Here is a 72,089-nt window from a genome sequence, read left to right on the forward strand (position 1 = left end):
CGATATCTCCCCACTTCCGCTCAAGTGGCGTGTGTGCACTCATGGCACAGTCATCGTCTGTCAAAACTTCCTTCTCTGCCCGTGTTGGCGTTGCCTTAGTACCGGAAGACCCTCCCTTACTCTTCTTCCTTGAGCACTGGGTCGCATAATGACCCATCTCCCCACAGTGGAAGCACTTGATCTTGGAGAGATATTTCTTCTTTCGCTTTTGCTGCTTTCCCTCAGATGTTAGGGCCATATTCTCCTCATCTTGCTTGACCTTGATCCCTTTGCTACTGCCACCTGTCTTTGACTGCCGTCTGATCTCTTCCTGGCAAAGAGCTGCCCACATCTCGTCTCAAGGTGGGAGAGTCCCTCTGGACAAACACTTCCCAATATTTTGAGATAGCATTCAGGGTTGTCCTCACCATAAGCTCCTGATCCAGTGTCGCTCCTATAACAGTCAACTAGTCTCGGATCTCATTCAATCCTCCGAGGAAGGTGTCAATCGATTGACCCTTCTTCATTTGATACGATCTCATCTGGTTCTCGAGCAGCATTCTTCTCTGCACAGAAGTATGCTGGTACAGGTTCTTGAGAGCCTCCCACATCTCAACTGCCATTTCCTTCTTAGCTATATGTGGTGCCACATGATCCTTGACCCCGTCAAGGATAATGCACTTGGCCCTCGCCATCACCTCTTTGTACTTGTCATTATCATTAGGGTCGAATGTGATAGCTATAACCTTCGAGGCGAAGTTCTTGACACGATTCCTGTCAAGCACTGATAAGATTCTGGCCTTCCAGACTGCGAAGTTCGATGCTCTGTCTAGTCTATCCTGGTCTCTTACCCCGTGTAGTGCCATGACGCTCCTCTACTTCCCTCCTGGAAGTTCTCTATTCGACTCCTCTGAGTCTCTACTTACCGTCTGGAAGTTTTCTTCTGGACTCCCTCTGAGTCCTGATTTCCCTCCTGGAAATCCTTCTGCCGCTTGTCGAGATGCCCCCTATTCTGATCGTCTTGTGCAACTGCACTGTTGATCCAGGTTCCTCGGCTAGAAACCCTTGGTAACAACTCCTCTGGCCCTGCTCTGTCAGGTACTGTTCTGACTACAATACCTTTCTATCTCCACTCTGCAATATTTCTACTGCCTCCTAGACTCTAGCAACTACCTCTCTGTGAACTATGTCAGCACCTCTCCGCCTCACGCTGGCTCTGCGTCATCCCTGGGATGCCCTGCGTCAACAACACTAGCCTCTTTGAGGCTCTACACAGCTCCCGTCTTCTTCGACATGGCTCTGGTTGGCTCTGTGTCACACTTCTTGGCTTCTGCGCTGCTAGAAATGACTTATGTCACCATTATTTTTGGACCAATGTCCTCGGAAAAGCCCAATGCGGGAAAACTAGTGCAACTATCTGAGGGTTTCCTTATTAAGAAATATCCGAGTACAATTTGGGTGTTGAAACTAGCCTACCCAACAAAGAATTTCCTAAGCAGCTATACCTCACAGTCTGAGAGAAATCTCTTGGCTGAAACCCTGGAAAATCCTTCCAGCCGCTCCTCAGCACAAAACTGCTCTGCAACCCCGAGTCTGCCCAATCTAAAATGTGTCAGCCCCTCTCTGTCTCATGCTAGCCCTGCGTCAGCCCCAGGAGGCCCTCTGTCAGCTTTTTGGGCCTCTGTGTCAAACACGCTGGCCTCTCTGGTGCTCTGCACAGCACTTGGCTGCCTCTGCATGGCCTTGCGTGAGCCCTTGCTGGCTCTGCGTCACTCTCCTTGGCTGTTGCGCTGCTCTTCCGGCACAATCTCTGCCTTCCATGTTTCTTTGTACTCAATTCCCCTCAATTGCTCCCCCGATCACTGATTCTATCTCTCTTAGCAAACCTCACTCTAGAGAATAGAATGACTGATCACTCTGGGGTGTTCTCCAAGTGACCCTCAAGTCTCCTCTTATACTTTTCCTGTTGACATCTCAACAACCGAGATTAAGTCCCTAATCAACGGCTAAGATTAGATCTAGCTTAATCCATGTCTTTTGGACCATTCTAACACAGATTCATATTAATACACATTAATATTTTATTTTCCCTAAGTTTAGACTCAGGGACTCCATTAAAAATATTAATTATTTTAATATCCCCTAATCTGTTTAGAATCTGCCCAAACCCTTTCTGGGTATTGGAGATCTCATGTGCCCCAACCTCTCCACCAAATTTCGTGGCCAGAGCACATCTGATGCTACCCCAAATCAACATTTCTCTCTCTTTTGAATCACCTTTGTGAGGCACTTCAACCATGTGTTCCAAATGAATGAGTGGAGAAATGGAAATAATCCACATAAAAGAATGTTGTTTTAATGTTAACTATACTTGGGTAGATCCCGGATGCGGGTGGCACCATCACCCTTACTGTTTCCCATGCAAGGAGTTAATGTCTGGTACTGCCAGCTGCAGAGCAGCGTGGCCTCCCGGGACTTAAACTCACGCGAGCTGGGGAAAGTTATTAATGCTGGATCGGTTGGCGGATTCGCATTTATGCACTGCGCTGATCGACGCAACATTCCCTCAGTTATAATCATGCTGCTCCATAGCTATTTCACCATGCCTTGTGCTCAGTCGCTCGGCAACGGAACCTGGTTTGCGGAGGTTGTTGGTGATGGACTGACTCTGGTTCACTGCTGCGAGCTCCAAGCCAACTCTATCAAGGGTAAGTTCTCCCCTGTTCTGGATTCACGCATTGTGTTGTTGTCTGCAAGTTCTGTGGTCGTCTGCAAGTTCTGTGGTATTGTGTTGTCGTTTGCAAGTTCTGTTGGGCCTCCCTCTCGACTCAACCGACTCTGTTCTGTTGGTTCTCCTGTCCATTATCCATTTGCGCCCTACCTCCTGTCTGTCATCATGGTTCGTTCGGGCAAGAGTCATCGTTCAGGGGGGCGTCGTGACAGCCGTTTGCATCCCCCAGCCGGTCATGCTATGGAAACTGCACCGAAACCCTTCAATCCCTCCCCCGTCCATGAAGCTGGGCCATCTTTAAGCTCTAGTCGTAAGCCTATTCCGAACAGTGCCTTCCAAACCACGCACTTTAAATTTCAAAGTAATTTGCATAGGCCCCTTGTTACTGCTCACATCACCATTATTCTCTCGGAAGAGGAAAATCAGGTCTCCCCTCTGGCCTGCATTGCCCCTGATCCTTCCCAAAGTAGTGAGCATTCCACGGACAAAGACAGCTTGGAGAATTGGAAAAATGAGAAGTCTGAACAGGAGGAATTTCTCAAAAATCTTCCTCCCCTTGAAGATACAGGACCTGCTGCTGAGGAAGGGACTCATGGTGAAGCAAGCCATACCATGGCAATCCCTGGCAGTGACTTGGGCAGCAATGAAGGTCTGAGGACTGATGATGCAGGTCTGGCTGAGAAGAAGAACCATGGCACGGCAAAGGGGGAGTAGCGCCACCTGGGACTGCCTCCTTTTTTTGTTTTGGCTACTGTTTCAGGCTCACGGTCAAGGTTCAGTGCTAATGTCCTACTGTTTTTGGCTTCCAGCCGGGGATTTGGTGACACATTATGTGCTGGTTTGCAATGATTTTGTGTTTCTGTGCTGGCTCAGTTCTTCTTCTCGGCAAACATGTCTCTCTTTATGTCTTTTATCTGGTCTCTTGATCTCTGTAACTGGTTTCCCCAGCTTATGTTTGTAAAGGGGCAGTTCTGTTCTGTTGAGCGCTTCCAAGCCTCGATACTATGTAAAAATATTTTGCCTTACAGTTAATAGAATTTAGTATTTGCAGAGAAAAAAAACTATACTTGGGTAGAAAATAAATGTTGTTTCAAGCTTTCAAGCGAGTGGTCCGCTTCATTAATGAACCTAAGTGCGTAGTTCAATTCTCCTAAAAATCATGCTTGTACACAATCTACAATGCAACGTAATTGATAGCACTAAACCTACTACCAAACAAGTACAAAGGAGGGGGGGGACAAAGTTCTATAAAGAATGGTTGATACCTCACTTATCCTTTTTGTTTTACAACCTCCCTTGAGGTAGTAGGGTTGAATTATCCATAGAAAGTGAGGGGACAAATCCAAAGAACATGCCTAAGGATGAATCAATAATATAGCATGCTTGGAGGCAATCTAAGAGCATGACATCCCCAGTTAGGTGGAGAAGAACCCAAGCACATAAGCATCATGATATGGAAGAAGATTCACCCTAAGTCTAAAACACTTACAATTTATTATCATTCGTTAGACATAGTTTGTTTTCGGGATTCCCCTTTGTGTAAGACGATAGTTGCCCTAAAGGGAGTGAAGCACATACTGAGGTGACATCGGGTAGCCCTTCTCCACTAATCCTAGGGTCTCATTTGTATATAGGGCTTTGTTACCTAAAAAGAAGATTTTGGGTTATAACAAAAAGCTAGAAATAGAAAGCGAAATATAAGATAGATAGGAAATATAAAAAGGAAAGGGAGAAGAGCTAAAAGAGCCATACTTGTAACTGAGGATGGTAGTTGATGATGTCAAAGTCTATGTAGGAATGAAAAATATGCAATTATGTTACTCTTGGAGCTAAACAATTGATGATCCCAACATAAAAGTTAATAGCATAAGGAGAGCTGAGAGGGATAAAATTGCAAGGAAAGGAGAGGTGAGATGCAGTGAAGCTAGGATGGAATCAACAAAGCCAAGAGGTGAGACATTAAAATGCTAGAGCTAAATTAGTGAAGACATCAAGCAAGATGAAGTAACATTGGTTGAGATAGCAAACAAAAGTGGTGAGTGAAGATGATTCTGTAATTTAAATAGAAAAGGAAAGAAGAAAAATCCAACAATACTAAGGTTGAGATGGTGAAGGAAAAATTCAATTGGAAAGTGACATTTTGAGGAATGGTTGAAGAACTGATCCCATAGCTGCAGTCTATGGGCTGTGACAACCAAGACCAGTGTCACTGGGAGGCAAGGAAGACACATGGAAGTTGGTCCAATCTAGTGAGAAGTCATCTTGAGTCGGGCCCTACTCAAGAGGACAACCTAGTGGAATCCATTACTAGAAAATTAATATAGGAAAGGAGAGATCAAAAACAAACAAAAGTAGAGTAGGAAGGAGTTCTTCCCTAATTAGATCAACAAGGATAGGAATAGAAAGGATAAAGAATAGTATGACCAAGAGTGGTACTAATTTTTTAAGGGACACTAAATATAAGAGGCCTAAGTTAGACCCACAATGGTCCCATTTTGAAATGGGGATTCATTCAACTTGGTGAACCACATTAATTATGGAAATCTTATGATGTAGTATAATATTCAAGCCACTAGACAAAGGTTATGAGTGTAAGGCAAGGCCTTCCCTAAGAATTCAATGGATAAGGGACAAAGAAGAAGAAAAAGAGAAAGAAACCATACAAAGGCATGGAAAGGAAAGAGGAGGGAGAGGTTTGGTACAAAGTGAAATGAAGGGTGCATAATTTTGTTCAAGATACAAAACTTGAATAAGGAAGGAATGGAGAAGGGTGTTAAATCAAAGGTCAGTAAAGTCCATGAAGGGTATCTTTTCTTTAGAGAGTACGAGATTCCTTTGCATTATAGATCTTGTGCTCAATTGCTTTGCATTAAAAGTTTTGCACTTGTGATAATTACACCACTTCTCAAAATTTCTAGAGTGGCGGTGGATTGAGATAGGAGGTACTTGACATGTTTTAGACTCCTCATGAAATTGTTTAGGACAAGGAGAAACAAGAAAAACATCATATGTTTCATTGAAAGGGATGTTTAAGAGGATAAAAATGACATATCTTGAGTCACGGGAGAATAGATGTGAATAGGAAAGGAACACGTGATTTCCATCATGACATCAAGCCTATCAAAGTGTCACCTTGATCCTATTCACCAAGAACACTTTTAGGTGACCTATACTGGGAAAACTCTTGTGTGGTGAAATTGCACTAATGAGTAGGAGGAGTGTTGAGGTGATAGTGGAATCCACCTCATTGTTGTGTCTTACTCTGGCTTTTGTCTTGTGAGGCCTCTCACAAGACATGCTAGATTTTGAGGCAACATGAACTCCTAAAGTTGGTACCAAGATTGCATTATCTTCCATGAAGCCAATCTCCTTCCATGTCCTCTTTTCACATGCACCTATTAATTGATAGGTCATTCTAACAATTGTTCCTGTGAAAATTTCAAAATTGAAATCTTATTGCAGCAACTGGTATTAATTCTTCTAACTGATAAATTAATTATTCAGTTTATTTCTACAGAAACAAAAAATTAAGCACACTATAACCTTCAAAAATAAAATTATGCGGAAAATAATAGTGCTGGAAACTGGGAAAATTTAGCACACACATAAAAATATGACACCGATATTTTTTGACAAAAGTCCCCAGAAAAACCCAACTTGGGAAAATCGGTGCAACACCTGAGGGTTTTTATTATTATGCAACAGTGAAATCTAAGTACAATAATCTAGATTCTGAATCTAGCAATCCTATAGAGAAAAATACTCGCAAAAATCTAGTGAGGAATTTTCCTCACCCCATAGGAAAATCCGGTTCTAAAGACTGGCCCCTAAAACCATCTACGAATTGCCCTGTGTCATCCTCTGTGTAGACCCTATGGGATAAAGGAAGACCAACTGTGGACCAGTTGGGTTGGGAGACACAGCAAGGCAATTTAGCACTTGATTGATTTTAGAAATTAATGTACCAGTGCCTTATGGAGTTAATGATTAAATGATTATTTATTAAATGTTGCAGAAATATGAACCTTGTAAAACAATCATTTATCATCAAATATCCCAAGCAATACAAGCTATTCAATAAACTCACAACGCTTTAATAATGATCCAGCAATTAAATTTCTAAAGATTGAATGCTTTAAACAACCATACAATTTAAATGCTAACCAATTACCACTTTCATATAGCTAACTTTAATAAACATTTAAGTGCATTTAACTATAGAGAAGTGGAACATAGATACCACAAAGAACACCAAAAAAAAATGAATTTTCAATTTTTAGTTAAGCTTTTAAAAAAAAAAAAAATTAATTTTAATTTTTTTTATATTTTTATAAAATTCTAATCTAAAAATCAAAATAAAACAAAATTAAAATCTAATCTAAAACCATAAAAGAACTTTTTATGCCCTTTTTATATTTTTTATATTTTTATATTTTCAAATAAAACAAAACTGAACTAAGCAAAAACTAAAGTAAATGAAAACTAGAATTACAAAACTAAACTAAACTAAAACAAAGATTTAATTTCTAAAACTAAAATCTAAATATACTAACCCTAAGTCCCTAAAAAAAATCAAAATGCCAATTCCTAAAATGTATAAGAGAAATAGACTAAGCATATAAATTTTTTCTTTTTATTTTTACAAAACTGTTGCGTATGTGCAGGTGCAGTCAACTGCCAAGGTAAGGGAAGCGTGAGGATGCATGACGGAAAGGATGAACTTTTTTGCAGGTTGGACGCAGGGAGCTGAGCAGCGTGAAGAGGTTGTGGGGAAGAGCAAAGCGGTGAGGGACGAGGAGTTGGAGCCGTAATGGATTCTGAAAGTTCAACTGCATAGGAAGGAAATGCAGGTCATTTGCGTGGAGGAAGAACAAATCTACTGCGTGAGGGTTGAGGGACGTGGGCAGCGTGGAGCAGAAGGGTGCTTGCAGATCCGAGGATTGCAAAATGGAAGTAGCACGCAGGGGATGCAATTTTGTGGAGAGGAAACTGCGTGGGAGAGGAGATGAACCCAGCGACAGGAGAGGTGTGGGTGCGGTTTTGAAAGGAATATGACAGCAATTGAAGGAGAATGTTGTTGTAAGGAAGTATGGCAGTGAGAAGGAAGCAAATCTGGAGGTTTGGACAACGTAGAGGAGAAGCGATGAAAGGGTTTGGACAGACAGCAGGAAACTCGAATATTTGATTGGGTTTACAGGTTAGAGCTAAAGGGAATGAGCGATGGGAAGTTGCGGAAGGAGGGAGAGCTGGTGGCAGCAGAGGGAAACGGAGATATGCATGGAGAGGGATAGAGGACTGCACCGTTTCAGCAGTGTGTGAAAGGCTGGGCAGGCCACAGGAGCTGAGCAGCCTTTGGAGATGCCTGCGTGGAGGTTTGGCAGTAATCCAACTTGCCTAAAAAAATTTCGAAATTTTTTTCCTGCAAATAAAAATAAACCCCGAGCAGCAAAACAACTTTGATCAACACTCAAATTTCTTCAGAAAATTCGAAGATCCTTTAAAGATTATCCCTGCGAAAATGATGCTGAGGCCAGATCTTACCCTCCAGGGCCTAGATCTGGCTTCAGAACAAGATTATATCCTCAACTCCAAAACCTGTAACAGCAAAAGCAAAACACCCAGAAATAATATATGCAAGAATTAAAACTAAAACCCTACAAACTAGTCAAACAATTACAATATTTACAGATTAACGACTCTAAGCAGCCAGATTTGTCAATAATCCACAGAAATATTTTCAAAATTTTAGATTTACTATGAGATGCTTCAAAAAACCCTCATGCATTCAAAAGAAAAACTCGAATGATAAGCCCGAGATCAAAACTGGTTGGGCTCTTTAAAAAAATGCTTCTCGGGAGTTGGCTGGTTCAGCCAAGAACTTCCCCAAACGCCCATTGATCTTCACAATCTAGATTTTCCTGCACATCTTACTTCAACCATGAACAAAGAGGGAAAAAACATACTAAAATCCAAATCTAATGGAGATACCTGCCATCACATTCATAAATTCTACTACCATTCAAACCCTAGTGACTAAACAAGATACCTGTGTTTAAAATCACTCTTGATAAAGCTATTATTAATGGCTGAAATTAAAATCCTGCAGAAAACTGAAACATCTTACAGTATTTTCAGAAGAGTAACACCAACAAGATTTCAACCCCAAAGTCTTTCTTTATTGCATATGAAAAATGACTACAAGAGAGCTTTCTTTAGCACAAGACTCACAGATTGAATGATCTCAAATGACCCCTAACACCCTATTTAAAGGAAAAATTCCCAACGGCTAGTTCGAGTGATCCATGTCAAACTAATCTCGACCGTCGATGAGGATCAAAATCCCTTTTAATCTCATCTGTCGAAATTTTAAATGCATTTTAATATATTAAAAAATTAAAACTTTGCATTTATTTTCTCAAAACTTTGACTTATTATTATTTTATTAATTTTTTAATTTTTTTTTGTTTATATCTTTTATTATTTTTATTGGACCCTCGAACTTAGCCTTTGGAAAAATCACCTAGGACCTAGGACTTATGAGGGGATAAAACATTTTTTAATCCTCAAGACACTTTATATCATGACTTTTACAATTTTACATCTCAAGGGGGAAAACCCATTCGACATAGACCCTCATAGACCACCCATCTCTGCGACACAAATATAATCTAGCAGATCAAGCAATTTGTAATAACCTAACCAAATAATTAGGATTATTTCCAAATTACTTTTACATAGACTTGAAGCACACTGGGATTCCCCTAAGATTCTAATGACAAAATCCATTCCGACTTTGGGGTTAGGCTGAAGGAAAACTCTGCCGACCATGGGTCGGTGAGACAAAAAACCTTCCGGAACGTAGATCATCACTAGAAAATTAGGTTTACCTAGGCAATTATTTACATGACATAGATCTGCTAAGATTATTTACAATTTACACATGCAGACTGGGTTTACAACATAATATGATCGGGCTGATGATGACAGTCGAATAGCACGGACATGTCGATTAAGCGCTATCCCTTTTGCGAAAAAAGGGGGTGTACTGCTATGGGTAGTTGACACGTAGTGGTCAACAGAAGCTATGACACAGTCCCTGCGTCAGCCTCTCTGTCGCTCTTCTGCCTCTTTGCAAATGCACTCACTAGATCTGGAAATATTCCTCCAGTCTCATTGTTTCTGCCCCTCACTGTCTCTACTTCCTCACTGAAGCTCGAACTCTTCGGCAACTGACTGCTGCTACTATGGAAAATCGAATTATCCAAGTGTCTCTGGTGTCTTCTCCATTACCACATCGATCCCCTCTTATATCTTCCTATTGAGACTCCAACGGCCAAGATTAAATCTTAATCAATGGCTCAGATCATTTCTAGATCGATCTGTGTGAGTTTCTAGACTATTCTCACCTTGAATTAATTAATTTTGAATGATTAACCATATTCCCTAAGTTTAGACTTAGGAAATATTTAAAAATCGGCTAATAATCTAATTAAGGCATCTCTAGGTGGAATTTCCATAAATGATTTCTAGTTTTTCAAGATCTCATGTATGCTAGCCTCTCCACCAAATTTTGAGGCTAGAACACATTTGATACTACATAAATTAACACTCCCTCTTAGCGAGGACTGTGTTCTCTCTAGTGCTGCACATCCTGCCACAACATCCTGTCTCTGTATCACCTCCTGTCACGCTGTTGATGTCTGGCTTTTGCTTCCCACAAACTACTACATAACTCTGATGCTGCATTTGTGCTACTGCTGACACTGTTGTACTGCTGCCAACTCTGCATCTGAACTGCAACTCCCTCTCATCTGTTGCTGCTACAACTGCAACAACTACAACTGAGAAGCATTTGAAATACTGAATCAAATTTGTTTGTTGCATCTGTCGCTAAAGTCCTGACTACTACTAGGACTTGCACTATCTACTGAAGAATTTGCGCTACTACTGGCTCTGCACGATGCCGGTCTACACTGCTTCCAACACTGCGCTACGCTCCTCAGCATCTAACTGCCACTAGCCTGCAACTGTTGCTCTGGAATCTGACTGCATCTCTGACACTGATCCATCCTGCTATTGAATACTGTGGGACCCCGTAGCAGGGTGATGATCCATGAGGAGGACACCTCAATGGACCCTGCCCATTTGGCACACTGGAGTCTCATACTCCTCCTCACGGATATGGTTTGTCACTATTTCCTTTTGAGCCTTATCCCTTATTGGGACCTTTCTTTGCTTTGCAACCCGTACTAGACAACTCGTACTTCCTCTGGTACCTGTCCCCGACAACTGGAATTCGATCTGCTGCCCAGATCTACATTCTGGTTAACTCGCATGACCTCCTCTGGCAATCTCATATGGACATCTCTACAAAGTTGCAAAATCTACAAAAATAAAAAATCAGAAAATAAATAGGAATCTCCCTCTTTCCCTCTGCTCGACTGCTAGATCTACTACATGCACTCCCTTTTGGAGTGAGGAAATATGCTCACAACTACTGCCAATGTGCAACTGGAATAATTAGATCTCTAAAAATCGAGATCCCTTGAGAGAAATTTTCCCTCCGCGGTGTGTGCTTTTCTCTTCCACCCGACGCTAATTTTGCTGTTGCAACCTGTTGCAAAAATGTCTGCATCCAACCAAGGAATCTGCTCAATGAAAATCTGAGCTGGTGTTGCTCCCTCTACCCGCTAGAATCACTATTCTGGGCAACTCAAATTTTCTGCAATCCTGCAACTGAAAATCGAACTTCCCCAAGGAATTCGATTTGCCTACCCTGGGCTCTGAGAATTTCGGCCTGCTGCTCCCTTTGAACAACAAAATTCCTTTCTCCACTTCTGAGCTTCCCGATTGATCACTTATGCTCTGATACCATGTGAAAATTTCAAAACTGAAATCCTATTGTAGCAACTAGTATTAATTCTTCTAACTGATAAATTAATTATTCATTTTATTGTTACAGTAACAACAAATTAAACACACCGCAACCTTCACAAATAAAATTCTGCAAAAAAAGATATCGTTGGAAACTGAGAAAATTTAGCACACACACATAAAAATATGACACCGTTATTTCTAGACAAAAGTCCTCGGAAAAACCCAACTTGGGAAAACCAATGCAGCAGTTGAGGGTTTTTATTATTATGCAACAATTAAATCTAAGTACAATAATATGGATGTCGAATCTGGCAATCCTATAGAGAAAAATACTGGCAAAAATCTAGTGAGGAATTTTCCTTACCCCATAAGCAAATCCGGCTCTGAAGACTTGCCTCTAAAACCCTCTACGAATTTCCCTACGTCACCCTTTGTGTGGGCTCTGTGCACACTCTAATCCGTATGGCCTAGATCTCAATCTGAGCTGATTCTTCTACTTGCCACTGACTCTAGAAACGCTTCTCCTGGCCTCTGCAAAATTTCTTCTGCCACCAGAACACTGAAATGACTTCCTTAATATGCAAATCAAACTGCCTCTAGGAGCTACTACGCAGTCCCTGCGTCAACCTCTCTGTGGCTCTTCTGCCTCTCTGCAAATGCACTCACTGTATCTGGAAATATTCCTCCATCCTCACTCTCTCTTCCCATCACTGTCTCTTCTTTCTCATTAAAGCTCGAACTCTCCAGCAACTGACTGCCACTAATCTGGGAAATCGAATTCTCCAAGTGTCTCTGGTGTCTTCTCCATCACCACATCAATCCCTTCTTATATCTTCCTGTTGGGACTCCAACGACCAAGATTAAATCTTAATCAATGGCTCAAATCATTTTTGGATCGATCCGTGTGATTTTCTAGAATATTCTCGCCTTGAATTAATTAATTCTGATTAATTAACCATATTCCCTATGTTGGATGGTGTTGTCATTGATGTCAACCCATGGAGTTGATTGGTTTTGACTTTGACCAAAAACACCAGTCATTGATGTCAAATGGTTAATGAACACTTCTTAGTATTTGTTGGATTACATCAAGATGGCAGCTATATTGTTGGATGGTTAAAAACCCAAGTCTTAGGGTTTGTGTTCCCTGGACCGAGGATGTGCCCCGACTTTGTCGAGGGTTTTTGGTAGGTAAATCATTGTGTTTGGGTCAGAGATCTATGTCATTAGATTCTCCTCGAAAAGATGTTTCTGTTGATATGTGGTACGCCCCGAGAGTTCTCCTGGTTTGAAAGATATTCACAATTGAAGTTAGTGACCCCAGTTTTTCCCAGTCTTTTGGCTAAAACCCCAGGTGTAGTGACATGACACCTCCTCCTAGGGTTGTCAACATATGACATTGTTTATCACTGTAATATCACCCGATATAAGTTACATAACTTCAAAAGCCAAAGACAATAAATCAATCATTGACTTAATACACTCATGTGTCACCTACAAAACACACCAAAGAGAGTTAGTGTGCAAATTCCTTAGTGCTTAAGCAAACAATTTATTAATAACTATTAATTTTATTAAAAAGGAAATTGTTTTTGAAGTATCCTAAAAAGGCCTACCTAACAAAGCCCCTAAGACTTCAAAACTATCCAAGTCAATAAACTTTAGGAACACACATCACTCCAAACATATACGTAATGTATATCATCAAAAGAAAAGTGATTTTGTGATCTTGTAAAAGGAAATCGGAATGCTAATAGGAGCCCCTCTTATACCCACACATAAGCCTATAAAAAGACCGTGTATACTCCAAAATTATCATTTCAGCGAACTATTTTATGACCTTTTCTCTGAAATAATTCGACTTACCTGAAATAAGACAACGAAGGATTTCTAGGGAAGACCAGCGAAGAAGTTCAAAAGGAGGAACAAAACAGCAAATTAATTTGGTTTTTTTATTATGATTTTTTTTTGGGTTGGAGGTTCCTTTTAAGTGTTGGTCACTCTTCTTAATGAAGAAAATAGGACCTATACACTTCAGATCTGAGGTAAGATTCAGGCCTTCTCTAAATCAGGGTTTCCTTTTTCTTGGCTTTCAAGGATCATTGCATTTACTGGGAGACCTAAAGGCATTCAGACCTGTGTAGAAGGGTATTTCTATTATATTTACTTCTTGGTTTTTGGTTTCTTTTGGGCGTAGACTCATTTAGCCTTGTTGCTTTCTTTCGTTGGTTTAAGGCTTGAAGAACTGTTATAAACTTCAATTCTAGGACAATGAATTATATTAGGTCTGTTATGAATTGAATTGAGGCAGCATGTCATGTGTGTTAGGTTCCTATTAAGGCAACAACTTTTAGGACATAGGTTCTTGTCATGATAGCATATTTCTTGGGTGGTTTGTATGACTAGGACAGTGAATTTATTTAGGATTGTTCTAGAGTCTATTCTTGGGTATTTTTGTTTGAATTTGGAATTCATTGGGCAATTCTTTGTAGTGTTAGAACTTTGTAATGATTAAGGGTTTGACCTGCTTGGCAGTGATGTCTCCTCTTGAGAATTGAAGCTACTCAACAAAGTAAGAAGCAGTGCTATTGTTTATATGATTTAGTAGAGGAACTATGTCATTCACTATGATGAATTAACGTTTGTAACAATAATACAGTAACCTGATTGTATTAACTGTGGTAACATGTACATTAACTGTGTATGATAGTGTGACATATTGACAGTGACCTTCTTTGAGCATAAATATGCACACATAACAGCAGCTCTTAGATTTGACAGCTAGACAAGACATTATCATGACAATACAGTGATAATATCCTTGACTTGACAAGTTGTGAACAGTTCTTGCAACTATCCTAACAATAATATGACACTTGAAGTATAACTTAAGTATAATGAGTGAATTATGTATATACTATATACAGTTAGTTAGAGTTGTGTTTAGTCTATTGACATGACCTTGTATTAAGGTGACAACTAGTGTATACAGTGACTTGAATACAACGGCTAAGCAAATGATGAATTTGACTGATAACATGACAGTTGACATTATCTTGGCATTCACTATTGTAGCATTGCCTTGACAACCTATTAGGATTGGCATTGATGTGACTATATGTGATGAGACAACAAGTGACACATTGATGCATTAACCTAGATTGGCAAACTAAAGTGTGAATTGACATGACATAACCAGTGGACCTAACATACAGATGCTTGACATCTGATTGATACCTTAACATGACAAATACCTAGATTAAGAAGTGAACCATTGATTGACTTAGTGGGCATTCTATGGTGTTTGACTTTGAACCTTACATTGAGTTTACATTTAGTTGATAACTGTCTTGACTTTAACTATACTTGACTAAGACACTATATGACAATATTACATTACTATTTGATTTGACATCTACATAAGACATTGACATTGAGTTGACACCTTAAGTTTGGCATGACTTATTGACTTGACCCATAGATTAAGGAACATAGACATATGACAATGATGACCTAGGATTTGACTTGTAGTGATGACCTAGAGAGAGTGTACAAATGACACAACTGTAACCTTGCAGGGCAGCAGGACTTGAAGACAATATCATCCAGTTGTACAAGCATATTGACGTAAAGATGGATAGCAGGGTTTGACTAGTTGAGCAGCAGTGTTTACATGTATGCTGGTAGCTCTCCGAGGACAGAGCTTGAGAGCATTGGTTGCAGGTCATAGGGATGACTTGAGGCACCTTGGTTTGTGCCATCATTTGACAGCAGTGCCATATGGTTGCAGTGTTGTTAGCAGTTTGGAATAGTGAAGCAACGGAAGTATGATTGTTTGCATATGAGCCTTGATTCTTACTCATTCGTGACGTGCAGTGGTAGCTAGCATTTTGAGCTATTAATGTTAAGCAGTGATCAGATGTGTGGTGATCTATGTGTGCAATGATAGTGATGTGCAGTTGAGTAGTGACAGTGATGTGCAGTTGAGCAGTGACATTGATGTGCAGCATCGTGTAGTGATCAGTTTGATTGTTAGTGATCAGTGGCTACCAGGATTTGACATATATACATCTTTATTATATTGATTCAAAGCACAAGGGGATCTAGTCTGAAGATTGTGAAACGTGGTCCGTCAACACTTCAGGGTGTTAGGGTGGTGCAACGCAAGTGATTGGAGTCACCTTTAGGTTGTGACTTGAGAACACTTCAAGGTGGCAGGGTGGTGTTAGGGCGAGTTGTGGCTTGCACAGGGCGTTGTGGCATCCATTCAGTTGTGGCTGATAAATTAATAGAGCAACGAAACATCTTTTCCGATAGCAACTAAGAAACAAAGAGTTGGGGCACTTGTCAAGTTGTGGCCTGATCTACAGGGCGTTGGGGCGTCCTTCTGGTTGCAAAAGGATATTAGGGTCTAGTAGCATCCTACAAGTTATATCCTGTGAATTAGGGGGTTGACACCTCATTCAATTGTAGTTGAAATCTTAATGTAATCAATTTTTTTTTAACAGGGAGAAGACAATTACTAAAGAAGCATTCAGTGATTTTTGACCTGGAGGGGGTTTTCCACCTAAAAATCTTTGTCCCCTTTGTTTTATCTTTCTGCAATGTTGTATGATGTTGTCTAATGTTTATTATTGTTTATGATCACTTGGAGACGAACAATAATAATAACGGAATATTAACTAATGCTCTAAAAAAGATTAAAAACTACTAATTGCTAAGAAATATTGGTTCACCCCCCTCTCAGTGTTTCCAACACCCTAAGTTTAGACTTATGAAATATTTAAAAATCGGCTAATAATCTAATTAAGCCATCTCTAGGTGGAATTTCCAGAAATGATTTCTGGGGTTTGGACATCTCATGTATTCCAGCCTCTCCACCAAATTTTGTGGCAAGAACACATTTGATGCTACACAAACTAAGAATTCCTCCCCTTAGTAGGGCCTTTGGATAACCCTCCCTTCTATAAGTGTGGTAACTTGTTTACAAATCATCAACTAGTAAGACATTTGAAGACAATGCTTGTGTGAAGTACCCTTGCGCCTTTTGCATTAGATATGGTCCACTATAATACCTTTATGGTTGCTAAACCTATGATGATGATCTCACTTGATTTTGAAAGTGTATTTTAGATGTTGCTTTCTAGATACATTTCAAGTGCCATTAAGGATGGGTTGACACTCCTCCAACACTATTATGAGGACATCCAACACAAGATGATGGAATTTCATGGCCTTGAAGCCACATTGTTCACCACTTTGAGATGAGCATTATTTATGGGACGGATCGAGTATTGATGCTTGTCAATCTTACCCACACAAGGTCTTCCACTTATGACCTCTATCGTTTGACTCCATATAAACAATTGAGAAAGACACTATTCTAGGCGTATCGATCCTACAAAATCTATTTTATATTTTTCCTTTTATGGTTAAAAATGGTTAAGGTTTGGAAAATATTCATTAGATAGCATAATTCACCTTATATTTTATTGTCCTAAAACTAGGTTTTGCATCTATTACATTGGAAAAGTGAAAATCATCAATTTATGCATTTTTCACCCATAATTTTAGTGCTGACATCTAGGTTTTCCTAGCTGTTGTGTGCAATTCAGCCATCGGAAACTTTGTTTTAGCCTCTCTTTTTTACGTATATGCTTGGCTTTAATATTTTATTGATAACCATCATTTGTGGGCTACTGTATCATTGCTTTCATAAATTTTGCATGATGTAAAGTGTCATTATCTCAAAACCTATTTTATAACAAAAATCCTTTAATTAATGGTTATATGTCTTTGGAAACTATTTCAGCATCTATATGACTTACCTCAGCCCTTTAGACTTAGCCATCACTTCCTTATCTCTTTTTCACCTTGAGAATTACCTTGTTGAATACATTTCTAAGTTGTAGTAGGTTACTTAGAGGGTATTTAACTTGGGAATCCTTGGGTTACTTAAGTCTTTGAGACTTGTTGGGGAGGCCTCGCTTGTGGGGATAATATCTAATCACAAAAGATTAGGAGAAAAACCACTAAAGTGATAGTTGTGGTTGATCTCATTGTTGCATCAACCTAGTGATGCTTTCCACTAGGCTTCCAATTTTTACTATAATTTTTCCTTCCAACAAGCCCCTTAAAATACAAAATTACATCATTTTAGTTTCTACATCCATAATTTATACTATATACATTAAAAAATATCATAAGTTAGCTTTAGCCATAGTCTAAAACCCTTTCAAATTATTATCAGTCATTAGACTTAGTCTCTTTTAGGGATTCCCCCTTGTGCCAGAGGATAACTGAGCTACACAAAGTGAAAAAGACATTCAGGTTACATTGGGTAGCCCCTCTACAATATCCCTAGGGTCTCCCTTGTGTATCAGGATTTGTCATTTAAGGTGAGGATTTGGGGTTGTAACAAAATGGTAGAATTAGAAATTGAAATATGAAATCGATAAATGAAATATAAAAAAGAAAGGAAGAGAACTTACAAGCACCATTCTCTTGCTTAAGGATGGTAGTTGATGATGTATGAGTCTGTTGCGACATTCAAAAGTTGAGAGTGTGGTACTCTCAATGTCAAAATACATTATGAGTCTATTTCCACTTGATTTGTCTTGTTGGATATAGAAGGCCTTTGTCAAGGAAAATCAAAAGAAACTCAGAAGACAAACCATTGTCAACTCAGATTGTCCTCTCGCTCATCAGTGTGGATCTAATAACCACTAGCGAGCCTTCCCTATAAAATATTGTTGGACTATAGACAATTTCACCAACACAATATGGAAGGCTAACTCCATATCTACATTAAAATATGAAGGAGAGAAATTTGTTTTGTTAAGGCAAGAATCAATCATAAAAAGATAAAAGGGCAGTTTATTTTCAAATCCTCAATTGATTGTCAAAACAAACAATCCTAATACCAACAACCAACCCACTACACACAAGCTGATGAAATCCTTTTTATCTGAATTCAAAGAATAACTTACTCTATAATATACTTGCTACCATAGGCCATATCAAACTAAAACTAACATTTCTATGAAAGGGAAGGAGCTTTGATTTCTGATTTGTAGGAGAGTTCAAAAAAAATAAAAACAAACAAGAAACTCTTTTTGTGTATTGATAGGTTTCATTCAAGCTAATATGAGAGAATTCATGACGCTAAACTGGCATGCAATTATAACTCTTGAACTAACCTACATAGTCAAGAAGAGGCTCCTTTTCAATCATTTTTGGGTCATATAGATGTACACATGAGGGCCATTCCAGGGAAAACTTGATACATAGTTTGAGATATACTTTTTACCCATCGAAATGGGTAACCCCCTAGGAGAAAACTTCTCTCCTATTTTTGACAACCAACGAGCTAGCAACCCTACACATTAGGTTGATAAAGACGATACGCCAGCTCCTCCACCATTTCCACCAGTCACTACATCTCTCACCATTCAACATTCCTCTCAGATGAAGGTGGGGTACCACTTAACAGGTACTTTGATCATTTTGCATTCAGGTGATTTTACTTAATGTTTCAGGCATTTAGTAAGGATAAAGGGGTGACCTGGATGATTGATTGATATTTTCTATAGATCTGTTTTACTAGGGGGGTTAATTTTTAACTCTATTCTAGTGGGATGCCCCTTAAGGCATAGGCGAGCACTACTTGGAAAAGCTAGATTGAAATAGCGTGTTCATTCTCCCTTACACCCTACTTAACACTTACCATGTCACAATATAAGCCCTTGATACCATCTACATTCTTTGAGTCTAACTTGTCATTGGTTCGTTAGAATACGACACCCTCCTATCCACATCCATGAGTGGGGCTATAAAACATTGCTCTGGAAATTGATGTAGGTAAAAGAATGGAAAAGACATAATATGGCCACAACAAAAGAAAAAGAAAATCAAAATTTAAAAGATGGTTGGGACATAAGATAGTGTGTGGGAAAAGGAATAGTGTGAGCTCTACCCTCCTCATTAGCCACCGCGGGATTTTTGAGCACTCGAGTATCCATCACATCAAAAGGAACCCTTACATGTGCCAACCTTGATGAGCTATAAACTACTTCATCCTAAGGGGTAAATTAAATTCTCTATCCTAAAGATAAAGCTTTGATCCTTCAGCTATGCACAATAACACAAAGCATTATCAAAAAGAAGTAAAAGATACATCAAAGGGGTGGAAAATCAAACTAACTGGGGTAACTCATTCATCCATGATTGCTCCTTCCATTACATCTATACACTCAAGATGTGGACTCACATTTGTTGATCCCTTGACCATGACACTCAGCCAGGAAGTATTTCCCCTTAATTGCCATTCTCTTACAACAACAGCTATTGGTTCAATGGTTAACCTTGGAAATGCCACCTCCCCTTAGGGGTTGGAAGCACCTAATAGGGTTGACTAATTAGCCACCCCTACAAAGATAGGGAACACCTTTATGGGACTTGGTCTAGTTAGATATTAAAAGGTGATCTCAGTTTGAAGTATTAATATGTCGTTAACACTTGAGTATGGTCCACTTAGATGCATTTATGGGCTTAGTCTCTAATGAATGGTTGCTTTCACTTGAGTTTGAGTTGTTTTTCCAAGTGGTCCATAGCAGCAGAGGCATTGAGGGCATTGATTTTTGTAGCATCAGATGTGTTCGGATTTGGAAGGGTATGCCACTATGAAGTGTCCACTTATGCCCCTGATTAGAAAGCTTATTTACTCAATTGCACTAGTGGATTATTGTACTGAAAGGTGAGGAGATGCATTGGATCTTATATAGGATTGCAGGTGGGTCTTCATCTTGGACTTGGCCTCCCTATATGTGATCCAAGTCCTCTAGAGAGACATCATGTCACTTGTAGGGTGAGTGTTGAGAGCCATGGGCCTCTAGACATGAAGAGCGTTGATTGCCACACCATGGGATTCTTCAACAATACCACGTTATTTGTTTGTGCCCGAGTTATACAAAGATGATGATGCACTTGGACCACGTTGCCCAACTGAGTACACTTTGCACCCGATACTTGGCAGCTGATCCAGGTCCCAGAGGAGGGTTTGTCTCTTTCAGGGAGACATGGGAGGGCATTTGTCATCTTCTAGCCCTCATTGATGGAGCATCGACGTGATCTTGAGCCATTTGGAGACCCATGAGACCCATTTAGATCCCACAGAGCCCAAATTTGGGTTTGGAGATGTTTTACAGCATTTGGAGCCTCTCTCAAAGCATCACACTTTGGATATTGGAATTCTCTAGAAAATAATGTGGACCTGCTGTAGAGGATGAAATTTGGATGTCTTTGATGAATTATGATGTTTGGATAATTTCGCTAGCATTCTTGGAGCTTCTTCTTGGAAATTTTGTGGATGGATATACTCTTCTTTGTCTTGTAAGTGTTATTTGATGCTATATTTTTGTCTTTCAAGAATGTCTAATGCATGGAATACGTTTTCGTGGTCAATACTATGGTATAATTAATGTGAGTTTTTTGAAGCATTGAAACTATCGGAAATTTTTGCATGTGTTACTCATTGGAAAAAGAATGAATGAATGTTCCTAGAGGATTGGTTGAGTTTGTATACTTGAAACTCGACAAAAGTGTCATAAAAGTATAAAAATCTAGCAGTCATTTTGTTGTTGCTTCCATCTAGGAGATCGAAATTCATTTTATGTCTCCTTGAAGAGCGAGTTGCCCTTTCATGTTTTATCTTGACTCCATTTCTCCTGATAGGCAAGCACTGGGTCTGGGATCCTTGGTGATCATATTCTACTTGAAAAATCAATCTTTCTTCACCTCTTTCTCTCTCTTTTCCTCATCCCTTTAAGGTAAAGGGATGAATCACCTTTGTGAGGCACTTCAACCATGTGTTCCAAAACAAATAGAAGTGAAATGGAAATAATCCACATAAAAGAATGTTGTTTTAATGTTAAATATACTTGGGTAGAAAATGAATGTTGTGTCAAGCTTTCAAGAGAGTGGTCCACTTCATTAACAAATCTAAGCGCGTAATTCAATTCTCCTAAAAATTGCACTTGTACCCAATCTACAATGCAATGTAATTAATAGCAGCAAATCTACTACCAAACAAGTACAAAGCGGGGGGGGGGGAAAGTTCTATAAAGAATGGTTGATACCTCACTTATCCTTTTTATTTTACAACCTTCCTTGCGGTAGTAGGGTGGAATTATCCATAGAAAGTGAGGGTACAAAGCCGAAGAACATGCCTTAGGATGAATCAATAATATTGCATGCTTGGAGGCAATCTAAGAGCATGACATCCCAGTTAGGTGGAGAAGAATCCAAGCACATGAAGCATCATGATATGGAAGAAGATTTACCCTAAGTCTAAAACACTTACAATTTATTATCATTTGTTAGACGTAGTTTCTTTTCGGGATTCCCCTTTGTGTAAGACGATACTTGCCCTAAACGGAGTGAAGCACATATTGCGGTGACATCGGGTAGCCCTTCTCCACTAATCCTAGTGTCTCATTTCTATATAGGACTTTGCCACCTAAAAAGAGCATTTTGGGTTATAACAAAAAGCTAGAAGTAGAAAGTGAAATATAAGATAGATAGGAAATATAAAAAGGAAAGGGAGAAGAGCCATACTTGTAACTGAGGATGGTAGTTGATGATGTCAAAGTCTATGTAGGAATGCAAAATATGCAATTATGTTACTCTTGGAGCTAAACAATTGATGATCCCAACATAAAAGTTAATAGCATAAAGAGAGCTGAGAGGGATAAAATAGCAAGGAAAGGAGAGGTGAGATGCAGTGAAGCTAGGATGGAATCAACAAAGCCAAGAGGTGAGACGTGAAAATGCTAGAGCTAAATTAGTGAAGGCATCAAGCAAGATGAAGTAACATTTGTTAAGCTAGCAAACAAAAGTGGTGAGTGGAGATGATTCTGTACTTTAAATAGAAAAGGAAAGAAGAAAAATCCAACAATACTAAGGTTGAGATGGTGAAGGAATAATTCAATTGGAAAGCGACATTTTGAGGAATGGTTGAAGAACTGATACCATAGTTGCAGTCTATGGGTTGTGAAAACCAAGACCAATGTCACTGGGAGGGAAGGAAGACACATGGAAGTTGGTCCAATCTAGTGAGAAGTCATCTCGAGTCGAGCCCTACTCAAGAGGACAACCTAGAGGAATCCATTACAAGCAAATTAATATAGGAAAGAAGAGATAAAAAACAAACAAAAGTAGAGTAGGAAGGTATTCTTCCCTAATTAGATCAACAAGGTTAGGAATAGAAAGGATAAAGTGTCTTTGAGGAGGGAAAGTATGACGAAGAGTGGTACTAATTTTTAAGGGACACTAAATATAAGAGGCCTAAGTTGGACCCACAACTGTCCCATTTTGAAACGGGGATTCATTCAACTTGGTGAACCACATTAATTATGGAAATCTTATGATGTAGTATAATATTCAATCCACTAGACAAAGGTTATGAGTGTAAGGCAAGGCCTTCCCTAAGAATTCAATGGATAAGGGACAAAGAAGAAGAAAAAGAGAAAGAAACCATACAATGGCATGGAAAGGCAAGAGGAGGGAGAGGTTCGGTACAAAGTGAAATGAAGGGCGCATAATTTTGGTTCGAGATAAAAAACTTGAATAAGGAAGGAATGGAGGATGGTGTTAAATCAAAGGTCAGTAAATTCCATGAAGGGTATCTTTTCTTTAGAGAGTATGACAGTCCTTTGCATTATAGATATTGCGCTGAAGTCCTTTGCATTAAAAGTTGTGCACTTGTGATAATTACACCACTTCTCAAAATTTCTAGGGAGGTGGTGGATTGTGATAGGAGGTACTTGAGATGTTTTAGACTCCTCATGAAATTGTTTAGGACAAGGAGAAACAAGGAAAACATCATATGTTTCATTGAAAGGGAGGTTTAGGAGGGTAAAATGACATATCTTGAGTCAAGGGAGAATAGATGTGAATAGGAAAGGAACATGTGATCACCATCATAACATCAAGCCTATCAAAGTGTCACCTTGATCCTATTCACCAAGAACACTTTTAGGTGACCTATACTAGGAAAAATCTTGTGTGGTGAAATTGCAGTAATGAGTAGGAGGAGTGTTGAGGTGATAGTGGAATCCATGTCATTGTTGTGTCTTACTCTGGCTTTTGTCTTGTGAGGCCTCTCACAAGACATGCTAGATTTTGAGGCAACATGAACTCCTAAAGTTTGTACCGAGATTGTGTTATCTTCCATGAAGCCAATCTCCTTCCATGTCCTCTTTTCACATGCACCTATTAATTGATAGGTCATTCTAACAATTGTTCCTATGAAAATTTCAAAATTGAAATCTTATTGCAGCAACTGGTATTAATTATTCTAATTGATAAATTAATTATTCAGTTTGTTTCTACAACAACAAAACAATAAGCACACTATAACCTTCAAAAATAAAATTATGCGGAAAATAATAGTGTTGGAAACTGAGAAAATTTAGCACACACACATAAAAATATGATACTGTTATCTTTGGACAAAAGTCCTCAGAAAAAACCCAACTTGGGAAAATTGGTGCAGCAGCTGAGGGTTTTTATTATTATGCAGCAGTGAAATCTAAGTAGAATAATCTAGATTTTGAATCTGGCAATCCTACAGAGAAAAATACTGGCAAAAATATAGTGAGGAATTTTCCTCACCCCACAGGAAAATCTGGCTCTGAGGATTGGCCTCTAAAACCCTCTACGAATTGCCCTACGTCACCCTATGTGTAGGCTCTGCGCAGGCTATAATCCGTATGACCTAGATCTCAATCTAAGTTGCTTCTTCTGATTGGCACTTGTTGTCGCGCAAACTGTCGAGGCAGCGTGACAACATTCAAAGTAAGGGTTGTCACTCTTAATCCTTACTCACTCCGTTTAGACTCTCTCCTAGGCAAGTCAAGGGGGGTAGTCCCTAAGGTAAATGGATGAGAAAGCCTGTGGATCACAGGCTCTAGGAGATTTTAATGATGAACAACTTGATGAATCTCAACGATTAAATCAGATTGATAGATTAAACGCCAATGTAAACAAGACACGACCACAAGATAGAAAAAATTATAAACCAGTGCCTTGAGTATTTGAATTAACCATCAATTAAACAAGCTATCTAGAACGATTTTCAATATTGACGAAAAGTGACAATCATAAATAATCCATAAAAATGTTGAACACCGCATCACACAAGATATTCTAGATTTAAAATAATTATCGTTAATGATCCAAGATCTAGAATTAAGTAACTTTATCCAACAGTCAATATGATTTAACACATTTATCGCTTGACCATAGAAAAATCATGAAAAATTGCATTTAATGAGCAAATGACACTAAGGAACTTTAGGTTGAATTTTTTAAATTATTCCTTAGGCAATAATTTTTAATGGTAACTGAAGAAATTAAAATCTTTTAATGCGACAGAGAAATGAATCAAAGGGTTAAAAAATAAAATTTTAATGGGCCATAGGCCACATTAAATTTTTTTAACATTAAAGCACAAATCCCTTAGTTTATTTTATTCTCAATCCCAAAATATTTTAAGATTTTTTTTTTTTTTTTTTTATCTTTTAGAAATTTTTAATGTTTTAAAATTTTTCTAATTTTTAGGATTTTTTTTTTTTTTAATTTATGATTCTTTTTAATTTTATTTTTTTTTTAATTTTTAATTCTATTTTTTTTAAAGGGTTTTTGGATTTTAAGTATTTTGTATTTTTAAGACTTTTGAAAATTTGTAATGTTTTTTAGGATTTCTAGTTTTTTTTTTTAATATTTTTAAGATATTTTAGTGATTTTTAAAAAGTTTTAAAATTTTTTGAAAGGGGTTTTTAGATTTATTTTAATGTTATAAATTTTTATTAAAATCAAAATAAAACAAAATGAAAGAAAGAAAAATCAAACAAGAGCCAAATCTAATTCCCTTTTTTATTTATTAGAGTTCTTTTTTTAAAATAATAAAATGAAAATCGGGATTGATAAAATCAAAACAAAATATCAAAAATAAAAATAAAAATATATACAACCCCTATTCTAAACTATGCATAACACCAAAAGAGAAAACGAATGCCCAACCCTCATACATAAAACCAAAACGTAGAATAAATCGAAATGATGTTTGTGTAGGTCGATGGTTTGGACAGCAGTGGCAGGATTTCGAATGGTTGCGTGGGAGCTTGCTGAAGGGAGCCACAGGAAGCTACACATAGGCAGAGAGGAGCAGCGGACAGGGACGTGGACAGCAGACAGAGCAGCGAAGGGATGAGGGTTCGCGTGAGGGCTCTGAGTAGGATGGGAGTGCGAATGGTTGAAGGAATGTCGCAGAGGTGAGATGGACATGGAGAAAAATCTGGAACGCAAAGATGGATGGGTTAGGCTGCGTGGGAACCAGATGAAGGTGTGCAAGAGAGCAGCATATTATTATTATTATTATTATTTCTTTGCAGGTTTAGGGTGAGAGCAGAACGTGCAAAGGAAGGGAGCAGATGGGCAGCACGAAGGGTTTGAGGGTGGATCGAAGTAGCGAGAGGAGTGGGAAGTTCACACGGACAGGGGGAATGGGAATGCTGAGGAGTGGGCAACGGATGAAATGAATGCGGAATGGGAAATGAGGCTGCATGGAAGGGGTTTAGAGCTCACGCGGAGAGCTGGCAGCAATGGAGAAAAGAGCGCAGAGGGACGGATGGGCGGATCTGATGGGTAGTGAGAGCAGCATGGGTCTCGAATAGTTTGCCCAAAAAAAAATTCAAAATTTTCCAGCAACAAAACAAAAAAATGAAAACCCCAGGCAGCAGATAGAAAGACAAATGGTGCCCAATACAACTCAGAAATTCCCAGATTTAAAATGTTATATTTCTGTTTAAAATTTATCAATGAAACCCTTATGAAAATTCTCCAGATTTAATTAAAATATTGATTCCACTTCCTTCAGATTTAACCCTGAAATCCTAACGAAATGTCCAGATTTGAAATTAAATTTGAACCTTTGGACTGCAAAATTTGGATATGATCCTTGCAAAAAATGATGCTGACGAACCCTCAGAGTTCCAAATATTACCCTCCAGGGCCTAGATCTGGACTCTGCACAGCTTTCAGCTTCAGATCTGTAGTTGCAATACAACAAAAAACACTCAAACGATATACACAATGACCCAAAAAAAAACACCGAAACCCCGAAAACCCAAGTCAAAAAAACTAAAATTAATTACAAATCTATATACATGAATGGCAGATCTATCAGATCTAGGGAGTGTGAGTCCAACTCCACTCCCAGATCTGATGATCTGAGGCTCCCAACAGGCAGATCTAACAATTTAGCACAGAAAAATTAATTTTTTTTTGAATTTTAGAGGAGGTACTAAGCTCAAAACCCTTCATGCATCACCCATAAAAATATATATATATCTTATAATAAGCCTGGGATCAAATTTAAACTGGGCTATTCAGAAAACATGGATCGGGGGTTGGTTGGTTCAGCCGAGAACTTCCCTGAACGCCCGATGATCTAATAATCAAGGATTTTCCTACAAAACTCAATTCAGCCGTCAACATAGAGCGAGAAAACGATAATAAAATTCAGATTGAATAAAGATACTTGCTATTATATTCAAAACTTAAATTATCATTCAAACCCCAGCAACTAAGCAAGATACTTGTACTCAAATCGCTTTTCAGAAGCTATTATTAATGGCAAAAAAGAAATTATGCACGAAAATAATACATCTTACAACATTTCCATGAAGAGTAACACCAACAGAAATTAACCCCAAAGTCTTTCTTTATTGCTCATAAAAATATTACAAGGGAGAGCTTTTCGCTTAGTACACGATCAAAAGATCGGATGACACTAACTGACAAATGACCTCTTATTGAAAGATAAATCCTCCAACAGCTAGTTCAAGTGATCCTTGTCAAAGTGATCTTGACTATTGATGAGGATCAAAATTTCTTTTAATCTCATGCGAAATTTTAAATGTTGAGGAAATTTCGAATTTTTCAATTAAATGCATTTTAATTAATTCAAAAATTAAATTTTTGAATTAATTTCCTCAAAATTTTGCCTTTGACTTAACCCCAGGGACCAAAGGCATAAAATTTAGCAAAATAATCAATTAACCTTAGTCCCTGGACCTCTTAAAATTTAATTTTTTTAAAGGACCCACAAATTTTCCCTTTGGAAAATTTAAATGTATCTAGGACCTAGGACCTATGAGGGGATAAATTATTTTTCTAACCCTCAAGACACTTTATATCATGATTTTTATATTTTTTACATCTCAAAGGGGAAAACCCATTTGCAAAAGACCCTCACAGACTACCCAGTTCTGCGACAAAAATATAATCTAGCAGATCAAGCAATTTGTAATAAAATAACCTAACCAAATGGTTAGGATTATTTCCAAATTACTTTTACACAGACTTGATCTAGAACACTAGGACTCCCCTAAGATCCCAGTGACAAAATCCATTCCGGCTTTGGGGTAAGGCTAAAGGAAAACTCTGCCGACTATCTGAGAATGGATCGGTGAGACAAAAAACCTCTCGGATGTAGATCATCACTAGAAAAGTAGGTTTACCTAGGTGATTACATACACGACACAAACCTGCTGAGATTATTTACATTATAAGATGATGATCAAGCTGATGATGATAGTTGAATGGCACAAACACATCGATTAGGGGCTATCCCTTTCCCAAAAAAGGGGGTGTACGGCTATGGGTCGTTGACACGTAGTGGTCAACAGCACTAACTCTGGGAATGCTTCTCTCAACCTCTGCAAAATTATTCTGCCACTGGAACATTGAAATGACTTTCCAAATCTGCAAATCAAACTGCCTCTAGAAGCTATTGCACAGTCACTGCATCAGCCTCTTTGTTGCTCTTCTACCTCTTTGCAAATGCACTCACTAGATGTGGAAATCTTCCTCCAGTCTCACTGTTTCTGCCCCTCACTGTGTCTACTTCCTCATTGAAGCTCAAACTCTTCGCCAACTGACTGCTGCTACTATGGAAAATTGATTTCTCCAAGTGTTTCTGGTGTCTTCTCCTTTACCACACTGATCCCTTCTTATATCTTCCTATTGAGACTCCAATGGCCAAGATTAAATCTTAATCAATGGCTCAGATCATTTTTGGATCGATCTGTGTGCGTTTCTAGACTATTCTCACCTTGAATTAATTAGTTTTGATTAATTAATCATATTCCCTAAGTTTTGACTTAGGAAATATTTAAAAATCAGCTAATAATCTAATTAAAGCATCTCTAGCTGGAAATTCCAGAAATGATTTCTAGGTTTTCGAGATCTCATGTATTCTAGCCTCCACCAAATTTCACAGCTAGAACACATTTGATGCTACATAAATTAACACTCCATCTTAGTGAGGACTGTGTCCTCTCTAGTGCTGCACATCCTGCGACAACACTCTGTCTCTATATCACCTCCTGTCACGTTATTGATGTCTGGTTTGTTGATTTGTGGTAGCATTGGATGTGCTCTAGCCATGAAAATTGGTGGAGAGGCTGAAGCACATGAGATCTCCAAAACCCAGAAATCGTTTAGAGAAATTCTACTCGGATGAGGAGATATTAAAATAATTAATATTTTTAATGGGTTCCTAAGTATAAACTTAGGAAAATTAAAATATTGATGTGTATTAATATAATTTTGGGTTAGAAGGTTCCAAGAGATGAGGATCAAGTGAAATCTAATCTTATCCATTGATTAGGGACTTAATATTGGCCGTTGAAGACTCAACAGGCAAAGTATGTGGAGGCTTGACGGTCAATTTGAGACGCACCAAATTTGATCAGTCAGTTTGATTTTCTAGAGCGGGGTCTACTGAGAGAATCGAATTAGTGATCTATTGCAGCGAGGGGTAGTTCGGTAGAAAGCCGAGAATACATAGCAGAGAGGCAGAGACAGTGCTAGAGAGACAGTGTAGTGCCTGGAAAGGTTGACGCAGAGGCAGCTGGGACTGATGCAGAGGCTGAGGAGGCTAGCGTGGGTGATGCAGAGGGCCAAAGGGATGACATAGAGAGCTAAGTGGCTAACGCAAAGGCTACAGTAGCTACATAGAGGCTAGTAGAACTGACGCAGGGCCAAGAGGCAATGCTGGGTTATTTTCACGGGGCAGACTGAGTGTTGGTGAGCTGACGCAGAGCCGAAAGAGGGTGACATAGTCTCTAGTGGGTGACGCAATTCCAGAAGGAAACTTGGAGCAGCTTTTGTTGTCCAGCTAAGGAGCAGTCACTGTGGGGCTCATCATTCTCCCGAGGGCATTCTCTGTTGGGTGAGCCATTTTTTGGCACCTTAGTTGTATTCAAAAATTGCATAATAATAAAACCCTCCTATCTGCTGCACTGGTTTTCCCGCATTGAGTTTTTCCAGGGACTATTGTCCAAAAATAACGGTGTCCCTTGTGTGATTGTCTTAGTTATTTCAGTTGTTGATCTGTATATGTGTTAAGGCTGCATTTGTGTTTATTTTGGTATTTATATTATAAATAACTTGTTAATGGAAAGAACAAGTAGGAGATAATATACTAGATAATGCAGTAGGGATTTCTGATGTGTCAGATTTAGAAATTTCAACATGGTATCAGAGGATTGCAGATCACATGAGAACTGAAGGTACCAACAGGAATATGAAAAATTTGCAGCAGTAGCAGTGGTCTCGAGAGACAACGTTGTTCCAGAGCAGAAGCCTCTAGAGAGGAAGTGACGTAGAGCCTGCGTCATCATTTCCAGCTAGGAGGAGGGTCAGCGCAGAAGCAGAGGGGCAAAGCAGACCTACGTAGTGCCCGGTCATCTTTCTCAGCGAGGAAGGATCGACGTTGTGGCCAGGAGGTGCAGATTTAGCTATTGTCAGGATTGCGCAGAGCCTGAAAGGCTCAGTTTCTTCGGTTGCTGGGGCTTGGGGAGCTGTGGGTAGATTGTGATTTGAGGAGCTGGTGGCACGCTATATCTGTCGAAGCAGAATAGTGTCTACGGAGACAGAACCAAGGCAGAGGGAGTCGCTACCTTGATGGATTTCTAGCCAAGAAATCCTGATCTGAGTTGCAGTTGCAAGGAGGATTGGAGAGGAGCGGTTCGAAAATTGGCCAGAGGATTTCCAAGAGGGAAATTAGGACTTAGAGGGAGATTTCCAGAAGGGAAGTCAAGACTCAGAGGGATTCCAAAAGAGGAGCTAAAATGGCAGTGAACGGACTGAGGGATCAGGCAGGTTAGACGGGGCTTCCAACTTTGTCATCCAGAAGGTTGGGATCCTGGCAGTCCTGGATCGACATCCCATCAAGGACTTTTCCTTTAGAACTGTGACTATCCCAGTTGACCCAACTGAGAACAAGAAGTAAGAGGATGCAATGGCGAGGGCGAAGTGTATGATCCTAGACGGGGTCAAAGATCATTTCATACCACATATTGCTGAAAATAACACAGCAAAGGAGATGTGGGACACCCTGACCATATTATACCAGGGCTCTTCCATGCAACGTAATATGTTATTGGAGAATCAGTTGCAGTCGTATCAGATGCAGAAGGGAGAGCAGATAGATCCATTCCTTCTCAAGTTGTAGGAGGTTTGCGACCAACTTACTTTTGTGGGCTCTACATTGGATCCAAAATTTATGGTCAGGACTGCCCTGAATGCAGTCTCCGAGGAGTGGGAGACGTTTGTCCAAAGGATTTTGGGCAGGGCTACTCTTCCTGGTTGGGAGAAGATGTGGGCAGCTCTTTGCCAAGAAGAGATCAGGAGGATGACGAAGACGGGAAGTAGTAGCAAGGGAGGTCGAATCAAGAAAGAGGAGGACGAGGATGCGGCTCTAGCATCTGCGGGACAACAAGGGAAGAGGAAGAAGAAGGACATCTCCAAGGTAAAGTGCTTCCATTGTGGGGAGCTGGGACATTATGCATCCTAGTGTCCCAGGAAGAAAAACAAGGGAGAGGCTTCCGATTCAAAAGCAGATCCAGAGAAGGCAGAGAAAGAGGTCAAGACTGATGACGTTTGTGCCATGAGTGCCCATGCACCTCTAGAGAAGAGATGGGGAGACATCGAGTTATAGTCAGGAGGACTACATACTAGGGGCAGGATCCTTGAGGTGCCCAAACTCTTGGATGATATCTGGCTACAGAAGCCCTTAACGACAGTAGCAGGATCATAGGGGTCGGGTGGAGCAAAGTGTAGTGGAGCAGCAAGGCAGTGCTTGGGTGCAGAATCTGAGGCAGCGCAGTGGAGGTTGTAGTAGTGCGAGAGGCACATAGGTATATGCAGCAACGCAGTGGCAATAGAGGGAGCACAGGATAGTAGAAGAGGTAGCTTCAGTTTCACAAGGCTTCCAGACTGACTGGGATGTTAGTATTTGGGAGAAGTCAGTTATCTACTTCTTGGTAACTTAGTTGCAGTGCAGCAGTTAGCAGTGGCAGTGTTATGGGCAACATGGGCAGCATTTTGAGAGGGAGCTGCAGTACAGATGTAGTAGTGGCAGTGGCAGTGTCATGGGCAGCAGTATAGGAAGTAGCAGTGCAGATGATGTGAGGCAACATGCCAAGCATCAACACAGGTACCGGTGCGGAGGATCAGTGTGATGTTTCCATGGTGAAGCATTACTAGAGCACATTCCTCACTAAGAGGGAGTGTTAATTTGTGGTATCATCGGATGTGCTCTAGCCATGAAAATTGGTGGAGAGGCTAGAGCACATGATATCTCCAAAACCAAGAAATAGTTTAGAGAAATTCTACCCAAATGAGGAGATATTAAAATAATTAATATTTTTAATGGGGTCCTAAGTATAAACTTAAGAAAATTAAAATATTAATGTGTATTAATATAATTTTGGGTTAGAAGGTTCCAAGAGACAAGGATCAAGCCAAATCTAATCTTAGCCGTTGATTAGGGACTTAATCTCGACCATTTAAGACTCAACATGAAAAGTATAAGAGGACGCTTGAAGGTCAGTTGGAGACACACCAAATTTGATCAGTCGGTTCGATTTTCTAGAGCGGGGTTTGCTGAGAGAATCGAACTAGTGATCTGTTGCAGTGAGGGCTATTTTGGTAGAAGGCCGAGAATATATAGTAGAGAGGCATAGATAGTTCCAGAGAGATAGCGCAGAGCCTAGAAAGGTTGATGCAAAGGCAGCAGGGACTGACGCAGAGGCTGAGGAGGCCAGCGTGGGTGACACAGAGGGCAAGAGGGCTGACGCAGAGAGCTAAGTGGCTGGCGCAGAGGCTGCACTAGCTGCATAGGGGCTAATAGAGCTGACACAGGGCCAAGAGGTAGCGCTGGGTGATTTTCGTGGGGTAGACTAAGTGCTGGTGAGCTGACGCAGAGCCGAAGGAGGGTGACACAATCTCTAGTGGGTGACGCAATTCCAGAAAGAAGCTTGGAGCAGCTTTCATTGTCTAGCTAAGGAACAGTCACTGTGGAGCTCATCATCTGGTTGTTGATCAGCCAGAATATTCGTCTTCGAAGATAGGTACTACGGCCGAGGGCATTCTCTGTTGGGTGAGCCATTTCAGGCACCCTAGCTGTATTCAAAAACTGCATAATAATAAAACCCTCATATCTACTGCACCGGTTCTCCCGCATTGGGTTTTTTTGGGGATGATTGTCCAAAAATAATGGTGTCCCTTGTGTGATTGTCTCAGTTATTTTAGTTGTTGATCTGTATATGTGTTAAGGCTACATTTGTGTTTATTTCGGTATTTATATTTATAAATAACTTGTTAATGGAAAGCATAAGTAGGATATAAAAAACCAGATAATGCAGTAGGGATTTTTGATGTGTTAGATTTAGAAATTTCAACATTGTTGTTTCTTCCCACAAACTACTGCGTAACTCTGATGTTGCATCTGTGCTACTACTGACACTGTTGTACTTCTGCCAACTCTGCATCTGCACTACAACTCCCTCTCATCTATTATTTCTGCAACTGCAACAACTACAACTAAGAAGCATCCGAAATACTGAATCAACTTTGTTTGTTGCATCTATCGCTGAAGTCTTAAATTATACTAGCACCTGCACTTTCTACTGAAGAATATGCGCTACTACTGGCTCTGCAGGATACCACTCTGCACTGCTTCCAACAATGCACTACGATCCTCAACATCTAACTGCCACTAGTCTGCAATAGTTTCTCTAGAATCTAACTACATCTCTGACACTGATCCATCCTGCTATTGAATACTATGGGACCCCGTAGCAAGGTGATGATCCATAAGGAGGACACCTCAATGGACCCTGTCCATTTGGCATACTAGAGTCTCGTACTCCTCCTCATGGATATGGTGCGTCATAATCTCCTTTTGAGCCTTGTCCCTTACTGGGACCTTTCTTTGCTTTGCAACCTGTACTAGACAACTCGTACTTCCTCTGGTACTTGTCTCCGACAACTAGAAGTCGATCTGCTGCCGAGATCTACATTCTGGCTAACTCGTACGACCTCCTCTGGCAATCTCGTATAGACATCTCTACAAAGTTGCAAAATCTACAAAAATCAAAAATCAAAAAATAAACGGGAATCTCCTTCTTTCCATCTGCTCGACTGCTAGATCTGCTACATACACTCCCTTCTCGAGTGAGGAAATACGCTCACAACTCCTACCATCGTGCAGTTGGATAATTAGATCTCTAAAAATCGAGATCCCTTGAGAGAAATTTCCCCCTATGGTGTGTGCATTTCTCTTCCACCCGACACTAATTTTGCTGCTGCAACTTGTTGCAAAAATCTCTGCATCCAACCAAGGAATCTGCCTGCTAGAATCACTATTTTGGGCAACTCAAATTTTCTGCAATCCTGCAACTGAAAATCGAACTTTCCCAAGGAATTTGATTTGCTTGCCCTAGGCTCTGAGAATTTCGGCCTGCTACTCAATCTGAACAATGAAATTCCTTTCTCCACTTCTGATCTTCTCGATTAATCACTAACGCTTTGATACCATGTGAAAATTTCAAAACTGAAATCCTATTGTAGCAACTAATATTAATTCTTCTAAGTGATAAATTAATTATTCATTCTATTTTTACGGTAACAACAAATTAAACACACTTCAACCTTCACAAATCTGCAGAAAAAATAGCATTGGAAACTGAGAAATTTTAGCACACACATAAAAATATGACATCGTTATTTCTGGACAAAAGTCCCTAGAAAAACCCAACTTGGGAAAACCAGTGCAACAGTTGAGGGTTTTTGTTATTATGCAACAGGGAAATCTAAGTACAATAATATGGATGCCGAATCTGGCAATCCTATAGAGAAAAATACTGGGAAAAATCTAGTGAGAAATTTTCCTTACCCCACAGGCAAATCCGGCTCTGAAGACTGGTCTCTGAAACCCTCTATAGATTTCCCTGCGTCACCCTTTGTGCGCGCTCTGCGCACACTCTAATCCGTATGGCCTGGACTCAATCTAAGCTGATTCGTCTACTTTCCACCGACTCTGAAAACACTTCTCCTGGCCTCTGCAAAAATTCTTCTGCCACCATAACAAACGATTTTCTAAATATGCAAATCGAACTTCCTCTAGAAGCTACTACGCAATCTCTACATCAACCTCTCTGTGGCTCTTCTGCCTCTCTGCAAATGCACTCACTGGATCTGGGAATCTTTCTCCATCCTCACTGTCTCTGCCCGTCATTATCTCTTCTTCCTCATTGAAGCTCGAACTCTCCAGCAACTATTGGAATCTATAAGTCTAACCCGTTAGAAATTCTTCTTGTACTATCTGGTTTATTTCTCCTACTTTTTTAAGTGCTCAACAAGTTATTTACCATGTAAATACTGAAAATAAGCACAAGTACAATACAGATCATCAACTAAAAGTAAACAAGAACACAAGTGACACCGTTATTTTTGGACCAATGTCCCCGGAAAAACCCAATGTGGGAAAACAAGTGCAGCTATTCAGAGGGTTATATTATTAAGCAGCCTATCTGAGTACAACTGGGTGCCTAATCTGGCTCACCCGATAGAGAAAAATGCATGGCAGCAATACCTCTGTTGACCACTACTGGTCAACTACCCATGCAGTACACCCTCTTTTTCTTTGCGAAAAGGGGCAGCACCTGATCGACATATCCGTGCCATCCTGCAGTCATCAGCAGTTTCATCATTTTGATTGTAAACCCAGTCTGCATGAATTAATTGTAAATAACCTTAGCAGACATGAGTCGTGTATGTGAATTACCTAGGTGGACCTAACTTTCTAGTGGTAATCTACGTCCCGGAAGGTTTTTCGTCTCACCGATCCATGGATCGGCAGAGTTTTCCTTCAAACCTGACCCCAAAGCCGGGATGGATTTTGTCATTAGAACTTTAGGAGAATCCTAGTGTGTTGATCTGCTAGATTATAGTTGTGTCGCAGAACTGGGTGATTTGTGAGGGTCTGTATTAAGTGGATTTGTCCCCTTGAGATGTAAATTGTAAAAGTCATGATGTAATGTGTCCTGAGGGTCGAAAAATGTTTTAAATCCCCTCATGAGTCCTAAGTCCTAGGTGATGTTTCCGAAGGCTTAGTTCGATGATCCATTTTAAAATGAATTAAAAAATTAAAAAATGAATAAAAATAATAAAATAATAATATAAATAAAAATTAAAAAATGAAATAAATAAAAAATTAAAAAATAAAGTAAAAACCCTAACTAATAAAATAATAATATTTTAAGTGAATAAATCGACGGATGAGATCAAGAGATGTCTTGATCCTCATCAACGGTCGAGATCATTTCTACATGGATCAGTCGAACTAGCCGTTGGGATCATTTCCTTTAAATAGGGTGCTAGGGGTCATTTCAGATCATGGGATCTGTGAGTCTGATACTGAAGAAGCTCTCTTGTAAATCTGTTTCTGGTTAATAAAAGAAGACTTTGGGGTCCATATCTTGCTGGTGTTACTCTCTTGAAATGCTGTGAGATTGTTTTAATTCTCTGCATATGTTATTTTCAGCTGTTAATAATAGCTTTTTGTAGAGTATTGTGAGCACAGGTATCTTGTTCACTTGCTAAGGTTTGGGTGCTGTTAGGGTTTCTGGAGTAATGGCAGGTATCTCCATTACTTCCTGAGATCTAGCAGCATTTTTGCCCTCTTTATTGACGGTTGTTTTGAGCTGTGCAGAAAAACCCTTATTGAAGAAGATTTGGTGGGCGTTAGGGGAAGTTCTCGGCTGAACCAGCCAACTCCCGCAAGCATTTTTTGCTGAGCCCAGTTGGATTTGATCCTGGGTCTATCATTCGGTTTATTTTTCTAAGTTGCATGAGAGATTTTCTGAAGTTCTTCACAGTGAAAACCTAAAATTTCTGTTTCTTTAAAATATTTCCTGTGCTCATTGCTAAATCTGGCTGTTAAGGGGCCAAAATTGTAGATTAATCAGCTGTCTTAGGGTTTCAATTTTCTCTGATCTAGGGTTTCAAATTCTTGTTTTGTACAGATTTTATTAGGGGTTAGGGTTTTTTAGGTTAGCTTCCGGCATACTCCATCTTAAGTTCTCTTTCTCTTGCAGGTTACAGATAAGATCTGGAGGAAAAAATTTTGCAGGGTCATTTCTTCGTTGTCCAAAGAGCTATCTTTCCACGCTGCTGTTGGTCATCCTGTGGGCATTTGCCATTTCAAACGACGGTTACGGTGCCTCTTTTCTCCTGCGGCTACGACGAAGCTATCGCACCCATTCAAAACAAAACTGGTCGACCTTTTAAAACTGAGCGAGGATCAAATATTATTTTTGCTGTGGACGCCAGTTTTTATCGAACTCCATCTGCACAGCTGAGACGTCATCCTGTAGCATTTCCGATTTGCTTAGCGTATTTCCTTGGTTTGTTTGCTGCGGCAGTGAGGATGCATGCAAATTGAGGTCGTTCCAATTCAAATCCGCTGCAGCATTCACCTCCGCCGTCTAAATCGCACCTGCAAATGCACAAAGAAAACAAACCATACACGCCATGTAACTGATCCGAGCAAATTAAAGTTGTTTCAATTCGGTATCAACACGGTTTCGAATCAATCCTCAACGGCTCAAATCCGTCAGACGTCCAGGGTCAGTATACACAGATCCGTCCACCACCATCGACTGAGGCAAGGGTATGATAAGCATAAGCGTTCAGGTGAACTGATTCGGTTTCTTTCCCTGCCGCCGTCGAGTTCCAGACGCAGGTGGCTTCACGAAATTTGAAGGTAAACGTATTCTCAAAGCTGCTCAGGTAAAATCGTTGATCCCCTTCCTGCAGTCGGTAGCAAGTAAATCGTGATTCGTTTTGGGTTAGCGTCGGTTTCTTTTTTTTGTTTTTGTTTGACTGCTCATTGTTGCATCAGAGATTATTCATTGGCGCCGCAGTTATACGTTTAGATTTAAATTATTTCATTTTCATTTATGTTTCTCCTTTTTTTTGTTTTTAGGTTTTAATTAAATGAAATTCTAAAAAAAATCGATATTTTTGTGGTCATAGTATTGCATAGGTTTAGGGTAGCGTATATATATATATATATATTAGCATAGATTTTAATTCAGAATTCAATTTATTTTTTTTAGTTTAGTTTAGGGTTTGTATAATTACGATTCTAATTTTTTTTAGATTTTAATTTTTATAATTAATCGTTTTCTTTTTTTTTTAGATTTTTATTATATAATATAAAAAAAAAAAAATATATATATATATATATATATAAAAACATAAAAAGATTCATTCTGTTTGATTTTAGATTTTAATTTAAATTAAAGTAGATTTAAGTTTTGTTTTTCTTTTTTAGGATTTATTTATAATTTTTTTAGATTTAGTTTTTTTTTTTGAAATAGTTTAGTTTTAGATTAAATTTTGTTTAAAAAAAAAAAAAAAAAAAAAAGATTTTAGATTTAGTTTTATAGTTTAGTTTTAGATTAATTTTTAGATTTTTATTTTTAGATTTTATTTATTAAAAAAAAAAAAAATCGAAAAAATATAAAAATTTCGTGGAAAGTTATTTTTGCCAGTTTCAGTGGTTTTCATGTTATATCTTTCATGCTGGGATCTAAATTTTCAAGCCGAGATGCGAAATTGATATCCGGTTAATGGTTTATGATTCGTGGTGGTTTAAAGCATTCATCTTTTTTGAAAATTCTCAATTTGCCGGATATCGTTGTGGTCATGTGATTTAGCTGATGACAAATGATTGTTGTTCATGGTTTATGTTTTTTTTATATCATTTAACAAGTAATCATTTTAATAACAATCTTTTAAGGCACTGGTCTGCTCAATTAATTAAATCATTTTAGTGCTTATCTTGATCGTGTCTCGTGTCTCCCAACCAACTGGTCGACAGTTGGTCTCATCATCTCACAGGGACTACCCCCCTTAGCCGCGGGAGATAGGCTTAAACGGAGGGATCGGGGATCAGAGTGACAGCCCCCGGTCTGAGCGTTGTCGTGTCAATCCGCGCGACAACATTTTTTGGCGCCGTTGCCGGGGATACTTTTTCTCGGTGTTTCAGACGACAAATCATTTTTCTCATTTCTTATTTCTTCATCTGGCCCGGCAGCGCCAACATTTTTTGGCGCCGTTGCCGGGGACAGAGTTTTTCTGTTCCTGGGGTTTCATCAACATTCATCTTCTCATCTTTCTCATCTCTCATTTGAGCTGGCAGATTCAACCTTTGGGGTTATCATTTGGATCTTTTATTGCCTTATTTTTCGCCATATCATCAGCATCTCTTCGGTTTGTTTCCTGTTTGGGTGGCGACTCCATTTTTTTTCATTTTTCCCAGACAAGAAGCATCCCGCATATCTGTTTTTTGATTACTTCTTGGATCTTAGAATCAGATTCATTGTTCAAGTGGCGACTCCACTTCTTTCATCTCTTAATTTTCTTGAGCAGAAATCTCTTTCTATCATCCATTTGATCCCTTACTGTTCATCATGGATTATTCATGTAAACCATGTCATTTTACTGATAATCTCCATGATCTTCCGAAAGAGGCCATTTATAAATTATTTAAGTTCTCGGGTGGTGATTCGGTCACTGTTAAACAGCATTTAAACATGTTTACTTGTGTAATGATCTTATATTGTAGATTTCCTCAATATAATCATGAAGATTTCAAGATGCGTCTATTTGTCCATTCTTTAGAGGGTGATGCCTTGATTTGGTTTAATAATTTTCCTAATGATTTTTTCACTTCTTTACAAGACATTCTCAATGCTTTTAAAGATAGATATGATAGTCCAAACAGCTTGCCTTCTACCTCTAAAATTGTGCAAACGAAAGAAAGTAATCTTGTAAAAAATCCAGCTGTTGAAGAAAGTCTTCAAGATCAGAATGTGTCATCAACCGGAAATATTGCAGATCAAGTTCATGATAGTGAAAAATCAGGGACAAATGACAATGAAAGGGAAGAGCAAAAACAAATTTTACGAGATCTAATGATGCTGGTAAGAAATATGGAAAGCAATCAAACTAATTACGTCAATGATGTCAAAACTTTATGCACCCACCTGGAAAAACGTAATAGGGAGATTGAGGTCACGCAAAATCAGCATGCTAAGGAAATTGAGGCCATAAAAACTAATTATGAAACATAAATTAGAATCATGCAAAGCAAGATGTCAGTCTTAGAGGAAAATATGGTGACCATGAAAGTTGATCATGATAGGGAAATTGACTCTATACAAAACAAGTTATTAACTATGGATGAGGAAATGACTATCATGACGTTCAATCATAACAATCAATTGGCTGACTTGCAAGCGAATCATAAAGAAGAAATAAATTTCATGCAACATTGCTTGATGGACATAAAGGAAAAGAATGATAAAGTAATAAAACACATGCAAGAACACCATGCCATACAAATCAGTGCTATAAGGGATGAATGCTCTAGTCAGATGGATGCCATTAGAATACAAGTTCAAAAGATTCAACAATGGTCAGATGATAAGAGAAACCAGGAGCCTTCTCATTGGCCGCAACAAGCTCCATCTTATTATGAAGAGGTCATTAGTTCAATTGAAAGATGGTTAATTGAAGGTGATCTGGATAGATTTAAGAATAATAAAGATCAGATGCAAGACAAACATGTCTCGCACATCTTACATACTTCATCTGATAGCTTTGAAACAGAGAGTTCCAGGTCATCAGCAACTCAACCAGCCAGAAAGAAAAAACGTAAGAGAAACAAAATAAGAAGAAGATTTGATGCATTAGACGGCCGTGAGCAGCTTGATTTTCGGATAGGAAAGAGTCCTACCATATGCAAAATTGGACATGGCACATCCGACAAGCAGCCGACAGATTTGCCTGAAAGCAGGCAAATGCTCAGTATGCACTTTATTGAACACATCTGATGCCATAGGGCATCTTTTGTATCGTATTTCTAACCCTACTCCTTGTTTTTCTGCATTTTCATTTTTGCTTTAGATAGTCAATAAATGAAGAGCTTTTATCTTTCCTGTGCTTAATGTATATGATGATTTTTTGGATGGACGCTACTTATTTTTGTGTTGTATGGATGCAGATTCTGGATTCTCACATTCCTGCAAGCAGCAACGTGTCCCCAAGTAGAGCCAGATGTTGACCACTACTGGTCAACTACCCATGCAGTACACCCTCTTTTTCTTTGCGAAAAGGGGCAGCACCTGATCGACATATCCGTGCCATCCTGCAGTCATCAGCAGTTTCATCATTTTGATTGTAAACCCAGTCTGCATGAATTAATTGTAAATAATCTTAGCAGACATGAGTCGTGTATGTGAATTGCCTAGGTGGACCTAACTTTCTAGTGGTAATCTACATCCCGGAAGGTTTTTCGTCTCACCGATCCATGGATCGGCAGAGTTTTCCTTCAAACCTGACCCCAAAGCCGGGATAGATTTTGTCATTAGAACTTTAGGAGAATCCTAGTGTGTTGATCTGCTAGATTATAGTTGTGTCGCAGAACTGGGTGATTTGTGAGGGTCTGTATTAAGTGGGTTTGTCCCCTTGAGATGTAAATTGTAAAAGTCATGATGTAATGTGTCCTGAGGGTCGAAAAATGTTTTAAATCCCCTCATGAGTCCTAAGTCCTAGGTGATGTTTCCGAAGGCTTAGTTCGATGATCCATTTTAAAATGAATTAAAAAATTAAAAAATGAATAAAAATAATAAAATAATAATATAAATAAAAATTAAAAAATTAAATAAATAAAAAATAATAAAAAATTAAAAAATAAAGTAAAAACCCTAACTAATAAAATAATAATATTTTAAGTGTATAAATCGACGGATGAGATCAAGAGATGTCTTGATCCTCATCAACGGTCAAGATCATTTCTACATGGATCACTCGAACTAGCCGTTGGGATCATTTCCTTTAAATATGGTGCTAGGGGTCATTTCAGATCATGGGATCTGTGAGTCTGATACTGAAGAAGCTCTCTTGTAAATCTGTTTCTGGTTAATGAAAGAAGACTTTGGGGTCCATATCTTCTGGTGTTACTCTCTTGAAATGCTGTGAGATTGTTTTAATTCCCTGCATATGTTATTTTCAGCTGTTAATAATAGCTTTTTGTAGAGTATTGTGAGCACAGGTATCTTGTTCACTTGCTAAGGTTTGGGTGCTGTTAGGGTTTCTGGAGTAATGGCAGGTATCTCCATTACTTCCTGAGATCTAGCAGCATTTTTGCCCTCTTTATTGACGGTTGTTTTGAGCTGTGCAGAAAAACCCTTATTGAAGAAGATTTGGTGGGCGTTAGGGGAAGTTCTCGGCTGAACCAGCCAACTCCCGCAAGCATTTTTTGCTGAGCCCAGTTGGATTTGATCCTGGGTCTATCATTCGGTTTATTTTTCTAAGTTGCATGAGAGATTTTCTGAAGTTCTTCACAGTGAAAACCTAAAATTTTTGTTTCTTTAAAATATTTCCTGTGCTCATTGCTAAATCTGGCTGTTAAGGGGCCAAAATTGTAGATTAATCAGCTGTCTTAGGGTTTCAATTTTCTCTGATCTAGGGTTTCAAATTCTTGTTTTGTACAGATTTTATTAGGGCTTAGGGTTTTTTAGGTTAGCTTCCGGCATACTCCATCTTAAGTTCTCTTTCTCTTGCAGGTTACAGATAAGATCTGGAGGAAAAAATTTTGCAGGGTCATTTCTTCGTTGTCCAAAGAGCTATCTTTCCACGCTGCTGTTGGTCATCCTGTGGGCATTTGCCATTTCAAACGACGGTTACGGTGCCTCTTTTCTCCTGCGGCTACGACGAAGCTATCGCACCCATTCAAAACAAAACTGGTCGACCTTTTAAAACTGAGCGAGGATCAAATATTATTTTTGCTGTGGACGCCAGTTTTTATCGAACTCCATCTGCACAGCTGAGATGTCATCCTGTAGCATTTCCGATTTGCTTAGCGTATTTCCTTGGTTTGTTTGCTGCGGCAGTGAGGATGCATGCAAATTGAGGTCGTTCCAATTCAAATCCGCTGCAGCATTCACCTCCGCCGTCTAAATCGCACCTGCAAATGCACAAAGAAAACAAACTATACACGCCATGTAACTGATCCGAGCAAATTAAAGTTGTTTCAATTCGGTATCAACACGGTTTCGAATCAATCCTCAACGGCTCAAATCCGTCAGACGTCCAGGTTCAGTATACACAGATCCGTCCACCACCATCGACTGAGGCAAGGGTATGATAAGCATAAGCGTTCAGGTGAACTGATTCGGTTTCTTTCCCTGCCGCCGTCGAGTTCCAGACGCAGGTGGCTTCACGAAATTTGAAGGTAAACGTATTCTCAAAGCTGCTCAGGTAAAATCGTTGATCCCCTTCCTGCAGTCGGTAGCAAGTAAATCGTGATTCGTTTTGGGTTAGCGTCGATTTCTTTTTTTTGTTTTTGTTTGACTGCTCATTGTTGCATCAGAGATTATTCATTAGCGCCGCAGTTATACGTTTAGATTTAAATTATTTCATTTTCATTTACGTTTCTCCTTTTTTTTGTTTTTAGGTTTTAATTAAATGAAATTCTAAAAAAAATCGATATTTTTGTGGTCATAGTATTGCATAGGTTTAGGGTAGCGTATATATATATATATTAGCATAGATTTTAATTCAGAATTCAATTTATTTTTTTTAGTTTAGTTTAGGGTTTGTATAATTACGATTTTAATTTTTTTTAGATTTTAATTTTTATAATTAATCGTTTTCTTTTTTTTTTAGATTTTTATTATATAATATAAAAAAAATAAAAATAAAAAAATATATATATATATAAACATAAAAAGATTCATTCTGATTGATTTTAGATTTTAATTTAAATTAAAGTAGATTTAAGTTTTGTTTTTCTTTTTTAGGATTTATTTATAATTTTTTTAGATTTAGCTTCTTTATTTGAAATAGTTTAGTTTTAGATTAAATTTTGTTTTAAAAAAAAAAAAAAAAAAAAAAAAAAAAAAAAAAAAAAATTTAGATTTAGTTTTATAGTTTAGTTTTAGATTAATTTTTAGATTTTTATTTTTAGATTTTATTTATTAAAAAAAAAAAAATCGAAAAAATATAAAAATTTCGTTGAAAATTATTTTTGCCAGTTTCAGTGGTTTTCATGTTATATCTTTCATGCTGGGATCTAAATTTTCAAGCCGAGATGCGAAATTGATATCCGGTTAATGGTTTATGATTCGTGGTGGTTTAAAGCATTCATCTTTTTTGAAAATTCTCAATTTGCCGGATATCGTTGTGGTCATGTGATTTAGCTGATGACAAATGATTGCTGTTCATGGTTTATGTTTTTTTTATATCATTTAACAAGTAATCATTTTAATAACAATCTTTTAAGGCACTGGTCTGCTCAATTAATTAAATCATTTTAGTGCTTATCTTGATCGTGTCTCGTGTCTCCCAACCAACTGGTCGACAGTTGGTCTCATCATCTCACAGTGACTACCCCCCTTAGCCGCGGGAGATAGGCTTAAACGGAGGGATCGGGGATCAGAGTGACAGCTCCCGGTCTGAGCGTTGTCGTGTCAATCCGCGCGACAACATTTTTTGGCGCCATTGCCAGGGATATTTTTTTCGGTGTTTCAGACGACAAATCATTTTTCTCATTTCTTATTTCTTCATCTGGCCCGGCAGCGCCAACATTTTTTGGCGCCGTTGCCGGGGACAGAGTTTTTCTGTTCCTGGGGGTTTCATCGACATTCATCTTCTCATCTTTCTCGTCTCCCATTTGAGCTGGCAGATTCAACCTTTGGGGTTATCATTTGGATCTTTTATTGCCTTATTTTTCGCCATATCATCAGCATCTCTTGGGTTTGTTTCCTGTTTGGGTGGCGACTCCATTTTTTTTCATTTTTCCCAGACAAGAAGCATCCCGCATATCTATTTTTTGATTACTTCTTGGATCTTAGAATCAGATTCATTGTTCAAGTGGCGACTCCACTTCTTTCATCTCTTAATTTTCTTGAGCAGAAATCTCTTTCTATCATCCATTTGATCCCTTACTGTTCATCATGGATTATTCATGTAAACCATGTCATTTTACTGATAATCTCCATGATCTTCCGAAAGAGGCCATTTCTAAATATTTAAGTTCTCGGGTGGTGATTCGGTCACTGTTAAACAGCATTTAAACATGTTTACTTGTGTAATGATCTTATATTGTAGATTTCCTCAATACAATCATGAAGATTTCAAGATGCATCTATTTATCCATTCTTTAGAGGGTGATGCCTTGAATTGGTTTAATAATTTTCCTAATGATTTTTTCACTTCTTTACAAGACATTCTCAATGCTTTTAAAGATAGATATGATAGTCCAAACAGCTTGCCTTCTACCTCTAAAATTGTGCAAACGAAAGAAAGTAATCTTGTAAAAAATCCAGCTGTTGAAGAAAGTCTTTAAGATCAAAATGTGTCATCAACCGGAAATATTGCAGATCAAGTTCATGATAGTGAAAAATCAGGGACAAATGACAATGAAAGGGAAGAGCAAAAACAAATTTTACGAGATCTAATGATGCTGGTAAGAAATATGGAAAGCAATCAAACTAATTACGTCAATGATGTCAAAACTTTATGCACCCACCTGGAAAAACGTAATAGGGAGATTGAGGTCACGCAAAATCAGCATGCTAAGGAAATTGAGGCCATAAAAACTAATTATGAAACAGAAATTAGAATCATGCAAAGCAAGATGTCAGTCTTAGAGGAAAATATGGTGACCATGAAAGTTGATCATGATAGGGAAATTGACTCTATACAAAACAAGTTATTAACTATGGATGAGGAAATGACTATCATGACGTTCAATCATAACAATCAATTGGCTGACATGCAAGCGAATCATAAAGAAGAAATAAATTTCATGCAACATTGCTTGATGGACATAAAGGAAAAGAATGATAAAGTAATAAAACACATGCAAGAACACCATGCCATACAAATCAGTGCTATAAGGGATGAATGCTCTAGTCAGATGGATGCCATTAGAATACAAGTTCAAAAGATTCAACAATGGTCAGATGATAAGAGAAACCAGGAGCCTTCTCATTGGCCGCAACAAGCTCCATCTTATTATGAGGAGGTCATTAGTTCAATTGAAAGATGGTTAATTGAAGGTGATCTGGATAGATTTAAGAATAATAAAGATCAGATGCAAGACAGACATGTCTCGCACATCTTACATACTTCATCTGATAGCTTTGAAACAGAGAGTTCCAGGTCATCAGCGACTCAACCAGCTAGAAAGAAAAAACGTAAGAGAAAAAAAATAAGAAGAAGATTTGATGCATCAGACGGCCGTGAGCAGCTTGATTTTCGAATAGGAAAGAGTCCTACCATATGCAAAATTGGACATGGCACATCCGACAAGCAGCCGACAGATTTGCCTGAAAGCAGGCAAATGCTCAGTATGCACTTTATTGAACACATCTGATGCCATAGGGCATCTTTTGTATCGTATTTCTAACCCTACTCCTTGTTTTTCTGCATTTTCATTTTTGCTTTAGATAGTCAATAAATGAAGAGCTTTTATCTTTCCTGTGCTTAATGTATATGATGATTTTTTGGATGGACGCTACTTATTTTTGTGTTGTATGGATGCAGATTCTGGATTCTCACATTCCTGCAAGCAGCAACGTGTCCCCAAGTAGAGCCAGATGTTGACCACTACTGGTCAACTACCCATGCAGTACACCCTCTTTTTCTTTGCGAAAAGGGGCAGCACCTGATCGACATATCCGTGCCATCCTGCAGTCATCAGCAGTTTCATCATTTTGATTGTAAACCCAGTCTGCATGTATTAATTGTAAATAATCTTAGCAGACATGAGTCGTGTATGTGAATTGCCTAGGTGGACCTAACTTTCTAGTGGTAATCTACGTCCCGGAAGGTTTTTCGTCTCACCGATCCATGGATCGGCAGAGTTTTCCTTCAAACCTGACCCCAAAGCCGGGATGGATTTTGTCATTAGAACTTTAGGAGAATCCTAGTGTGTTGATCTGCTAGATTATAGTTGTGTCGCAGAACTGGGTGATTTGTGAGGGTCTGTATTAAGTGGGTTTGTCCCCTTGAGATGTAAATTGTAAAAGTCATGATGTAATGTGTCCTGAGGGTCGAAAAATGTTTTAAATCCCCTCATGAGTCCTAAGTCCTAGGTGATGTTTCCGAAGGCTTAGTTCGATGATCCATTTTAAAATGAATTAAAAAATTAAAAAATGAATAAAAATAATAAAATAATAAAATAAATAAAAATTAAAAAATGAAATAAATAAAAAATAATAAAAAATTAAAAAATAAAGCAAAAACCCTAACTAATAAAATAATAATATTTTAAGTGAATAAATCGACGGATGAGATCAAGAGATGTCTTGATCCTCATCAACGGTCAAGATCATTTCTACATGGATCACTCGAACTAGCCGTTGGGATCATTTCCTTTAAATATGGTGCTAGGGGTCATTTCAGATCATGGGATCTGTGAGTCTGATACTGAAGAAGCTCTCTTGTAAATCTGTTTCTGGTTAATAAAAGAAGACTTTGGGGTCCATATCTTGCTGGTGTTACTCTCTTGAAATGCTGTGAGATTGTTTTAATTCTCTGCATATGTTATTTTCAGCTGTTAATAATAGCTTTTTGTAGAGTATTGTGAGCACAGGTATCTTGTTCACTTGCTAAGGTTTGGGTGCTGTTAGGGTTTCTGGAGTAATGGCAGGTATCTCCATTACTTCCTGAGATCTAGCAGTATTTTTGCCCTCTTTATTGACGGTTGTTTTGAGCTGTGCAGAAAAACCCTTATTGAAGAAGATTTGGTGGGCGTTAGGGGAAGTTCTCGGCTGAACCAGCCAACTCCCGCAAGCATTTTTTGCTGAGCCCAGTTGGGTTTGATCCTGGGTCTATCATTCGGTTTATTTTTCTAAGTTGCATGAGAGATTTTCTGAAGTTCTTCACAGTGAAAACCTAAAATTTCTGTTTCTTTAAAATATTTCCTGTGCTCATTGCTAAATCTGGCTGTTAAGGGGCCAAAATTGTAGATTAATCAGCTGTCTTAGGGTTTCAATTTTCTCTGATCTAGGGTTTCAAATTCTTGTTTTGTACAGATTTTATTAGGGTTTAGGGTTTTTTAGGTTAGCTTCCGGCATACTCCATCTTAAGTTCTCTTTCTCTTGCAGGTTACAGATAAGATCTGTAGGAAAAAATTTTGCAGGGCCATTTCTTCGTTGTCCAAAGAGCTATCTTTCCACGCTGCTGTTGGTCATCCTGTGGGCATTTGCCATTTCTAACGACGGTTACGGTGCCTCTTTTCTCCTGCGGCTACGACGAAGCTATCGCACCCATTCAAAACAAAACTGGTCGACCTTTTAAAACTGAGCGAGGATCAAATATTATTTTTGCTGTGGACGCCAGTTTTTATCGAACTCCATCTGCACAGCTGAGACGTCATCCTGTAGCATTTCCGATTTGCTTAGTGTATTTCCTTGGTTTGTTTGCTGCGGCAGTGAGGATGCATGCAAATTGAGGTCGTTCCAATTCAAATCCGCTGCAGCATTCACCTCCGCCGTCTAAATCGCACCTGCAATTGCAAAAAGAAAACAAACTATACACGCCATGTAACTGATCCGAGCAAATTAAAGTTGTTTCAATTCGGTATCAACACGGTTTCGAATCAATCCTCAACGGCTCAAATCCGTCAGACGTCCAGGGTCAGTATACACAGATCCGTCCACCACCATCGACTGAGGCAAGGGTATGATAAGCATAAGCGTTCAGGTGAACTGATTCGGTTTCTTTCCCTGCCGCCGTCGAGTTCCAGACGCAGGTGGTTTCACAAAATTTGAAGGTAAACGTATTCTCAAAGCTGCTCAGGTAAAATCGTTGATCCCCTTCCTGCAGTCGGTAGCAAGTAAATCGTGATTCGTTTTGGGTTAGCTTCGGTTTCTTTTTTTTGTTTTTGTTTGACTGCTCATTGTTGCATCAGAGATTATTCATTGGCGCCGCAGTTATACGTTTAGATTTAAATTATTTCATTTTCATTTACGTTTCTCCTTTTTTTTGTTTTTAGGTTTTAATTAAATGAAATTCTAAAAAAAATCGATATTTTTGTGGTCATAGTATTGCATAGGTTTAGGGTAGCGTATATATATATATATATATATATATATATTAGCATAGATTTTAATTCAGAATTCAATTTATTTTTTTTAGTTTAGTTTAGGGTTTGTATAATTACGATTTTAATTTTTTTTAGATTTTAATTTTTATAATTAATCGTTTTCTTTTTTTTTTAGATTTTTATTATATAATATAAAAAAAATAAAAATAAAAAAATATATATATATAAAAACATAAAAAGATTCATTCTGTTTGATTTTAGATTTTAATTTAAATTAAAGTAGATTTAAGTTTTGTTTTTCTTTTTTAGGATTTATTTATAATTTTTTTAGATTTAGCTTCTTTTTTTGAAATAGTTTAGTTTTAGATTAAATTTTGTTTTTAAAAAAAAAAAAAAAAATTTAGATTTAGTTTTATAGTTTAGTTTTAGATTAATTTTTAGATTTTATTTATTAAAAAAAAAAAAATCGAAAAAATATAAAAATTTCGTGGAAAATTATTTTTGCCAGTTTCAGTGGTTTTCATGTTATATCTTTCATGCTGGGATCTAAATTTTCAAGCCGAGATGCGAAATTGATATCCGGTTAATGGTTTATGATTCGTGGTGGTTTAAAGCATTCATCTTTTTTGAAAATTCTCAATTTGCCGGATATCGTTGTGGTCATGTGATTTAGCTGATGACAAATGATTGCTGTTCATGGTTTATGTTTTTTTTATATCATATAACAAGTAATCATTTTAATAACAATCTTTTAAGGCACTGGTCTGCTCAATTAATTAAATCATTTTAGTGCTTATCTTGATCGTGTCTCGTGTCTCCCAACCAACTGGTCGACAGTTGGTCTCATCATCTCACAGGGACTACCCCCCTTAGCCGCGGGAGATAGGCTTAAACGGAGGGATCGGGGATCAGAGTGACAGCCCCCGGTCTGAGCGTTGTCGTGTCAATCCGCGCGACAACATTTTTTGGCGCCGTTGCCGGGGATACTTTTTCTCAGTGTTTCAGACGACAAATCATTTTTCTCATTTCTTATTTCTTCATCTGGCCCGGCAGCGCCAACATTTTTTGGCGCCGTTGCCGGGGACAGAGTTTTTCTGTTCCTGGGGTTTCATCGACATTCATCTTCTCATCTTTCTCATCTCTCATTTGAGCTGGCAGATTCAACCTTTGGGGTGATCATTTGGATCTTTTATTGCCTTATTTTTCGCCATATCATCAGCATCTCTTGGGTTTGTTTCCTATTTGGGTGGCGACTCCATTTTTTTTCATTTTTCCCAGACAAGAAGCATCCCGCATATCTGTTTTTTTATTACTTCTTGGATCTTAGAATCAGATTCATTGTTCAAGTGGCGACTCCACTTCTTTCATCTCTTAATTTTCTTGAGCAGAAATCTCTTTCTATCATCCATTTGATCCCTTACTGTTCATCATGGATTATTCATGTAAACCATGTCATTTTACTGATAATCTCCATGATCTTCCGAAAGAGGCCATTTCTAAATTATTTAAGTTCTCGGGTGGTGATTCGGTCACTGTTAAACAGCATTTAAACATGTTTACTTGTGTAATGATCTTATATTGTAGATTTCCTCAATATAATCATGAAGATTTCAAGATGCGTCTATTTGTCCATTCTTTAGAGGGTGATGCCTTGAATTGGTTTAATAATTTTCCTAATGATTTTTTCACTTCTTTACAAGACATTCTCAATGCTTTTAAAGATAGATATGATAGTCCAAACAGCTTGCCTTCTACCTCTAAAATTGTGCAAACGAAAGAAAGTAATCTTGTAAAAAATCCAGCTGTTGAAGAAAGTCTTCAAGATCAGAATGTGTCATCAACCGGAAATATTGCAGATCAAGTTCATGATAGTGAAAAATCAGGGACAAATGACAATGAAAGGGAAGAGCAAAAACAAATTTTACGAGATCTAATGATGCTGGTAAGAAATATGGAAAGCAATCAAACTAATTACGTCAATGATGTCAAAACTTTATGCACCCACCTGGAAAAACGTAATAGGGAGATTGAGGTCACGCAAAATCAGCATGCTAAGGAAATTGAGGCCATAAAAACTAATTATGAAACAGAAATTAGAATCATGCAAAGCAAGATGTCAGTCTTAGAGGAAAATATGGTGACCATAAAAGTTGATCATGATAGGGAAATTGACTCTATACAAAACAAGTTATTAACTATGGATGAGGAAATGACTATCATGACGTTCAATCATAACAATCAATTGGCTGACATGCAAGCGAATCATAAAGAAGAAATAAATTTCATGCAACATTGCTTGATGGACATAAAGGAAAAGAATGATAAAGTAATAAAACACATGCAAGAACACCATGCCATACAAATCAGTGCTATAAGGGATGAATGCTCTAGTCAGATGGATGCCATTAGAATACAAGTTCAAAAGATTCAACAATGGTCAGATGATAAGAGAAACCAGGAGCCTTCTCATTGGCCGCAACAAGCTCCATCTTATTATGAGGAGGTCATTAGTTCAATTGAAAGATGGTTAATTGAAGGTGATCTGGATAGATTTAAGAATAATAAAGATCAGATGCAAGACAGACATGTCTCGCACATCTTACATACTTCATTTGATAGCTTTGAAACAGAGAGTTCCAGGTCATCAGCAACTCAACCAGCCAGAAAGAAAAAACGTAAGAGAAACAAAATAAGAAGAAGATTTGATGCATCAAACGGCCGTGAGCAGCTTGATTTTCGGATAGGAAAGAGTCCTACCATATGCAAAATTGGACATGGCACATCCGACAAGCAGCCGACAGATTTGCCTGAAAGCAGGCAAATGCTCAGTATGCACTTTATTGAACACATCTGATGCCATAGGGCATCTTTTGTATCGTATTTCTAACCCTACTCCTTGTTTTTCTGCATTTTCATTTTTGCTTTAGATAGTCAATAAATGAAGAGCTTTTATCTTTCTTGTGCTTAATGTATATGATGATTTTTTGGATGGACGCTACTTATTTTTGTGTTGTATGGATGCAGATTCTGGATTCTCACATTCCTGCAAGCAGCAACGTGTCCCCAAGTAGTGCCAGATGTTGACCACTACTGGTCAACTACCCATGCAGTACACCCTCTTTTTCTTTGCAAAAAGGGGCAGCACCTGATCGACATATCCGTGCCATCCTGCAGTCATCAGCAGTTTCATCATTTTGATTGTAAACCCAGTCTGCATGAATTAATTGTAAATAATCTTAGCAGACATGAGTCGTGTATGTGAATTGCCTAGGTGGACCTAACTTTCTAGTGGTAATCTACGTCCCGAAAGGTTTTTCGTCTCACCGATCCATGGATCGGCAGAGTTTTCCTTCAAACCTGACCCCAAAGCCGGGATGGATTTTGTCATTAGAACTTTAGGAGAATCCTAGTGTGTTGATCTGCTAGATTATAGTTGTGTCGCAAAACTGAGTGATTTGTGAGGGTCTGTATTAAGTGGGTTTGTCCCCTTGAGATGTAAATTGTAAAAGTCATGATGTAATGTGTCCTGAGGGTCGAAAAATGTTTTAAATCCCCTCATGAGTCCTAAGTCCTAGGTGATGTTTCCGAAGGCTTAGTTCGATGATCCATTTTAAAATGAATTAAAAAATTAAAAAATGAATAAAAATAATAATATAATAATATAAATAAAAATTAAAAAATGAAATAAATAAAAAATAATAAAAAATTAAAAAATAAAGTGAAAACCCTAACTAATAAAATAATAATATTTTAAGTGAATAAATTAACGGATGAGATCAAGAGATGTCTTGATCCTCATCAACGATCGAGATCATTTCTACATGGATCACTCGAACTAGCCGTTGGGATCATTTCCTTTAAATATGGTGCTAGGGGTCATTTCAGATCATGGGATCTGTGAGTCTGATACTGAAGAAGCTCTCTTGTAAATCTGTTTCTGGTTAATAAAAGAAGACTTTGGGGTCCATATCTTGCTGGTGTTACTCTCTTGAAATGTTGTGAGATTGTTTTAATTCTCTGCATATGTTATTTTCAGCTGTTAATAATAGCTTTTTGTAGAGTATTGTGAGCACAGGTATCTTGTTCACTTGCTAAGGTTTGGGTGCTGTTAGGGTTTCTGGAGTAATGGCAGGTATCTCCATTACTTCTTGAGATCTAGCAGCATTTTTGCCCTCTTTATTGACGGTTGTTTTGAGCTGTGCAGAAAAACCCTTATTGAAGAAGATTTGGTGGGCGTTAGGGGAAGTTCTCGGCTGAACCAGCCAACTCCCGCAAGCATTTTTTGCTGAGCCCAGTTGGGTTTGATCCTGGGTCTATCATTCGGTTTATTTTTCTAAGTTGCATGAGAGATTTTCTGAAGTTCTTCACAGTGAAAACCTAAAATTTCTGTTTCTTTAAAATATTTCCTGTGCTCATTGCTAAATCTGGCTGTTAAGGGGCCAAAATTGTAGATTAATCAGCTGTCTTAGGGTTTCAATTTTCTCTGATCTAGGGTTTCAAATTCTTGTTTTGTACAGATTTTATTAGGGCTTAGGGTTTTTTAGGTTAGCTTCCGGCATACTCCATCTTAAGTTCTCTTTCTCTTGCAGGTTACAGATAAGATCTGGAGGAAAAAAATTTGCAGGGTCATTTCTTCGTTGTCCAAAGAGCTATCTTTCCACGCTGCTGTTGGTCATCCTGTGGGCATTTGCCATTTCTAACGACGGTTACGATGCCTCTTTTCTCCTGCGGCTACGACGAAGCTATCGCACCCATTCAAAACAAAACTGGTCGACCTTTTAAAACTGAGCGAGGATCAAATATTATTTTTGCTGTGGACGCCAGTTTTTATCGAACTCCATCTGCACAGCTGAGACGTCATCCTGTAGCATTTCTGATTTGCTTAGCGTATTTCCTTGGTTTGTTTGCTGCGGCAGTGAGGATGCATGCAAATTGAGGTCGTTCCAATTCAAATCCGCTGCAGCATTCACCTCCGCCGTCTAAATCGCACCTGCAAATGCACAAAGAAAACAAACTATACACGCCATGTAACTGATCCGAGCAAATTAAAGTTGTTTCAATTCGGTATCAACACGGTTTCGAATCAATCCTCAACGGCTCAAATCCGTCAGACGTCCAGGGTCAGTATACACAGATCCGTCCACCACCATCGACTGAGGCAAGGGTATGATAAGCATAAGCGTTCAGGTGAACTGATTCGGTTTCTTTCCCTGCCGCTGTCGAGTTCCAGAAGCAGGTGGCTTCACGAAATTTGAAGGTAAACGTATTCTCAAAGCTGCTCAGGTAAAATCGTTGATCCCCTTCCTACAGTCGGTAGCAAGTAAATCGTGATTCGTTTTGGGTTAGCGTCGGTTTCTTTTTTTTGTTTTTGTTTGACTGCTCATTGTTGCATCAGAGATTATTCATTGGCGCCGCAGTTGTACGTTTAGTTTAGATTTAAATTATTTCATTTTCATTTACGTTTCTCCTTTTTTTTGTTTTTAGGTTTTATTTAAATGAAATTCTAAAAAAAATCGATATTTTTGTGGTCATAGTATTGCATAGGTTTAGGGTAGCGTATATATATATGTTAGCATAGATTTTAATTCAGAATTCAATTTATTTTTTTTAGTTTAGTTTAGGGTTTGTATAATTACGATTTTAATTTTTTTTAGATTTTAATTTTTATAATTAATCGTTTTCTTTTTTTTTTTAGATTTTTATTATATAATATAAAAAAAATAAAAATAAAAAAAATATATATATAAAAACATAAAAAGATTCATTCTGTTTGATTTTAGATTTTAATTTAAATTAAAGTAGATTTAAGTTTTGTTTTTCTTTTTTAGGATTTATTTATAATTTTTTTAGATTTAGTTTCTTTTTTTGAAATAGTTTAGTTTTAGATTAAATTTTGTTTTAAAATAATAAAAAAAAAAAAAAAATAAAAAAAAAAAAAAAAAAAATAAAAAAATAAAAAGATTTTAGATTTAGTTTTATAGTTTAGTTTTAGATTAATTTTTAGATTTTATTTATTAAAAAAAAAAAAAAATCGAAAAAATATAAAAATTTCGTGGAAAATTATTTTTGCTAGTTTCAGTGGTTTTCATGTTATATCTTTCATGCTGGGATCTAAATTTTCAAGCCGAGATGCGAAATTGATATCCGGTTAATGGTTTATGATTCGTGGTGGTTTAAAGCATTCATCTTTTTTGAAAATTCTCAATTTGCCGGATATCGTTGTGGTCATGTGATTTAGCAGATGACAAATGATTGCTGTTCATGGTTTATGTTTTTTTTATATCATATAACAAGTAATCATTTTAATAACAATCTTTTAAGGCACTGGTCTGCTCAATTAATTAAATCATTTTAGTGCTTATCTTGATCGTGTCTCGTGTCTCCCAACCAACTGGTCGACAGTTGGTCTCATCATCTCACAGGGACTACCCCCCTTAGCCGCGGGAGACAGGCTTAAACGGAGGGATCGAGGATCAGAGTGACAGCCCCCGGTCTGAGCGTTGTCGTGTCAATCCGCGCGACAACAACCTCTATATCTGGAAACAGGTATTCAGAAAACCTGTCCCATGAAACCCTCTCCGACACAACGAAAGCTCAGCGTTGGCCCTTCTGGCCTCTACATCAGCCTCCTGCTGACTTGTGTCAGCCCTCTAAGGCATTACGCAGCCTCTGGGAGCCTCTGCGTCACTCCCTCTGCCCTCTGTGTGGATGACGCAGTCTCTCAGGGCTCTACACTACCTCTGCTAGGCTTTGCGTAGCCTGAACTGATCGCTGCTTTGGCTCTCTTCGCTTCTGTGTTGGTATCCCAGTATTGTCCCTGCCTCTCTGCCTCATACTCACTGCCCCTCACTACTGATCACTGATTCAGCTTTGCTTAGCAACCCCGCTCTAGCAAAATGAATGACTGATCACTCTGGTGTATTCTCCAACTGACCCACAAGCCTCTTCTTATACTTTTCTCGTTGGTCCATCAACGACCGAGATTAAATCTCTAATCAATGACTAAGATTAGATTTGGCTTGATCCATGAATTTTGGAACCTTCTAACCCAGTTTTATATTAATACCCATTAATATTTTATATTTCCTAAGTTTAGACTTAGGAACTCCACTAAAAATATTAATTATTTTAATATCTCCCAAACCAATTAGAGTCTTCCCAAACCATTTATGGGTCTTGGAGATCTCATGTGCTTTAGCCTCTCCACAAATTCTCATGGCTAGAGCACATCTAATGCTACCCCAAATCAACACTCCCTCTTAGCGAGGACTGTGCTCTAGTAATACTCCTCACTGAGCATCACACTGATTATCCGGCACCAGTACCTATGCTGATGCTAGGCCTCCCTGCCCAACATCCTGTGCACTGCTGCATCTTGTATTGCTTCCCATGGCTCTGCCACTGCCACTGCTGCATCCGTACAGCAGCTCCCTCTACATCCGTGCTGCTGCTGGTCCATCCTCCCAGCACTGCATCTGCACTGCAACCCCTCTCGTCGTGCTGCATCGTGCTACTACATACTGCTACTGCGCTGCAACTCAGTTACTAATAACTAAGTAACTGATCCACCCAACTTTTGACATCCCTGTCAGGCTAGAAACACTCTCGATGTTGAATCTCCCTCTGCCACTAACAAGTTCTCCCTCTACTAACCTCTGCGTTGTTGCAACAACTCCATGCATCTCGCACCATTGCACACCTCTCCATTCCATCATGCACTAGTGCAACACTTCCGTGCCTCTTGCACTGTTGCAGCCTGCTAGCCTCACGGTTGTCCAGGGACTCCTGCACTGTAGAACTCTCTGCTGCTTCATCCGCATTCATTTCTACATCCATTTCTACCTACATCCACCAGTCTTGCAACTCCTCTTTGGGGCTCCCGTAGCCAGGTATAATCCAAGAGGTTGGGTACCTCAAGGATTCTGCCCCTCATCGTCTATAGTCCGTCTGACTACAGCTCGATGTCTCCCCACTTCTTCTCAAGTGGCACATGAGCACTCATGACACAATCGTCATTGTCCTTGACTTCTTTCTCCGCCTTCGCAGGCGCTGCCTTCGAGTTTGAAGCATCTCCCTTACTCTTCTTCCTAGAACACTGGTTCACAAAATGACCCAGTTCCCCACAATGGAAGCACTTGACCTTGGAGAGGTCCTTCTTCTTCCTCTTCTCTTGCTTTCACACAGATGCTAGAGCTGCATCCTCTTCTTCCTCCTTGATCTTGACCATTTTCCCGCTACTCCCCACCTTGCTCAACTACCTGATCTCCTCTTGGCGAAGAGTCTCCCATAGTTCTTCCCAATTTGGAAGACTCACCCTGCCCAGTATGCTCTGGACAAATGTCTCCCACTCCTCAGAGACTACGTTAAGTGTGGTCCTCACCAACATCTCCTCATCCGGCGTGGTCCCTATAGAATTTAGTTGGTCCTAGATCTCCTTCAATCGACGGAGGAAGTGATCTATCTACTTTCCCTTCTACATCTGGTATGCCCTTAGTTGATTCTACAGGAGCATCTTCCTCTAGATGGAATTATGTTGGTACAATGTCTTCAAGGCATCCCACATCTCCTTTGTCGTTTCCTTCTCGGCAATATGTGGTACCACATGATCCTTGACCCCATCAAGGATGATGCACTTAGCCTTATCCATTTCCTCCTCGTACCTTTCATTAGCTACCAGGTCAACTAGGATAGATATCACTCTCGAGACAAAGCCCTTGAGGCAATGTCTGTCTAGATGGACAAGATCCTGGCCTTCCAGACCACAAAGTTGGATGCTCTGTCTAGCTTATCCTGATCTCTCAGCCCGTTCACGGCCATCTCGCTGCTCTTCTTTCGACTCCTCCGGGTGTCTCAACTTCTCGTCTGGAAGTTCTCAGTTCGACTCCCTCTGAGTCTCGATTTCCCTTCTAGAAATCCTTCTACCAACGTCAAGTTGCCCCACTCCGATTGTTTGTGCAACTGCAACACTGATCCAGATTTCTTGGCTATAAATCCGCCTCAGCAGCAACTCCCTCCACCTTGGTCTTGCCATGTTAGGTACTGTTCTGACCACAGTACCCCACTAGCTTCGCTCTAGAAATTATCCATAGCCTCCTATGCCCCAGCAACTAAAGTATTGAGCCACTTGGCTCTGCCCAATCCCGACACTGGCAAATCAGTTCCCCCAGCCAACTGCATCAGCCCTCCTGGCCTCTGTGTGAGCCTGATTCTGCCTCCCTTAGCCTCTGCGCTGCCTCTCTCTGGCCCAGAATGATGACACAGTCTCTCTGCGTCACTCCTTCCTCTGTCGCCTTCTGCAAGGATCAGCTCTGTCACTCGGGACAGTTGAATCTGCGGCAAATGCTCTACTCGGCTGATGCCTTCAGTTTTCCTGTGATCTGCAACCATGCACTGATACCATGTTGGAATTTCTAAGTCTAACCCGTTAGAAATTCTTCCTGTACTATCTAGTTTATTTCTCCTACTTGTTTAATTGCTTAATAAGTTATTTACCATGTAAATACTGAAAATAAACACAAGTACAATATCAACATCTACAGATCATCAACTAAAAGAAAACAAGCACACAAGTGACACCATTATTTTTGGACCAATGTCCCCGGAAAAACCCAATGTGGGAAAACCAGTGCAGCTATTCAGAGGGTTTTATTATTAACCAGTGTATCTGAGTACAACTGGGTGCCTAATCTGGCTCACCCGACAGAGAAAAATACGTGACAACAATACCTCTATATCCGGAAACAGGTATTCAAAAAACCTGTCCCACAAAACCCTCTCCGGCACAACTGAAGCTTAGTGTTGTTCCTCCTAGCCTCTACATCAGCCTCCTACTAACTTGCGTCAGCCCTAGGACTCTCTGCATTAGCCCTCTGAGGCACTGCATAGCCTTTGGGAGCCTTTGCGTCACTCCCTCTGCCCTCTACGTGGATGACAAAGTCTCTCTGGGCTCTGCGCTTCCTCTACTGGGCTCTGTGTAGCCTGGACTGACTGTTGCTCTGGCACTCCCACTATTTGCCAGAGTAGCGTGATACTACTCAGCAGGTGGCCTCACATGCCCCTACATGCTCTACCATGCCCACCTTCTTAGGGGCAGACACAGGGGCCGGAGCCCAGCAGGAGGTAGAGCCCGGTCATATGGGCAATTATTTTGCAGAGTACCAGGCCTATGGGCAGGAGTTCAAGGATGCTCTTTCATTCAGAGACTTTGTTCAGCTCCAGCGGGATAGTAGACCCCGCGACCATCACAGAGGGTACCGGCATTACCGTGATGGTGACACCCACTGTGCAGCGAGTAGACTCCACTTGCCTACGTTTGATGGTTCATCAAACAGTTCGGCAAAGTCTTGGGTGGATAAGCTGGACATTTATTTCTAGCTTAAACAGATGTCGGAGACAGAGGCCATCAAGGTGGCAACATTGCATTTGGATGGTGAGGCTCAGGATTGGTGGTTTCATGGGATGGTTACACTCGGAAACTCCACAGTGACGACATATTCTGAGTTCACCAGGAGATTGATGGAGCGATTTGATTGGAGGGATCTAGAGCAGCATTTTGTTGAGCTGACGAGGCTCAAATAGACAGGGAGCCCAGAGACCTACATTAAAGATTTCTTGAGGGTCTCAGTGATGGTGCCAGATCTATCCACGACACGAAGGATCTATATGTATGTTGAGGGGTTAGTAGAGTCACTCCGGGGTTTAGTCCGATCCACTAGACTAGCCACACTCCAAGACGCCATTAGCAGGACCCGGGATTTACAGGATGTCTTACCCATGACCCGGACACCTTACCCCCAGAGACATACTTTCCAGTCTAAGCGGAAGGATGTGAGGATTCCACCTCCAAAGGGGAATCCAGGACGAGCGTAGGTTGACGATGATGCCAGGAGGGAGCTGAAGAAGAAGCGGTTGTGCTTCACCTGTCAGGAGCCGTGGGCACTAGGACATAGATGTGCTGCTGGGAAAGCACATTTTATTGAGGTCTTCTCTGAGAGCAGTGGGGAAGAGGATGATGAGGATCATGTGGAGGCAGGAGATAGTCATGTCGTGCAGGGACCTTTGCCACCTCCATCGCCAGCAGCAGGTGGTGCATCTTTTGCACCTACCGGAGGGGCCCTTGCAGTGTTGCGAGGAGTTCCCAAGTATCTGACGCTACGCGTATGGGGGACAGTACGTGGCCAGTGAGTATCAGTTTTGGTTGACAGTGGGGCAACCCACAACTTCATCGATGCACAGATGGTTGAGCGGAGAGGTATACAGACAGAGAGCTTCGATGGGTTTTTAGTCTTGGTCCCAGGAGATCAGACCATGATGTGTGCTTGTTATGTTCCAGAGCTATCAGTGACAATGGGCACCTACACACTGACTGGCCACTTTACCGTGGTCGATATTCCGGACACCAATGTGATACTGGGTGTTCAGTGGCTTATCACTCTAGGGAAGGTCAAACAGATTGGAAGACCCTAGAGATGGAGTGGGATGATGAGAAGACAAGGAGGCATGAGAAGATACGGGGACAACACACATATCTACCTCAGACTGTTTCGGTTTATCGGATGGAGGCAGTGTTCCGGAAGGGAGACATAGAGTGGGCAGTGGAGCTGCGTGCATCAGAGGTAGGGACTACAGGACAGACGGTACATCCAGAGATACAGTCCATCCTCAACCAATATGCCATAGTGTTTGGGGAGATTCCGCCAGGACAGCCACTGGACCGGGGGTTTGAGCACACCATTGAGCTTGAGCAGGGTATTCAGGCAGTGATTACTACCCCCTATAGGTATCCCAAGGCCTATCAGGATGAGATGGAGCGGGCCATTCAGGAGTTGCTGGCTCTTGGGCACATTCGGCTGAGAACGAGTCCTTTTGCTTCTTTCGTGGTGTTGGTGAAGAAGAAGGACGACATGTTGAGGATGTGCATTGACTACAGGGCCCTGAACAAGAAGACACTAAAGAATAGGTACCCCATACCCAGGATCGACGAGTTGATGGATGAGTTGAGAAAAGCACGGTTTTTCTCAAAGATTGATTTGAGATCTGGGTACCATCAGATTCGTGTGAGGGAGAAGGACATTCCCAACACCGCCTTCAGGTGTCACTATGGGCACTTTGAGTTCTTGGTGATGCCCTTTGGGCTAACCAATGCCCCTGCTACATTCAGTCCTACATGAATCACATCTTCGTAGTCACTTGAGGAAGTTTGTGTTGGTATTCTTTGATGATATCCTCATTTACAACAGGACTTGGGAGGAACATCTCCAGCATATAGAGACAGTGTTGCATATCTTGCAGGAGCAGTAGTTCTATGCCAAGCTCTCCAAGTGTGAGTTTGGGTTGACAGAGATGTTGTACTTAGGACACATCATAGGAGTGGACGGAGTGAGAGTCCACAAGGAGAAGATCAGGGCCATCAGAGAATGGCCAGAGCCGAGGAACATGACAGAACTTTGAGGATTCATTGGCATTTGCACCTACTATCGAAAGTTCATCAAGAGTTTCTCACAGCTTGCTGCACCCCTGACGAATTTGACGAGGAAGGGGGCATTCAGTTGGATAGATACAGCGTAGCGAGCCTTTGATAAGCTCAAGGAGGTTATGAGTAGCTGCCCAGTGCTTGCACTGCCAGATTTTACGCAGCCATTTGTTTTGGAGTGTGATGCGTCGAGAGAGGGGATCGACGCACTATTGATGCAGGGAGGACACCCTATAGACTTTGAGAGCCGGAAGCTCCTTCCGCACGAGAGGTTGTATTCTATATACGACAAGGAGATGTTGGCCATCATGCATGCATTGGCCAAGTTCTGGTAGTATTTGGTAGGTAACAGGTTCAGGGTGAGGACTGACCACAACAGCCTCAGGTTCTTTTTGGAGCAGAAGCAGCTACAGGAGAGGCAGCAGAAGTGGATCAGTAAGATCCAAGCATATGACTTTGACATTGAGTATGTCAAGGGTAAGAACAACGTGGTAGCAGATGCCCTTTCACGTAGACCAACCACGTTGTCTCTTATGAGCTTGGATACAGATTGGAGGGCTTGACTCTTAGTACCCTCACTCCTCCCTTTACGGACCATGGTTTGAGAGAAAACTCCCATTCAGCGCCAAAAAGACAGAATTCTAATTTCTTATGAAATTTAGGGTTTTCTGTTAATTAGGCCAACATCTTCCAATTTTCAAGGATAGGTTGCAGTTGTTATTTCTGATATCTCCAACTTTGTATTAGATTTCATGGTGTTTCACAATAGGCTGCAAGAATTTCCATGCATGAACTAGGCAAATGAATGATGAAATTCTATTTTCTTATGTTGTTGGAAATCTTTTTTGTTTTTACATGAAATTCTATGGAAATGCCAGTTATGTGTGTATTGCATGAGTTTCAATAGTGTAGGAAGACCTCATATCAACATCCACAGCCTAAACTCACCCATCCAAGGACAGGTTTGCACGTGAGGTTCTGGATGGGCAAGTGGCATATGACAGGTACAGGGTGGTCGATGAGATCATCTATTACAGGGACCTGATCTTCTTGACTGAGGGGTCTCAGCTCAAGAAGAAGATACTACAAGCATCACATGATTCACCATTGGCAGGCCATCAGGGGTTTACCAAAACCTACAGGGCCATTAGAGAGAGGTTCTCTTGGAAGGGCCTCAAGGAGGACGTACTCCAGCATATCCGGGAGTGTGATGTTTGCCAGAGGAACAAGGGAGAGATGAGCCATCCCACGGGATTATTGCAGTTGCTTCCCATTTCGGAGGGGAAATGGGAGAGTATTTCGATGGACTTCATCACAGGGTTGCCCATGGTACAGGGCAAGGATTGTATCTTTGTCGTCGTTGATCGACTGACAAAGTACGCACATTTTTTTGCCATATCCACATACTACACAGCAGCACAGGTGGCCGAGCCGTTCTTCAGAGAGATCTTCAGGCTACATGATCTTCCTAAGACCATTGTCAGTGGCAGGGACAGCCGTTTCATGGGCGGGTTTTGGCAGGAGCTTTTCCGGTTGGTGGGGATGGAGTTGACACCGAGTACTAGTTATCACCCATAGATGGACGGGCAGACAGAGATAGTTAACAAGTGGCTAGAGGGCTACTTGCGTAACTATGTCAGTGGGCAGCAGCGAGCATGGCTGAAGTGGCTGCATCTAGGGGAGTACTGCTACAACACTACACATCACATGTCCATTGGTATGTCACCATTCTATGCCTTATATGGGTATCATCCTTTATCTTTTGTTGACGTGATGTTTGGTGATAGCAAGGCTCCTAGAGCCAAGATTTGGATCCAAGAGAGTCAGGATATCCTCCGAGCTCTCAAGGATAACATGGCTACAGCGCAGAACCAGCAGAAGTTGTATGCCGACAGGGGTCAGGTGGAGAGACAGTTTGAGGTAGGGGACATGGTCTACCTACGATTACAGCCATACTGACAGTCGTCACTAAAGCAGAAGGGGGCTGAGAAGCTCAAGCCCCGCTTTTATGGGCCATACAGGGTGACACACAGGATTGGACAGGTTGCATATGAGTTGGAGCTGCCCTAAGGCAGCAAGATTCATAACGTTTTTCATGTATCATGCCTGAAGAAGGCATTGGGGCAGCAGGTGACAGTGACAGATGAGCTACCACCCATGGATGATGAGGGGCATTTGATGTTGTAGCTGGAGGCTATTATTGATACCAGGGAGAGGCAGCTGTGGAGCAGGATAGTCCAGGAATTCTTGGTGAGGTGGAAGAATTTGCCGGATGAGGATGCTACTTGGGAGAGTGAGAAAATCTTGCAGCACCCATCACTTCAGTTGCTTGAGGACAAGCAACATTTTTCCGGGGGAGACTATAATATTCCTAATTAGCCATAGCTAATTGGAATATTCGATTTTGCTCAATTTTTGCCTTCTGTAGTTATTTATAAATAAAAAGGTGAGAAAAGGGGACATAACTCACTTTTAGAATAAAAGTCACTTCCTAGTAGCACAACGTTGTGACTTAAAGGGGAGCCAGGGGGGCCAAAGGGGGATGCAGAGATGGAGCCCACGCAGACACTTGGAGGGACTGCGCAGAAGGGAAGAAACACGTGGCAAGAGAGGAATTACGTTGGAGGAGGTGAGCCTTGGGATTGAGAGAGGCAAAGGCTATAAAGGAGAGAGAAGCCCCTTCATTTTGATCATTCTGTTATGTGCATTTGAGCTAGTCACTTCGACTTAGAGCACACTGACTGTTTAGCTAGTCTGCAGGACTGTTTAGTGCATTAAGTGTCTCCGTTCAGAGATATCACCCTTAGCCCTGGGGGACTTCGAGCGCCTACTCGGGCAAGGTATTTCCATCAGCATTTTGGCAGTAGTTCCATCAGCATTTCTGGCAGGAGGATTGAGCATCTTGGAGGACTGCGCAACACTGGGAGGGATGACGCAGTTCTTTCTGGCAGGAGTTCTGGCTTGAGGGTTTGCAGTAGGATTTGTGCTGGGAGATTGAGCAGAGGATTAGCCCTTGCATATTGGAGGGATTTGGCAGAGGTTTCAAGCAGATTTCTGAAGGGTTTCATTTAGTGGCAGCGCAGAGCCTTGAGAGACTGCGCAGAACCCCAAGGGGGTGATTTTCGGGGGTCGGCCATTCCAGGAAAGCTTTCTGGGTTTCTCTGGGTTTCTTGAGTAGAGTATGATTCCAAAGTTTCAACCTTTTCTGAGGAGGGGAACAGCCCCAAATCCTCATTCGATTTCCAGCAGCAACAGTGGCACGGCAGTTTTCCAGCAGCTGGGACGCAGATCAATGTGAGGCCATTCCTTTGCTATTATGAGTGTATTTCTTCACTTGCCTTGTGCAAATCGAGGTGACATCTTTCTTATCACCTCCTATAATCATTTAATTGCTCAGTATAATAAAATGGCTTAGCATTTCTTGAGTATTTGTTTACGTTTCATGTATACATTGTTGTTTGCTACACTATCGTTATTTCACCTCTGTTAGTTTTCCGGCTATACCACTTGTACGTTTTTCTGGTTGGGGTTTGCTGGTATTTGAGAAATATTCCAGGAAAGAGATATTACAAATATACGTTAAAAAATATCATAAGTTAGCTTTAGCCATAGTCTAAAACCCTTTCAAATTATTATCAGTCACTAGACTTAGTTTCTTTTGGGGATTCCCCCCTATGTCAAAGGATAACTATGCTACACAAAGTGAAAAGACATTCAGTTTAAATTGGGTAGCCCTTTTCCAATATCCCTAGGGTCTCACTTGTGTATAAGGATTTGTCATTTAAGGTGAGGATTTGGGGTTGTAACAAAATGGTAGAATTAGAAATTGAAATATGAAATTGATAAATGAAATATAAAAAAGAAAGGAAGACAACTTACAAGCACCATTCTCTTGCTTAAAGATGGTAGTTGATGATGTATGAGTCTGTTGCGACATTCAAAAGTTGAGAGTGTGGTACTCTCATTGTCAAAACACATTATGAGTCTATTTCCACTTGATTTGTCTTGTTGGATATACAAGGCCTTTGTCAAGGAAAATCAAATGAAACTCAGAAGACAAACCATTGTCAACTCAGATTGTCCTCTCACTCATTAGTGTGAATCTAATAACCACTAGGGAGCCTTCCTTATAAAATATTGTTGCACTATAGACAATTTCACGAACACAATATGGAAGGCTGACTCCATATCTACACTAAAATATGATGGAGAGAAATCCGTTTTGTTAAGACAAGAATCAATCATAAAAAAGATAAAAGGGCAGTTTATTTTCCAAGCCTCAATTGATTGTCAAAACAAACAATCCTAATACCAACAACCAACCCACTACACACAAGCTGATGAAATCCTTTTTATCTGAACTCAAAGAATAACTTACTCTAGAATATACTTGTTACCATAGGCCATATCAAACAAAGAATAACTTACTCTAGAATATACTTGCTACCACATGCCATATCAAACTAAAACTAAGATTTCTATGAAATGGAAGGAGCTTTGATTTCTGATTTGTAGGACAGTTCAAAAAAAAAAAACAAACAAGAAAATCTTTTTTTGTATTGAGAGATTTCATTCAAGCTAATTTGAGAGAATTCACGACACTAAACTGGCATGCAATTATAACTCTTGAACTATCCTACATAGTCAAGAAGAGGCTGCTTTTCAAGCATTTTTGGGTCATATATATGTACACATGAGGGCCATTCTAGTGCAAATTTGATACATAGTTTGAGATACTTATACTTGTTACCCACCAAAATGGGTAACCCCCTAGGAGAAAACTTCTCTCCTATTTTGACAACCAACCAGCTAGGAACCCTACACATTAGGTTGTTAATGACGATATGCCAACTCCTCCACCATTTCCACCAGTCACTACATTTCTCACCATTCAGCATTCCTCTCAGATGAAGGTGGGGTACCACTTAACAGGTACTTTGATCATTCTGCTTTCAGGTGATTTTACTTAATGTTTCAGGAATTTAGTAAGGATAAAGGGGTGGTCTGGATGATTGATTGATATTTGCTATAGATCTATTCTCTCACCTTACCAAGGGGGTTAATTTTTAACTCTATTCTAGTGGGACATCCCTTAAGGCATCAAGGTTGTAGGGGAGCACTACTTGGAAAACCTAGATTGAAATAGTGTGTTCATTCTCCCTTACACCATACTTAACACTTACCATGTCACAATATAAGCCCATGATACCATCTACATTCTTCGAGTCTAACTTGTCATTGGTTCATTAGGATACGACACCCTCCTATCCACATCCATGAGTGGGGCTATAAAACATTGCTCTAGAAGTTGATGCAGCTAAAAGAATGGAAAAAACATAATATGGACACAACAAAAGAAAAAGAAAATCAAAATGTAAAAGATGGTTGGGACATAAGATAGTGTGTGGGAAAAGGAATAGTGTGAACTATACCCTCCTGATTAGCCACCGCGAGGTTTTTGAGCACACGAGTATCCATCACATCAAAAGGAACCCTTACATGTGCCAACCTTGATGAGCTATAAGCTACTTCATCCTAAGGGGTAAATTAAACTCTCTATCTTAAAGAGAAAGCTTTGATCCTTGAGCTATGCACCATAACGCAAAGCATTATCAAAAATAAGTAAAAGACACATCAAAGTGGTGGAAAAATCAAACTAAGTGTGGTAACTCATTCATTCATGATTTCTCCCTCCATTACATCTATACACTCAGGATGTGGATTCCCATTTGCTAGTCCCTTGACCATGACACTTGGCTAGGAAGTCTTTCCCCTTAATTGCCATTCACTTACAACAACACCTATTGGTTCAATGGTTAACCTTGGAAATGCCACCTCCCCTTAGGGGTTGGAAGCACCTAATAGGGTTGACTACTTAGCCACCCCTACAAAGGTAGGGAACACCTTTATGGGACTTGGTCTAGTTAGATATTAAAAGGTCATCTCAGTTTGTAGTATTAATATGTCGTTAACACTTTAGTATGGTCCACTTAGATGCATTTATGGGCTTAGTCTCTAATGAATGGTTTCTTTCACTTGAGTTTGAGTTGTTTTTTCCAAGTGGTCCAAAGTAGCAGAGCCCTTGAGGGCGTTGATTTTTGTGGCATCAGATGTGTTCAGATTTGGAAGGGCATGCCACTATGAAGTGTCTACTTATGCCCCTGATTAGAAAGCTTATTTACTCAATTGCACTAATGGATTATTGTACTGGAAGGTGAGGAGATGCATTGGATCTTATATAGGATTGCAGGTGGGTCTTCTTCTTGGACTTGGCCTCCCTATACATGATCCAAGCCCTCTAGAGGGACATAATGGCACTTGTAGGGTGAGCATTGAGAGCAATGGGCCTCCAAGCATGAAGAGCGTTCATTGCCACACCATGGGATTCTTCAACACCACCACATTATTTGTTTGTGCCCCAGTTATACAAAGATGATGATGCACTTGGCCACGTTGCCCAACTGGCTACACTTTTCACCCGATACTTGGTGGCTGATCCAGGTCCTAGAGGAGGTTTTGTCTCTTATGGGGAGACATGGAAGGGCATGTGTCATCTTCTAGACCTCATTGATGGAGCATCGACATGATCTTGAGACATTTGGAGACCCATGAGACCCATTTCCATCCCACAGAACCCAAATTTGGGTTTGGAGATGTTTTGCAGCATTTGGAGCCTCTCTTGAAGCATCACACTTTGGATATTGGACTTCTCTAGAAAATAATTTGGACCTGCAGTAGAGGACAAAATTTGGATGTCTTTGATGAATTATGATGTTTGGATAATTTCGCTAGCATTCTTGGAGCTTCTTTTTGGCAATTTTGTGGATGGATATACTCTTCTTTGTCTTGTAAGTGTTATTTGATGCTATATTTTTGTCTTTCAAGAATTTCTAATGCATGGAATACTTTTTCATGGTCAATACTGTGCTATAATTAATGTTAGTTATTTGAAGCATTGAAACTACTGGAAATTTTTGCATGTGTTACTCATTGGAGAAAGAATGAATGAATGTTTCTAGAGGATTGGTTGAGTTTGTATACTTGAAACTCGACAAAAGTGTCATCAAAGTATAAAAAGATAGAAGTCATTTTGTTGTTGCTTCCATCTAGGAGAGCAAAATTCCTTTTACGTCTCCTTAAAGAGCGAGTTGCCTTTCATGGTTTATCTTGACTCCATTTCTCCCGATAGGCAGACACTAGGTTTGGGATCCTTGGTGATCATATTCTACTTGAAAAATCAGTCTTTCTTCACCTCTTTCTCTCTCTTTTCCTCAACCCTTTAAGGTAAAGGGATGAATCACCTTTGTGAGGCACTTCAACCATGTTTTCAAAATGAAAGAGAGGAGAAATGGAAATAATCCATATAAAAGAATGTTTTTTTAATGTTAAATATAATTGGGTAGAAAATGAATGTTGTGTCCAGCTTTCAAGAGAGTGGTCCATGTGAAAATTCTATCACTGCAGCAACTGATTTACTTTTCCTACTTATTTCATCATAAGTTATTCATGAAATTACCTCAAAAAACATTAAAATAAATATTGCTGTAGATATCACACTGTAATACAGAAACACTTATGCACACATTGACACAGTTATTTTGGACTAATATCCCCGGAAAAACCCAATGTGGGAAAACCGGTGCAGCAAGGGAGGATTTTATTATTTAGCAATTTTCTAGTACAACAGGGTGCCAAACTGACTTACCCACAAATAGACAAATTTCTAGCACTTCTTCTGAACCCAGCGTAGGCCCTACTGACCTCTGCATCAGCCTGAAACCCTCTGCGTTAGCCTATTGAGGCTCTGCACTGCCTCTCTGGCCTTCTGCGTCACTCCTGCAGCCTCTGCATGGATGATGGAGGCCCTTCTAACTCTGCGCAGTCTCTCCTGCCTCTGCGTGGCTTCCTTTGGCTCTGTGTCTACCTCTGCGCTGCCTCTTTCATCTCTTTATTCCGTACTTGCTGACTCTTGACTACTCTCCAGACCACTGGTTCAATTTCTCAGCAAACCCCACTCCAGAAATTGAACTGACTGGTCTCCCTCAGTGTGTTCTCTAAGTGACCTTGAAGCCTCATTTTATACTTTCCTCGTTGGTAAATCAACGGCCAAGATTAAGTCCCTAATCAATAGCTAAGATTAGATCTGGCTTGATCTGTGTCTTTTGGACCACCCTAACACAGTTTCATATTAATACACATTAATATTTTATTTTCTCTAAGTTTAGACTTAGGATCTCCATTAAAAATATTAATTATTTTAATATCTCCTGAACTGTTTAGAATCTGCCCAAATCCTTTCTGGGTATTGGAGATATCATGTGCCCCAACCTCTCCACCAAATTTCGTGGCTAGAGCACATTTGATGCTACCCCAAATCAATAGACCACTTCATTAACAAACCTAAGTGTGTAGTTCAATTCTCCTAAAAATCACGCTTGTACCCAATCTACAATGTAACGTAATTAATAGCACTAAACCTACTATCAAACAAGTACAAAGCGGGGGGGGACAAATTTCTTTAAAGAATGGTTGATACCTCACTTAACCTTTTTGTTTTACAACCTCCCTTGAGGTAGTAGGGTTGAATTATCCATAGAAAGTGAGGGGACAATCCCAAAGAACATGCCTTAGGATTAATCAATAATATTGCATGCTTGGAGGCAATCTAAGAGCATGACATCCTCAGTTAGGTGGAGAAGAATCCGAGCACATGAAGCATCATGATATCGAAGAAGATTTACCCTAAGTCTAAAACACTTACAATTTATTATCATTCGTTAGACGTAGTTTCTTTTCGGGATTCCCCTTTGTGTAAGACGATAGTTTCCCTAAAGGGAGTGAAGCACATACTGAGGTGACATCAGGTAGCCCTTCTCCACTAATCCTAGTGTATCATTTGTATATAGGGCTTTGTCACCTAAAAAGAGAATTTTGGGTTATAACAAATAGCTAGAAGTGGAAAGCGAAATATAAGATAGATAGGAAATATAAAAAGGAAAGGGAGAAGAGCTAAAAGAGCCATACTTGTAACTGAGGATGGTAGTTGATGATTTCAAAGTCTATGTAGGAATGAAAAATATACAATTATGTTACTCTTGGAGCTAAACAATTAATGATCCCAACATAAAATTTAATAGCATAAGGAGAGCTGAGAGGGATAAAATAGCAAGGAAAGGAGAGGTGAGAGGCAGTGAAGCTAGGATGGAATCAACAAAGCCAAGAGGTGAGACGTGAAAATGCTAGAGCTAAATTAGTGAAGGCATCAAGCAAAATGAAGTAACATTGGTTGAGCTAGCAAACAAAAGTGGTGAGTGGAGATGATTTTGTACTTTAAATAGAAAAGGAAAGAAGCAAAATCCAACAATACTAAGGTTGAGATGGTCAAGGAAAAATTCAATTGGAAAGCAACATTTGGAGGAATGGTTGAAGAACTGATCCCATAGCTGCAGTCTATGGGCTGTGACAACCAAGACCAATGTCATTGGGAGGCAAGGAAGACGCATGGAAGTTGGTCCAATCTAGTGAGAAGTCATCTCGAGTCGGGCCCTACTCAAGAGGACAACCTAGAGGAATCCATTACTAGCAAATTAATATAGGAAAGGAGAGATAAAAAAACAAACAAAAGTAGAGTAGGAAGGAGTTCTTCCCTAATTAGATGAACAAGGATAGGAATAGAAAGGATAAAGTGTCTTTGAGGATGGAAAGTATGACCAAGAGTGGTACTAATTTTTTAAGTGACACTAAATATAAGAGGCCTAAGTTGGACCCACAATGGTACCATTTTGAAATGGGGATTCATTCAACTTGGTGAACCACATTATTTATGGAAATCTTATGATGTAGTATAATATCCATGCCACTAGACAAATGTTATGAGTGTGAGGCAAGGACTTCCCTAAGAATTCAATGGATAAGGGACAAAGAAGAAGAAAAAGAGAAAGAAACCATACAGGGGCATGGAAAGGCAAGAGGAGGGAGAGGTTTGGTACAAAGTGAAATGAAGGGTGCATAATTTTGGTTCGAGATACAAAACTTGAATAAGGAAGGAATGGAGGAGGGTTTTAAATCAAATCTCAGTAAAGTCCATGAAGTGTATCTTTTCTTTAGAGAGAATGACAGTCCTTTGCATTGTAGATCTTTCGCTACAGTCCTTTGCATTAAAAGTTGTGCACTTGTGATAGTTACACCACTTCTCAATATTTCTAGAGAGGCGATGGATTGAGATAGGAGGTACTTGAGATGTTTTAGACTCCTCATGAAATTGTTTAGGACAAGGAGAAACAGGGAAAACATCATATGTTTCATTGAAAGGGAGGTTTAAGAGGGTAAAAATGACATATCTTGAGTCAAGGGAGAATAGATGTGAATAGGAAAGGAACATGTGATTGCCATCATGACATCAAGCCTAGCAAAGTGTCACCTTGATCCTATTCACCAAGAAGACTTTTAGGTGACCTATACTGCGAAAACTCTTGCGCGGTGAAATT

Source organism: Pinus tabuliformis, chromosome 2_2 (genome assembly GCF_031772625.1).
Source record: "Pinus tabuliformis cultivar Carrire ecotype Pingquan chromosome 2_2, CPIR1, whole genome shotgun sequence".
Classification (NCBI taxonomy): Eukaryota; Viridiplantae; Streptophyta; class Pinopsida; order Pinales; family Pinaceae; genus Pinus; species Pinus tabuliformis.